Source organism: Cnephaeus nilssonii, assembly GCF_951640355.1.
Source record: "Cnephaeus nilssonii genome assembly, chromosome: 2".
NCBI classification, from domain to species: Eukaryota; Metazoa; Chordata; class Mammalia; order Chiroptera; family Vespertilionidae; genus Cnephaeus; species Cnephaeus nilssonii.
The window spans coordinates 92,083,821-92,155,909 of NC_137073.1; the positions used below are offsets into that span (position 1 = coordinate 92,083,821).

At 36.2% G+C, this 72,089-nt stretch overlaps 1 pseudogene across 1 annotated transcript; it reads left to right on the top strand.

The window, feature by feature from the left end:
• The first annotated feature begins 37,652 nt into the window (after positions 1-37,652).
• Positions 37,653-38,096, top strand: LOC307093582 (ubiquitin-conjugating enzyme E2 variant 1-like; annotated as a pseudogene). Its single transcript has one exon. The product of its transcript is annotated as a ubiquitin-conjugating enzyme E2 variant 1-like (transcript).
• The last annotated feature ends 33,993 nt before the right edge of the window (positions 38,097-72,089 follow it).

Genomic DNA, 72,089 nt, shown 5'->3' on the forward strand with positions numbered 1-72,089 from the left:
GTAAGTTTTATGTAATGCACTAGAGGCCTGGTGCACAAAATTTGTTCCCGGGGGTTGCGGGGGGTGTGGGGTGTGTCCTTCAGCCTGACATGCAGCCTCTCCAATCAGGGAGCCCTCAGGGGATGTCCTACTGACAGCTTAGGCCTGCTTCTTGTAGTTCTCTGCTCTCTGCGGACCTGCCTGCTCATCGCTACCGCAGGCCCTGGTGTCTGCTGTCTGCGGGGGCCTGCTTGCCGCTCGCCACTGCAGCCAGGGGCAAGTAGGGCCCTGGTGTCTGCTCTCGGCGAGGGGCAAGCAGGGCCCTGCTGTCTGCTCACTTTGGGGGCCCTGCTGTCTGCTCTCTGTAGGGATCTGCTTGCCCCTCGCTGCTGCAGCCAGGGGCAAGCAGGGCCCTGCTGTCTACTCTCTGCAGGAGCCCTGTTGTCTGCTCTCTGCAGGGGGCCTGCTTGCCCCTCACTGCAGTGAGAGCTAAAAGGACGACTCCAGTGGGACTGAGGGGACTGGGCGCCACCATCTTGTGTCTATGGGCACCGCCATCTTTGTGATGGAGTGATGGTCAATTTGCATATTCTATCTTTATTAGATAGGATACTTTGCATTAATTATTATTTAGTAACATAGCTATAAACATTGCACTGAGAATTACTTACCTGTACTTACGGAAGGTGCTAATAAAGCATTACTCAGAGTAAACTTTATAGCTATTATTGTCTACTAGCAGCCCGTTTGCACGAAGATTCGTGCAATAGACCTTCATTCACCTGGCTGCCTGCACCAGTTTTCTGCCGGCACCAGGGACCCAGGCCTTGGCTGTGGCCACCGCCTTCTGCCTTCTTTCAGGGTCGGGGCTTGGCCCCAGGCGGCGGCCTTGGGCTTGGCTGCACCCCAGCCTCCCTGCTACGGATCTTAGGAGCTGACCCCCAGTGGTTGCCTGTGATCCAAGCCTCAGGCGGAGGCTTTCCTGGCCTTGGGCTTGGCCGCACCCCAGCATCCCTGCGACGGTTTCCTGGTGGGCGTGGCTGGTGGGCGTAGTGAAGGTACAGTCAATTTGCATATTACTCTATTATTAGGTAGGATGTTAAGAATAAAAGATCTCATATCAATAATTTAATATACCACCTTAGGAAGGTATAATGAAAATAAGACCAAATTAAATACGAAGTAAGCAAGAGGAAGGAAATAATAACAATTAAAAAGAAATAATCTTTTTATATTATATTAAATATAATAATTTTTGTTTAAAAACCTCATACTCATAGTAAGAAGTACATCTTAATTCAAGACCAAGTGTATATGTATCTTTCCATCTCTGTCTCTATACCTATCAGTCTTTGCACATTTTATTTTTCACTTTAATTGAAGTATATATTGAAATTAACATACCAGAATTATACATATGTTTACTTAATACCGTTTTATATATAGCCCTGAGATAAAAAAACAAAACAAAAAACTGAAACTTTCAGAATTCTGTGTCTCTTATCTCACCAAAAATTAAAAACTGACATTAATGACATAGGATGGTTTACCTGCTTTCATAGTTAATATTTCCGGAACTATCTAGTATATACTTTATTTTTTACCCCATTCACCTATGTTTTTGCTTCCCCCCACTTGCCTCTGGTAACTATCAATTTGTTCTAAATCTAATCTCTGTATTTATGAGCTTGGCTTGTTTGTTGATTTGTTTATTTATATAATTCCACATATAAGAGTGATCATATGGTATTTGTATTTCTTTGACTTATATCACTTAGCTTCCATTTTATGGTTTAATATAAATTCAGCCATATATATACTTTGTTTTCATATCTATATTTTAAATAATACTACAATTTACATATGGGTGCATATAGCTTTTTAGAGTTAATACTTTTGTTTTCTTCAGATAAATACCCAGAAGTGGAATTGTTGGATCATATTGTAGTTCTATTTTTAATTTTTTCAGGAACCTTCATATGTTTTTCCAAAGTGGCTGCAGCAATTTATATTTCCACCAACAGTGTATAAGGGTTTCCTTTTTTACACATCCTTGTCAAAATTTGTTATTTCTTATTCATTTGAAAATACCATTCTAACAGGTATGAGATATTATCTCATTGTAGTTTTATTTTGCATCTCCCTGATTATTAGTGATGTTGAACAAATTTCATGTACCTGTGGCCATCAGTATATTTTATTTGGAAAAATGTCTATTTAGATTTTCTGCATATTTTTAAATCAGCTTGATTGGCTTTATTTGATGTTGAGTTGTATGAGTTCTTCGTGTATTTTGGATATTTGTCACTTATCAGATATATGATTTGCAAATATTTTCTCCCATTCTGTTGAGTTGCCTTTTCATTTTATTTTTGTTTCATTTTCTGTGCAGAAGGTATTTAGTTTGATGAAGTCCCACTTGTTTATTTTTTTACTTTTGTAATTTTTTGTTGTTGTTTTTGGTGTCAGTTTCAAAATATCATGGCTAAGACCTATGTCAAGGACCTTAATACCTATGGTTTTTCTTATAAGGGTTTCATGGTTTTAGTTCTTATGTTCAAGACCTTAATCTGTTTTGAATTAATTTTGTGTATGGTGTAAGATATTGTCGCATTTCAGTCTTTTGCATATGGTTATCTAGTTTTTCCAACACCATTTATTGAAGACTAGTGGTCCGGTGCACAAAAATGGGTGAGGTCCAGCTGCCCACCCCCGATAGGGGTAGGCAGGGCCTATGGGGGGAGTTATTAGTGTCAAAGATCTTTGCAGGGTGTATACACATTTGCTGTTGGCTTTTGGATGAGTTGAAGCTTCAAAGCCGCTTTAGTGTCAGGGACACTTACAGCTTCCGTTTCTAAGCCTCTCCCAAGACAGGTAATGCAGTTTAGTTCCCTGCTGACAAACCTCTAAAGAGAGGCCATGGTGTGATGTGGCTGCCCTCTTTGGTAGTAAGCAGTGGAGAGAGAACGTGGGAAGGTGGTGGTTGTGTTGGGCACCTCTCCTGAACACCTGACTGATGGTCCAGACCATGATCACTCGTCATTCGGGTTCTTGGTCTATGAAGGCTGGAGAGTGTTTACTTACTTAAAATCGCTGAAGGTCACACTTGATGGGGGGGAGGGTAGGAAGGGGGCGGGGCCAGCAAGGGGGAGGTGCTACAGGCTGTTGGCTGGCCGGCCCCACCCCCGATTGAGCCAGTTGGCCACCGCAGTGTGCATCATAGCCACCGGTCATTCTGGTTGTTCTGGTCATTCCGCTTTGCTTTTATATATAAGATTAATTTTGTGTATGGTGTAAGATATTGTCGCATTTCAGTCTTATAGTATCTATAAACCATTCTGGTTTATACATACTATACCATAAACTCTTTTCCATAATCCATGCAGCTCTGCAAAACTGTTTCTATCTATTTCTTCAACCTCATCTTATGCTACATTCTCCCTTGATACTGTTCTTTCACCATTTTATACTTTTGGCTCCTCTGTCATAAACTAATTTACCATATAAGTGTAGGTTTATTTCTGGACTCTATTTTTTTATATTAATCTATGTGTCTGTGTCTGTTTTTTATGCCTATACCATACTGTTTTAATTATTATAGCTTTGAAATCTTGTTTGAAATCAGGGAATACAATGCATCCAGCTTTGTTCTTTCTCAAAATTGTTTTGGCTATACTGGGTCTTTTGTTGTTTTAGACACGGTTTAGGATTATTTGTTCTATGTGAAAATGCCATTGACATTTTGTCTATAGATTGCTTTGCATAGTATAGACCTTTTAACTATATTGATTATTTTAATCCACGAGCAAGGAATATATTTTCTTTTTCTTTTTTTGTCTGTTCTTCTACTTCTTTTTTTAATGCCACAGTTTTCAGTGGTCAGGTCTTTCCTTCCTTAGTTAAATTTATTTCTAGGTATTCTATTATTTTGATGCACTGTAGGTGGTATGGTTTTCTTAATTTCTCTTTTTGTTAACTTGTTATTAGTGTATAGAAACACAACATATTTTTGCATATTGATTTCGCATTATGCAACTTTACTGAATTTGTTTATTAGTTCTAACTGTTTTTTGATGGAGTCGTTTGGGTTTTCTATACGTACTATCACATCAACTGCCTATTATATAAGACGGTGGGTCTCCCTTGATAAAACCTTCAAGTGTTTTCCATTCTGGTTTATACATACTATACCATAAACTCTTTTCCATAATCCATGCAGCTCTGCAAAACTGTTTCTACCTATTTCTTCAGCCTCATCTTATGCTACATTCTCCCTTGTTAGCATCCACTTGGTGATGTTTCTGCATTCATTATTTTGTCTCCTTTCTAATTAGGAGACTCACTACTCCTCCCTGCAAGTCTCAGTCTTCACAGGCTCAGCTCCATCTCATCATTCAGATGTTACCTAAAATGGAGAGGTCATTGTTGTCTCAGTTAAGTAATATTTCCTTTATTATACATAATTTTATCTGATTTCTTCATAGTATTTATGACAAACTGTAAAATATATTAAATTGCTTGTTTTTTCTTGTTTCTGTCTCACAGGGGTCCTCAAACTTTTAAAAAAGGGGGCCAGTTCATTGTCCCTCAGACTGTTGGAGGGCCAGACTATAGTTTAAAAAAAAAAAAAAACTATGAACAAATTCCTGTGCACATTGCACATATCTTATTTTGAAGTAAAAAAACAAAACGGCAAAAACACCCGCATGTGGCCCGCAGGCCGTAGTTTGAGGACACCTGTTAGGCTGGATTGGTCAATTCAATCCAAAAGAGCAGGGTTTTGGTAAATTACATGGGACTTTATCTAAGGGGTGCATAGGAGGAAAACACTGGGAGGCAGGGGAGGCTGTTGGGAAGTCATCTCAGGAACTTCCTTCTGTTTGTGAGTCTGCAGGCTGCTGTCCAGGGCATGCATTTCCAAGAGGCGACTACAAGGTCAGTTAAAGGTCACTGCAGGCTGCCTAGTCAAACAAAATGGATGCCAAGGGAGCAATGCCATGGAGTAGCTTAGCTGAACTCTTGACACAGCCCTATTAAATAATGAACAAAGACCTGGGATTGAACATTTTCCAAAAACAGAAAAGAAAAGTAAAATAATCTCATAAAGATCAAACTTCCTACTTCTCATTTTTAGCTTACTCAGTTTGAATGGACTTACCTCATTCTCACTTCACAAGTAAGCAATAAAGGAATAAACTCATCCTATCTCCTTGTCATCATTATTGTAAGAGAAAGCTAGGCTCAAGCCACCTACTTAGCCATCTTACTGTACATGAGGCTAAAGTGACATCACATTTGAAATTTCTGCAGCACCTGTGACGAAGGGGAGAAACTTTTGGAGAATAATCAGTACAAAGAAAAGATAATAATCAAGCTAAGAGATGTAAAAACTTCTTATGAGTGGGATGGTCTCTCTGCTACTGAGTGAGACAATGTAGAACGCCAGATAGATATCAAGAAAAGCTAATTCTCAAGTGGCAATGGGCTAAATGTGGCAAAAAAGTAAAGGATATTGTATATCTATGAACAGTGTATAGATAATAATATCAAAATTATGGGGAGATGCAGATAACATGCATTCTTGCAGGGCTTGGATAGATTTTGTTATTTTTTCATAACTGGGAAGTGACTGGAAAATTTTGAGAGGTGGAATGACATGATTACATTTGCATCTGAGACTTTATACTCAGAATCCTACATGGAGACGAGTTTTGGGATCAAGAAGGGAAAGTTATAGAACATGAAAGAAAACCCATTCGAAGGTTAGTGCTGCTTTCCTATTGAGAGAAGGGCTGGTGTTATTTAAATAAATAAATATTCACGATAGGGTTTAGATTGTGAAGATTCTACATGTTTGATGACAAGTTGAGGTGTTGTTTATCTACCCTGCCATAATATCCAAAAATTAGGTACATTAATGTGAAAACACAGTAGTACTATTAAAGGAACCCTTGAATATTTTATATAACATGTAGGAGGTGCAAAATATTTAATAAAAAAATCCTTTACTGTAATTTCACTTGCAACATTTTGATTACATTGTTTGTATTACATAAGAGTTAGAAAATTGCTGGTATATTATGAAACTTGAAAGTATCATCTAAAATGCATTAACCTGCAGAAAATTAATGAGGCAATGACAATAAGATGGAATGATTTGGTATTTACATAGTTGCAAGTGGGCAGCTTCCAGATCTTAAATAAAGGAAATTAGAAAACTAAGTGCTATTTTTAAAATAAATTATTTTAACATGAGAAATATAAACAGTAGAAATAAAAAAGAAATTCAGATTCAATGTTTTCTTAGAAACAACATGAGAATATGGTTGTTGATACTATGTTCCCTGAAATTTAACTTGTTGATTGTATGCTTATCTATTTATTATGTTATCTGGCAGGATATCCAGGTGTCTCACTCACGTTGTTGAGGTGACTGTGTGTTGTCTGGGAGCACAGGTAAGGTGGCAAAATGCATTTGCCCCATGTGGCCTCCTCATGCATCTTGGACTTCTCATCGCATGATAGCTGGGGTCTCAGGATGTATGTTTTAAAAGACAGAAAGTGAAAGCAGCCAGGAGATGGAACTGCATCATTTCCTCCATAGTCTATGGATGAACCCAGTCACAGAGTTTGCCTGTATTTAAGGGAGAGGTCTTTTCAGTGGAAGAGTGTCAAAGATTTCATGATAAACCTTCATTCATTGTACAACCCTGAAATAAAAGTGATTACAAAACATTGTTTAAAGATCCACTGTGAGCTATTACTATTTACTATGGGGGAGAAGAAAGTGAGATGGCATTGACCAGTGTGAGTGGAGAGACAATCTGGAGCAGGGAGCCATGCCCTGGCAGCAGATTGGATGTCCCTGGACAGTGAGGAGATAACCAGAGAATTAGGTTACTTGTGAGAATGGAAGGAAGAGGCACATTGAGATGGCTTATTTGTTTAGATTTGTCTCCACCTCCACTACTTGACCCCTACATTACCTATCAGTTTGGAGCCAATATAATGTTGTATAAAAGGTTAATGATGTTTGTGGGCTGTATATGGTTTCCAAGGGCCTGGGTTAATTCCCAGACTCCCTCTTTTGTACTAATTTGTACAAAGAACTGGATTTTGTTAAGCCTGTTTTTCCATCTGTAAGTAATATCTAACTATATCTGCATGTTATGGTAGGTTCTATTCTCTCTTATTCCATATTTAAAATCAAACTCTCTGTAAATAAATTGACAGGCAAATGTATTTCCCCCAAAGTTTCACACTGGGAATCTCAACTGAGATCTAGGTCTTCTGATTGTTGGATTAGTTTACTGCCTATACATTGCCTTTATTTAGATTTTTAGAAAATTCATATTGTCACCTTTTTAAAATATATATTTTTATTGATTTCAGAGAGGAAAGGAGAAGGAGAGAGAGATAGAAACATCAATGATGAGAGAGAATCAATGATCAGCTGCCTCCTGCAGGCCCCCTATTGGGGACTGAGCCTGCAAGCCTGGCATATGCCCTTGACTGGAATCGAACCTGCGACCCTTCAGTCTACAGGCCCATGCTCTATTCACTGAGCCAATCCGGCCAGGGCCATATTGTCACCTTTAATTTGCTAATCCACCTGCAAAATCTGTGCCTTAAAAACATTGTCTCCAGCCAAATTCTGTTAGTGATCAGTATCAAGACTCTCAAGTTAAAGCCTTGTACTTGACCTTCCCTGACAGTCTCTGGCCAGCACCACTGAAATTCATTGGTAGATGCTGTGCCTTTGGCAGCAATTCTGTATGTATTTGGGTGTCAAGCAACATGTTTACTACTTCAAAGTAGTGTAACCTGGTTACCATGGAGCTGGAAGAGGACAGTTAGCATTAAGCCACTAGAAGATTTCAAACTGACAGCTCTATAATTCTAGGTATGGTGTATAGACATCTTGGACAAATGGCTAAATAATATTGTGTAATGGTTCTTATTTTAATGAGAAATTAATTGTAATTTGTAAGCTCTTTACTCAACAGCTTCCACAGTTTATGAAAGTATTGGCAATGAAACATGGCAAAATAATAAGAACAATTGGCAGAGGAATTTTAATAAAATTAACACACCAGTCTTCCAAAACTTAAATTTTTAAATTACTAATAACACTCTATGGGCGTGACAAAGCAGCAACTAAGATCCCAAGTAAAATGGAATAGTTTTAAAATTCATTACCTGAATATTTAAAGGTAGTGTTTGAAGAGGTCATAGGTGATATTTTAGTAATCAGTGCCTTACCATGTAAAATAACCTTGATATTATCCTAACTAAGGCAGTTTCTATGGTCTCTAGTTGCTGCATGGAAGTATATAATTTTAATATTTTTAAAGCACATTTATTCACTCTCTTTTTTTTCTTTTCCTCCCTCCCTCTTTTGCTATGGACTACATTATAGTAGAGAAATCTTAAAATTGCAGAGGTAAAAGTGAAGGTCCTTGTGCATATTGGAATTTCCCAATCTGATAAATATGTGTTACATTATTTTAATTCATTCATTCCACAAACATATGAGACTTGAGAATTCAGGGTCTGCATAAATGAAACAGGAAAGTATTGAACATTATATAGCTAATTTCTTGATAGTTTTACTATATACCTTGAAATTGAAAGTGTATATTTGTGCTTCCATCCGGAGAAGGATCAAAGACAAACCCAGTGGAATACTGAACAAAAAGTAATTGTGAATAAAGGCCAACTTAAGCGAGATTGCCGGGGAGGTCATCACCTACTTGTGCATTTGACAGGCCAGAAGAGAGTACTGGCAGGTGATTCCATGGCAAGTTTTATACACTCTTTGATGACATGCTTTTATACATGCTCCCTAGCGGGAGGTCAGTAGATTTCCTAACCTGACAGCTCTTGAGTGGAAAACATAGCACACGGGGAAGGAAAAACCTTTCCTTCACCTGCAAGGTTCGTTCAGCTGGTCTGACAATAAAATCTACATGAGACAGATTAACCAGAGAAAATAACCAAATTTAATACATATATACACATGGAAACCCCGCATATATGAGAAAGTCAGGTACCCACACATAGGGTGATCCAAAAAATGTATGCACACTTTGAATGATTATAAAGTCAGTGTTTATTAACATGCAGTTCATTTTCAAAATGTAAAAGAATCTCCAGAATGAATCATATTTTTTGGTCAGGGCCTGTTTTCAAACTGATCACCTTTCTTGTCCAGGCACTGCTGACTGCTGATAACGTGAAGCAATAGTATCGCAAACATGAACAATCATTCCATTTGGTATTTGTGTGCCCTCTATTCCTCCACCGTTTCCAGTTTTGTACCTTAAACTTTATCTTTTATGTAGACCCATAAATAAATCTAGTGGATACATTTTCTTTGTTCAATGCTTAGTCTGGCTTCACCCGTTATTTCAAATCAGTTAAACCGGAAAATAAGTGAAAACTAAGTGAGTTATCAGCTGTTAAAACGTGTATACACTTTTTGGGGAAACCCTGTGAATAATTATAAAGGCAGTGTTTGAACTTCAACTGCATTTTCAAACTTCAGTAGCCCTTTAGGATAAATTCCTTTAGTTAAAGCTTAGTCTGGGTGAAAGAGAAAGAAACATCAATGGAGCCATCAGCTGTTAGAGTGTGCAAACATGTTTTTGGAGACTACATAATCAGCTCAAAGACAGAAATGGAAAATGAGGTAAATTTGACATTCTGAGCTAAGGTTCACCTTGGGGATTCAAATGGGAGATAAACCACTTGCAGAATAGGTTGAAAAGGTTACCTCTGATAATCTCTTATTGTGGGAAAAACCCTTAATTCAAATTCTTCTAGGCAGTTAAAGAGGCGGGGGTGGGTGGTGAGGTTGGGCAGAAGTTTCTCTTGAGCCCACAGGGTCTAGGTTGCCTTTAGTTCATATAATTTGCATACACCCTAGCTGGTTTGGCTCAGTGGATACAGTGTTTGCCCACAACTGAAGAGTACCGGGTTTGATTGCAGCCAAGGGTACATACTTTGGTTGCAGGCTAGATCCCTGGCCCTGGCTGGGTATGTGCGGGAGGCTACCAATGGAGGTGTCTCTCTCACATCTTGTTTCTCTCTCTCTCTGTCTCTCCTACTCCCTATCACGCTCTCTAAAAAATCAATATAAAAACATTCTCAGGTGAGGATTAACAAAACCAAACAAAACAAAACAAAACAAATAATCTGCATAGAGGCACAGAGGCACATTTTGGGGTGACTGTTTCTGAACCCCCTACAGCTATAACCAATGCACCATCTTTTCTTGGTTACACAAGAATATATGGATTAAGAAATGCTGGAAAAATATAAATAATCTTACTTTTATCTAGTTGTATTATCTTCTTACCTAATGCATGTGATTAATAGGCCCATTTTTGTATGCTTAATATATTTACTCATTTATTTCAAGATTACTTGGTCCCTAATAATATACTATTCATCCACCAAATATGAAAATATTAAACCATCCTTAACTTTATAATTGAGGAAAGCTAAATAGAAAAGATTTCTTTAAAATATATATATATATATATATATATATATATATATATATATATTTATATTTATATATTTTAATGGTTCTCATTTTCAAAAGAAAGATTAAGTAAAGATTATTACTGTATCTATAAAGATACAGTAATAATCTTTACTTAATCTTTCTTTTGTAAACGAGAACCATTATACAATATTATTTTGCCATGGACTAAGATGGCTATACACCATACCTAGAATTATAGAGCTGTCAGTTTGAAATCTTCTAGTGGCTTAATGCTAACTGTCCTCTTCCAGCTCCATGGTAACCAGGTTACATTGCTTTGAAGTAGTAAACATGCTGCTTGACACCCAAATACATACAGAATTGCTGCCAAAGGCACAGCATCTACCAATGAATTTCAGTGGTGCTGGCCAGAGACTGTCAGAGAAGGTCAAGTACAAGGCTTTAACTTGAGAGTCTTGATACTGATCACTAACAGAAGTTGGCTGGAGACAATGTTTTTAAGGCACAGATTTTGCAAGTGGATTAGCAAATTAAAGGAGCCAATATGAATTCCCAGTGTGAAACTTTGGGGGAAATATATTTGCCTGTCAATTTATTTACAGAGAGTTTGATTTTAAATATGGAATAAGAGAGAACAGAACCTACCATAACATGCAAATATAGTTAGATATTACTTACAGATGGAAAAACAGGCTTAACAAAATCCAGTTCTTTGTACAAATTAGTACAAAAGGGGGAGTCTGGGAATTAACCCAGGCCCTTGGAAACCATATACAGCCCACAAACATCATTAACCTTTTATACAACATTATATTGGTTCCAAACTGATAGGTAATGTAGGGGTCAAGTAGTGGAGGTGGAGACAAAGCTAAACAAATAAGCCATCTCAATGTGCCTCTTCCTTCCATTCTCACAAGTAACCTAATTCTCTGGTTATCTCCTCACTGTCCAGGGCCATTCATTCTGCTGCCAGGGCATGGCTCCCTGCTCCAGATTGTCTCTCCACTCACACTGGCCAGGATGCATGAGGAGGCCACATGGGGAAAATACATTTTGCCACTCTAGCTGAGCTCCCAGCCAACACACAGTCACCTCAACAATATTAGTGAGACACCTGGATATCCTGCCAAGTCAACATAATAAACAGATAAGCATACAATGAACAATTTAAATTTTGGGGAACACAGTATCAACAACCATATCCTCCTGTTGTTTCTAAGAAAACATTGAGTCTGAAGGTCTTTATATTTATACTATTTATATTTCTCATGTTAAAATGAGTTGTTTTAAAAATAGCACTTAGTGTTCTAATTTCCCTAATTTAATGTCTGGAACCTGCCCACTCACAACTATGTAAATACCAAATTATTCCATCTTATTGTTATTGCCTCATTAATTTTCTGCAGGTTAAATGCATTTTAGATGATACTTTCAAGTTTCATAATATATCAGCAATTTTCTAGCTCTTATTTAATACAAGCAATTTAATCAAAATGAAAAATGGCTTAGAAAATAAAATAGCTGCAGTGTATGAAATACATACTTTTTTAAAGCAAAAATATTTATTGTGTAAATTATTACATTTGTTTCCCCCCCCGCCCATTGACCCATTCTAGCCCACCCCTACCCCTGCCCCAGGCCTTCACCATATTATTGTCTGTGTCCATGGGTTATGCATATATGCATACAAGTTCTTTGGTTGATCTCTTCCCACCAATCCACCCACTTCCATCTTCCTTCTGAGAATATTATTTAACACCTACTATTTGTGGAACACTATATTAAGTCTTATAACTGATGTATTATCTATACTAATAAAAGGGTAATATGCTAATTAGACCAGGAGACCTTTTGGGAGACCTTCCGGAAAAAGCCATGGTGGCAGGGCTGAGGCAGAGGCGGTTAGGGGCGATCAGGCCAGGAGGGGAGGGCAGTTGGGGGCGATCAGGCTAGCATGGGGGGCAGTTGGGGGCGAGCAGGCTGGGGGGGCAGTTGGGAGCGAGAAGACTGGCAAGGGGGGCATTTGGGGGTGAGAAGGCTGGCAGAGGGCAGTTGGGGGCAAGCAGATCAGCAGGCAGACTGGTTAGGGGCGATCAGGCAGGCAGGCAGGTGAGTGGTTAGGAGCCAGCAGTCCCAGATTGCAAGAGGGATGTCCGACTGCCAATTTAGGCCCAATCCCTGGGTCCCAGATTAGAGAGGGTGCAGGCTGGGCTGAGGGATCCCCCCCCCGCCCCCATGCATGAATTTCGTGCACCGGGCCACTAGTGTATTCTATAAAAGATGAAGACCCAGGAGATGTGTGCCCAGCTTTTCCATTCTGTCTGACTGGACTCCATCACCCGGTTTCTCTTGCCATCCCTCTTCTGGTTGGGTTTAGCTAGTGGGGGGAAATGAGAGAGACAGATTGAGGCATTTCATTCATATCTTTCCCATTTCAAGACCACCAATTTGTTATTTTCTGTGTTCTTCCACAAATACCCTTTCTTACTGCTATCCTCCTCAACGTTTTTCCTCTTAAACTTCACTTTCCTCACATGATTTTCTCTCCTTGCCCTCTCTGGTGGAGGAAGCCTTCTTTATATTGCTCTCCCTTGGTACCTTATCATCCTTTACTGTCCCCTTACTCCTGCCCACAACTCTGCACAGACTCTATTCATTAAATTCCCCTCATGATCCAAGGTGATTCTATTCTCTCTCTCTTACCACGCCTTAGTAAATATGCCTCAACTCAAAAATAATTGGAAAGAGGATAGCTGGGGAAATTGCACCTAATATTAAGAGTTCACCGAGGAAAGAGCAACATATATGAGATGGGAGATGGAATGGTATTCATGAAGTGACATATCGACTGGGCCTTGGACCTCGACTGGATTTCCCAATAGCTATTTAAAATTATATTAACTTTTTCAGGATGCCAGAAATAATCCTTTTCTTACAATTGTTTATAATTTCATTATCTATATTTTCATACAAAAATGTGGATTAGTTTTGTTTGGTATTAGACTTCATATTTAAACAATTTTTTTGCTGACATATTCCTTTTTTGTGAACAATCTTCAGTTACAAACTTTATGGCTAAGAGCTGTGTGTTTCCCCCCCTAAAATTTTTTTTTTGCCATTATTAAAAGTTCTGTTCTGGGTGTTATTATACTTATACTGAATTGGATGTGTAGTTAGGAGTGAAATTGCTCACTTAGAGAGCATGTGCACCTTTAGTTGTATGACTGTTAAATAAAATGGTTGTATTGATCCATATGGATGATATTTCACATCATCATCAGTATGTTAATGTTTGCCATATAGTTGAAATATGGTAATACTTGCTTTTTTGGCTCAATGTAGTTCTGTGTCTTTAAAAAGATTTACTGAGACTTATGTATAAATATCCACCAATAGGTCTAACTCAGATGTGATTCAAATGTAAATTAAATAAGGAAATCTTTTTTTGCTTTATACAGAAAGATATAAAAAACTCATACATCTGAAATGAAAAGAAAAAAAGCAATTGAAAAGGAATTAAGTTGATAAATGTCCATTTTTAATAGCAAAAATCTGAAGCACTCATCTAAATTATATATATATATATATATATATATATATATATATATATATTCCTTAGAATATACTGTATTACATACAATAGCTGAAAATTTTACAATATGTAATCCAAATATTTTGAGTGCAACAAGGGCCTATTATTTGTTGTTATTATTATTTCTCCATAACTATAATACTCCTCACTTTTATACCATGTGTCTGGAGGTATGAGAATATGTGTATGTGCCTGATGATTTTAAAATGGATTTACTTTATATTAAATAATCCACATAGATTCTTTCCTTTATGCATAAAACAAGCCCCATTAATTTGCATCTATAGTAGAGAAAACAGTAGACATGCTTAGTGAATAGACTCATATTCTAAGAGCATCCTCATTCTCTGGCGTTTGCCAGCCTTCCCCTTCTCTGCAGGATTCAACAAGCTGTCTTCCACACTCTGACCCGCTCTCCCAACCCCTGGACCCTGCCCCGAGGTGCTGGGAAGTCCTTCCACATAGACAACAGTGGTACTTGGTCACCTTTAGGAGCATAGGAAAAGCTAAAGGATTCACTGGTGCTGTCTGAGTGACAAAACTTCCACTTGGCTTCTGCCTAATTTCTGAGCATTAGTCAGAAGCAAGTGGAAGTTTTATTATAATGATAAAACTGCAGACCATTTTATCAACATGCTTCTTTTCCATTCATTTTAAGTAAGATGGCATCCTTTACCAATCATTCTCCCTAATATACAAGTTTAAGTAACTGTGACCCCCCCCTCCCACTTCCACCCCATACAGGACAACGTGGCTGACTAGTTGGAACAGTTGTCTTGGCATTCCCAGCACCATTTGTTGTCATAACAAGAACCGACCCCCAAGTTTATTGTTATTTTTATCCAATCCTCAACAATCATTAATTCAATTCTCAACCAATTATTAAATCAATATCCAATTAATGTTTGTTTGAGGATTGAATAAAAATAACTATATTCCTGACCTTGTGCTAGTTCTAGGACTATTCTCTTGACCTTTATTCTACCTGAAGGTTTGTAGTTAGACAATAAATAATTGGAAAAAATAAGTTAAATGTGTATTATATGATATCAGCATAGTGATAACTGTTGCACAGTCAAATCAGGTTGAAATGACACTGAAATGTTGATTGGTTGCTCAAAAAGGCACTGGAGAGAAGAAAATTTCTGTTGGCCTGTGTTTCCCACAAACAGGGCATCCAGGACAAAGGGAATGGGATGTGCTGCAGGGCAGGCTCATCAAGCAGAGGGTGGTAAGAGGCAGGGAGGGAGCTTGGGGCTGGATTAGATCAAAGACACTCATAAACGTGTGATGGAAAAGATATAAGCGATTCCCATGATCTGAATTCTTTAGTAAAAGATGACTTTGGCTTCTCTGTGGAGAAAATTGGAAGAAGGATGAACAATGGTAGCTGATACATTAAGAAGGTATTTTGGTAGTTCATGAAAGAGATGATAGTTTTGCAATTTGTTTGAAGGTGAAGTGGAATAGATTTTTAATAGATTTGGAGTGAAGTATATAAAAGAGCTGGTGATGACTCTGTGTGTTGGAGCCTAAGAAAATGAGTTAATAATGGCACAAATTACAAAGTCACTGGAATAGATACAGATCAATAATTCTGTTTTATTTGTTAAATTTGAGATGCTTATTTGAGTTTCTTTATGACTTTTACATGTTTGTAAAATAACAAAATAAATAACTAGCCTTGAGTCTAGAATCTATGTAGGTCTTATACTAGTGTGTAGAATACTGAGAAATAAAGGCTGTTTGGGTATTAAGCCTTAGCTGTGATGTTTGGGATATTACTCTGATGTCATGCAGTAATTCCTGGACTATTTTGCCTTGGTGCTTAAAAGTAAGACTTGCAAACTATTTTTTTTTTATTCGTTGTAGTTTTTAGGAAGGAGAGATTATTTAGACAAAATAAAAATGATGGAGAACAAATATATGGCAGACATCAAGAAAAGAGTTTTGTTTTCTTAATAAGTACACCTTATAGTTTGGTTTCAAGAGAATCATAAGTTAATAAGTACACCTTATAGTTTGGTTTCAAGAGAATCACCTCCTAGAAAGGAGACCATATTTATGAGTGGTGGATCTCTACTTATAAAAAGATCCCCCCTCACCAGGAGGACCCATATAGGTCATTGTGCATCTAGGTGGGAGGTTACCTAAAATGGGCACTGCAATAGGGTATGTGAATATCTCACCTATCAATTCACATTTACTGAGAATGTTCTTTGCAGCAAACCAATAGAGGGACATTACAGATTGTAGACATAGGCCATCTTTTATAGAATCTAGTAGAGATGTCATAACCCAAGAAGATAAATAAATATTCAGATTGTGATAAGGACTATAAACATAGAAACAGGAAACCATAATAGAAAACAATGGGTTGAAGGGTGAATAACTAATTCAAATAAGGGTTTCTCTGAGAAGCAATATTTAAACAGAGAAATAAAGAATAAGGAGTCAGCCATCTTGATGGAATAGATGAAAAGTGTTTCAGGCCAAGAAAACAGCAGTGCAAAGATCTTAGGTAGGGAAGAACCTAGAAAATTATGAATTCAACCTGTGTTGCTATACAGAAGTGAACCATGGTGACATGGCTTGGGATAAGGTAGATAGATAAGTAGGGGTCAAATTCATGTAGCTGTAATTATCAAAGTAAAAATTGTGAATTTTGCCTTTGGGCTAAAATGAAATAATGTTTACTTTTGTTTTGTTTTGTTTTGTTTTTGTTTTGTTTTAACACATTCTGGCTTTAGCCCATAGTATATTGGACTGGTTATGGCAGAAATAAAAACACATGGTAAGAAGTCATTGCAGAAACTCAAGTTTAAAGAACAATTTTATAATAAATGCAAATCCTTTGATTAAGAAAAGTTCATTACTAATTGCTATTGGTCCTCAGAAACAAGATGAAGAAAATAGATGAGCTCTCCATCACACATAGATTGTATTTCCTGGGTTAGAGAGTATTGTGAGGTTATCTTCCAGATCATCCTCCATCTATTCCCAGCATATTTTATGATCTTCATTAAAATTCCATCCCCCCTATTTCTTGCAAAAAGCCTGTGAAATTTCTTTACATTTAATAGAAAACATTTATTGATTATCTGACAATGTGCTAAACATGGTTTATATATTAATTTGATATTACTTTTCTCAGGACTGTGAGATAGATATTATTTCTAATATATGAGTAATGAGAAAACTAAATAATGGACAGTATGAACAATTGCTTTAATGTAGCATAATTGTAAATAATGAAAATGGGATACAAATCCTAATATCTGTGACTCTAAAGTTCATTCATTAAAAAAATATACGTTTTTATTGGTTTAGAGAGAGAGAGGAAAGGAGAGAGAGGGGGACAGAAACATCAATGATGAGAGATAATCATTGACAAGCTGCCTCCTGTACACTATTGAGGATCGAGGCAGCAGCCGGGGCTGGAATCAAACCAAGGACCTCTTGGTTCCTGGGTCAATGCTCAATTGCTGAGCCACATCACCTTGGCCAAAGCTCATCCTTTTTTTAAAGTCAGTATTCTACTCTGTCTCTCTAATCTGTGAATTCACCAACTCCTAATTCATTTCTGAAATAAGTATTGATTGCCAGGCAGTGTTCTAGGCTTTTGGGTGCAGCACCGAAAAATCAATGGAAATATCTATCCTCATGAAACGATGTGCTAGTGAAGACAAAATGTAATAAACAAAGATGTAAAATGCACAATGTGTTAGGTAGTAATAAGTGCTACGGTACAAAGTCAAGCATGGCAAGTGTCCACAGAGCACACAGCGTTTGAACATTTTGATAAAATGTCCGTGGAGAGTCTTAGGGAGAAGACGGCATCCGACAAAAAACATAAAGAAGATACAAGACAAGCCAAATATATTGCCATGTCCAGTAATAATAAAGAGTCTGTTGCGACTGAAACTGAATGAGGAAATGACACAAGGGGAGGAGAAAAGTTTAAGGAAACATTAGAAGGTCCATATGATGTAGAGTCTATAAGCATTTGTACAAGCTCTGGCTTTTACAGTAACTGAAATGAGAATAAATTGGAGAGTTTTATGCAAAAGAGATTCATAATCTGATTTGCTTTAAAGTGCTGTTTTGAGAATATGCCAAAGGGTGTTTGATGCCATATCATAGACACCTGCTTGCAGGCCATTGTAATAACCAGGACGATAAACAATGGCAGCTAGTATCACAATGCTAGTAGAAGTAGCAAAATGTGGTCAGAATCTCACTGGATTTTAGAGCTATAATCAATGGGAAGTATGATGAATAGGTTCTGGCGTGTGAGAGAAAAGGATTGCATGTTTTGGAGATTGAGCAATTTCATTAATCCAAAACTTAAAATTAAGTCATAATTTCAAATAATATAGGAATTTAGTGAAAATGTGGCTAAAGGAAGAAAAAAATAGTCCCCATTCTGTGACCAGAGCTCCTTTCCATTATTTTAAAATCGTATTTGAACAGAGAAAACAACATATGGGTTTGGGACATAATTATCCACAGTCTAATCTCATTGACAGATTTACCAACTAAATGTGATAGGGCAGTGAAGTGTAAAGAGAAAAAGAAAAATTCTGGAAGCCAAAATCTTAGATTTATTCCTTCCACAAAAAGGATAGATAATATTTATAAAGTGATAAATGTGCCAGACGCTTTTACTTGCATTATCTCATTCTCCTACCGAATCTTACAAAGTCAACATTGTTTTCATTTGTATATACGAGAAAAATCATGGTGCTGGGAGTTTAAAATTTTTCACAAGATAGCCAATATGTGTGCTCTGGAACCCTAGGACAAGCTATTTAAGCATATTGGAATTAAGTTTTCTGTTTTTATTTATATTGAGAGCACATAACTAGATCAAGTTAGAGTTGGAATATTTCACTTATCCTTAGTATGTATGTGAATTGATCCCAAATATCTTTATTGTTTCAGTGGGTATAGGAAGTTTAACAAATATCAGGTATAATATTAGAACAAAGTACCAAATTTCTCTACAAGCAAAAGAGATGACTACTCTCAGAGTAGTTCTAATGAGTATACAGAGGGGAAGTAGTTTGGATCATTTAATTTTGTAAAATCTCTCTCCTGTACATAATTCAAATTCATTTTTTGCCCAAAGGAATAGTGAGGCAGGTATGCACTAATTCATGTCATAGTACAAGAATAGGTAGTAATAAAACACTGGCATTTTCCAAATTGCCAGTATAAAGAATTGTCAGAAGAAGACGAGTAATATCTTCAGATTCTCCAAGGGGTTAACCTTTATGTTATATGTTAAATATGAATGATGTATTAGCTTCTCATATTTCCATATATAACACTTTGTGCCTTGGTCCTGTTCCTCAGGATGACCTTGATGTAATCAGAGATAATAGTGTTCTTTACCAAAGACATTAATCAATAACTTTATAATATGAAGCTCTATGAATATTTAATAGCTTCAACTTGAATAATTCACATTTTGCATCACTAAAAAATAAAGTCGGTTGAGTGACTGAAATTCCTTTATCCCTTATATTTCTATTACATTTACTACTTGTTTGAGAAGGGCATGGAATGATACATGTTGATTATTACATAATGCATCTTTTGCTCATTTTTCTGTGTATATGTAATTATCATTTATTTTTAGTTCCATTGCTGAACATGACCATCCCTTTTTTTGAGTCCATAATTCCAGCAAGAGCTCATGTGGAAAGAAGTAGCCTTAATTCAGTTAAAATGCACTGTTAAAAATATGCCTTAAATTTTTAATAGGTGAGAACATCAAATAACTTTCAAAATAAAAATACAGAATCATAAATGCCTATTAAAATTGTGTTGAAGTCTTAAAGGGGGAAATAAATTATAATAATTGCAGATGAGATTAAAATCCAGTGTATAACTCATCTAGGAAAAGGCTTTGTGGAAGGTCATGAAAATAGAATGTCAAGTCCTAGCAGTGCAACTCAGTTGGTTAGGTGTCATCCCATGCACCAAAACATTGCTGGTTCCATTCCTGGTCAGGGCACATGGCTGGATTGGGGGCTCGATCCCCGGGGAGCGGGGGAGGGATGCAGGAGTCAAAGAATCAATGCTTCGCTCTCATATGAATGTTTTTATCTCTCTCCCTTCTGCATTCTCTAAAAATCAGTACCAATATTCTAAATATAATGAAATAAAATTGAATGTCAATATGAAATATGTAGCAAAGTCATTAATAAATGGAAATATATATAAATATAATACATATATGCATATATTCATTCTAAACCATATACAACCATTGTATCCCCGCAAAACAAAACAAAACAAAACAAATTTTTAAAGCTTCAAGATTAGTCAAATTTTGACTTTTTTTTTTAAACAAATGAAAATTACCATTGTTCATAGTAGAAAATAAATGTCAGTAATAGAGTAGATTTATACATAATCACACAGTAATACTACTCCCTCAGTAATGTGTTCCAAGTTTTTTGGTAAAATTTAATTAAATCATGGATCTGAATGTGTTCTAGGAATATGAATATACAAAAGAATAATCATAGTTCACTAAAATATTTTATTTGCATATAAAAATCACCTGTGTTTGGGAATGTTCTGAGAGTATGAATTACATATGGAGAGCCAATTATGCGTGCATCCACTAAGTCTTTAAGTTCAGTAAGCTGGATAAAAGTACAAACTTGTCTATAATAATAAAAGCATAATATGCTAATTAGACTAGACGACCTTCTGGACAAAGCCAAGGCTACAAGGGAAGCCCAGGTCCCGGGTGCCAGAGGGAAGCCAGTGCTGGCCGCCAGGGGAAGGGGGAAGGAAGGCCTACTCTTGTACGAATTTCATGCATCGGGCCTCTAGTACATATATAAGAAGATGCATATTTAAATTGACATATGTATATATGTATATAAAAGTAGTTATTTGTCAAAAAAAGTACCTCTAATATACTTTATTCTTTTGAGTTGTACTTTGCCACCTCAAATTGTAATCTTGTTTTTAAAGTAATTTATTTTTTCTTTTTTTCTACTAGATGTATGATTCATCAGAACATAGTTCTTTCTTGTTTATGTTAGTAGGTTTGTGTACCTGTATTGGAGCTACACTTTGACAAAGACCAAACAGAATAGCATTGTTGTATATGCAGGAATTTTGTTGTTGTTGTTGTTGTTGAAGGTGGGGTGGGGTTTGGGGCAGGGAGTAGAGGGAGTGAGTAAAGAAGAAAAAAGAAAAAGAACTCATGGACAGGAACAACAGTGTGGTGATTGTAGATTGTAGGGGTAGAAGGGTGTGGGTGGAGGTGGAAGAGGGTATAGGGGTGATAAATGGTGATGGGAAAAAAAGGAAAATAAAAGGAAAAATAATAATAACATTGTATATCTTACTTTTGGGCAAGGGGAACTTACATATGACAGAAAATTACCAGGCCCTCTTAATACCTGTTACTAAGGTAAATAAATAAGTTGAACATAAAAATAATATGAAAAGGCATTTGGGTATAGATGTCAGGAATGAAACTAAAGAAGATGAAAAATAAAATAATAAGGAAAAGCACTGGATATAGAATTACTGTGCTTCCCAGGAACATGAGTTCCAAGAGCTCACTCCCCATTTGGTGGAAATGTGTACCTCCAATAAGCTTCCAGCAGTGCAAAGTGTATTTCCTGGTTCAGAATGTCCTGAGCAGTTTATCACAAGGTTCTGGGAAGACTGAGGGTCTGGGAAGAAAGAGAGATTATAAAATGTGTGTGTGTGTGTGTGTGTGTGTGTGTGTGTGTGTGTGTGTACATGTGAAACAAAACAGTGCAGAAAAAGTTCCTTCTTCCTCACTTCTATTCTACCTCTATTACTGAAGAATGAAATCAGGCCAAAAAATAGATTGGGTCATTTTTGTTTGCTTTTTTTTATTTTGTAATATGAGGGAAAGTTCAAGCTGACAAAGTAAATCGGCAGGTTGATCTGAGTAGGGGGACACATGCAGGAATTCTAATACAGAGAATCAATAAAGCCCCTTGGTAATGAATAATGATCTAAAGTATTTACCTAAGGATTCATCACCTTGTTGCAGGTTTTTGGAAGTGGGCTATATTTTTTTTAATCATAACAGATGTATATTGCAATAAACAAGGGATTTTCAAGCTAGTTTCACGTGGCCTAAAATTATTTTATGTATTATAAGAGGAATGCCTAAGACAAGTCTTATGATAAAAACAGATTTATTGTTTCTACTAGTCACCTGTGTTACTTCTCCATATATTACCATTACGATATATTATCCATTCTTCAAAGCAATGGCTCTGCCATGGTAAATAAAATATCTCATTGTCCTTCTATGTCCATTTTGCATTATAATGTTTCTAAGCAGACTTATAGTTCTCTCGAAGAATTATAGCAGGTCTTTAAACAAAAACAAAGTTCAAGCAAAAATCTTAGACTCAGTTACAAATCCTTTCTGTTTTTTAAGTGGAATTTTAAGTGAATATTCTTTCTTATATCTTTAAGAAGAAAAAATATGTGGTATTTTCATGGTGTTATCTAAAGTTCATTTTGTCTTGAATAAAAGCAAGATCAGATAGACTAGAAACAGTCTAAAATAGACAATGTGACAAAAAACAATGAAAGTAGAACTAAGAAAAACTTTACATTTTTTTCATTCTAATAGTTTAAATTACATTATAATTATATATTAATCACTTTCAAAGCACTTCTACTTTTCATTATGTTGGGAAATTAACTCAAAGTGTAACATTCACATACAATTGAATGAAATTGTTGGGTCATGTGTATCAACAATAGATAATGCCAACTTTTCATTCTTACTACTGCCTTTCAACTCCATCAGCAGTACATGACTTATCAGTACTATAATTTTAGCAGCCTGGTGGGTATGTAGTATTATCTTCTTCAGTTGTTTTTCTCATGGTGACTATGTCTTGTATTTCACTCATGAATAATGGGAACCTTTTCATACATTGACAATTTGTATTTCCTTTTCATTGAAGGGCTTCATCAAACATCTTGTCCATTGCCTATGGGATTCTCTGTATTTGCTTATTGATTTGTAGGGTTTTATATCTTTTTCTTGATATGAACCTTTGTCAATTATATATTTTGCAAATATAGTTACAGGTAGATAGATATCTATCGATATATTATGTGCAAGTTTATAGCTAATTGACACAATACTACTTATTGAACAGACCACCCTTTCCCTAGTGTTATTTATTGAATTTCCATATATGTGTGAGTCTTTATCTGGACACCCTACTCTCTATCGTTGATTTATATGCTTATCCACAGTCTAAAACATATTTTCTTGATTTATTTTCCAATGAATGTCATAGGTTATTAGAATAATCCAATATTTTAATTCTTTTAAATTAATGCCTTTATATTATTTATCATTTATATTTTAATATAAATTTTACAACATCCACAAAAAGAACCCAGTTGTCATTTTGTTTGTAACTGAACTGAATGTTTATAATAATCTGAGCAAATTTATACCTAACAGTATTGAATCACTAATTGCAGGAATATGATTTTGCTCTTCATTTATTTAGATATTTTCAAATATACATCAATAAGCTTTATAGTCTTTAGGGAAGAGGACTAGTACATTAATATGAATATATTTCATGCATTTTTATTTTACTGTCAATGATATCATCTTTCCTTATTATTTGTTTCTAGTATTATACAGTGTATAGATATTCAATTGATTTTTACCCAACAGCTTTATGTTCAGTTGACTTTATAAATCTAATTGTATATCAGTAGCTTATTTTAATTTTCATTAATCTTATATATTTGAATACTATTTTTATTGCTTTCTTCTAATTTTTATCTTATTCTACTGGTGTTCTAAACACAAGTGTACTAGAGAAAATAGTAACAGGCTTTCTTGTCTACTTTCTTTGTTTAAAGAGAAACATTTTTTACATTAGTAGGATTTTTCTTAGATTTGTAAATATCTTTGATCAATTCTCTTCTGTTACTAGTTTATTTTTATTAAGATTGCTAAATAAATTTATCTAATCTTTTGCTGGTCTTTAATTTAGTATCACATGTTTTCTACTGATGCAGTCATCACAGTGAAATTATATTGGTAAAATTTTAAATTTCAAAGGACTCCTTCATTCATGGACTAAATCCAATGTGTTCATGATGAATTATCATTCATATATATTGTTCAAAATGTTATATTTAGGATTTAGGCATACCCATTTATAACACAGATTGACCTGAGGTTAGCAACTATTTCTTCCTTTTTTTTTTCTGATCTTGGCAGAATTTGTGTTTGATTTGTGTACTTTTTTCCCTAAAAGTTTCAAAGAATTCACCAGAGAAAAAAATTGATCTTATAGGAGTGTATTTAATCAGATATTCATTCTTTTCAATGGATATAGGATTATATAAGATCTCTATTTTTGTCACTTTTAATAGATTGTATGTGTAGCTTTTTTAAAAATGTTTTTCTCAATGAGATACCTAACTCAAATTCTGCTAATGTTGTTAAATATTGGTTTATATCTGAATGTGACAAAATTGAAATAGCAATAATGTAAAGTTATATCCAATTTAAATCTAGGCAATCCTCCTTTATCCAATTCCTTTAAAATTCCCCATAATTAGTTTATTTCTGTGCCATTGTGTTTATTTCTGTCTCATCTTTTAAAAAATATTCAATGCATATAAAAATGTATACATAAGCCCTCTACGTTATCAAGACAGCACTAACAATCTAAAGGTATTTGAACTCACATATTTTTACTCCTGATTTTAGCTAAATTGATTAATAGCTGACAGAAAAAGTAAAACAATTATGTCTTTAAGGGGAAAATATGAAGTACTAGAGACCCAGTGCACAAAATTTTGTGCACTGGGGGTGGGGGTCCTTCAGCCTGGCCTGCACCCTCTCATAGTCTGGGACCCCTCGCTCCTTACCACCCACCTGTAGTGGAGGCGGATGAGGCTCCCGACACTGCCACTGCTCTTGCCAGCTGTGAGCCCAGCTTCTGGCTGAGCTATGCTCCCACTGTGGGAGCGCACTGACCACCAGGGGGCAGCTCCTGCATTGAGCGTCTGCCCCCTGGTGGTCAGTGCACATCATAGTGACCGGTCATTCCACCGTTAGCTCGATTTGCACATTAGGGTTTTATTATATAGGATTATTACTTCAAATGATGGTGTAGGTCTTTGTTTGCATATCAGAAAACATGAGATGAAGGATGTCATATATATCATCTGAGATTTACATTAAAGAGAAATCCTATGAAATAGGAATAGAAATATTCACAGAAACTGAGTTAAAGTATGTGTAGATTGGTTCTAAAGATTATAGTATTTCCTGTAATACCAACAAGTAGTTAGGAACAGCATCGTTATTTCTCCAACACTAAAAAAGAAAATAATATTAATTCAAAATTTAAATATAGTGCCCAGCTGGAGTGGCTTAGTTGGTTGAGTATTGTCCCATGCACCGAAAGGTTGCTGATTTGATCCCTGGTCAAAAAGCATATGGAGGGCAACCAATAAATATTTCTCTCTCTCTCTCTCTCTCCCTGTCTCCCCCTCCCTTTCTCTCTCTAAGCATGTCCTCAGGTGAAAATTTAAAAATATATAGTAACATATAAAGTAGCCATGTCCCATTATGATTGGCCACTGAAGATTTATTGTATGAGGCACTATTATATGATCCAAAGTACTGCCTTATATCCTCCCATCCCCCCACCCCCCACAAAAACAATTCCTACCAAGAATAGTAGTCATAGGTATTTGCTATTGACACATATTTTTCTTTTGGCCAATGACTTAATTGTAGAGAAGCACAGCTTTAATCATCATCCTATCTAATAAAAGAATAATATGCAAATTGACCCCACATCTGCTACACCCACAAGCCACGCCCACCATCCAATCAGGAGCGAGTATGCAAATTAACCCAACCAAGATGGCTGCAGCCACCGAGAGAGCAGGAGGCTTGGGTTTCCCCAGCAATGGAGGAAGCCAAGATTTCTGCATACCCTGGCGGGCCCAGGCCTCCACTCAATGCTACAATGTTTCAATTATAGAAGATAAATAAATCCCAACAAAAATGGCGGCAGCCACGGAGCTGGAGAGAGCAGGAGGCTTGAGTTACCCCCGGTGATGGAGGAAGCCAAGCTTTCTGCCTGCCCTGGCCTGCCTTGGCCTCCACTTAAGGCTACAAAATTTCAATTATAGAAGATAAATAAATCCCAACAAAAATGGCTGCAGCCACTGAGCAAGCAGGAGGCTTGGCTCCACTGAAGGCTACAAAGTTTCAATAATAGAAGATAAATAAATCCCAGGTACCAGGGCCTCCACTTGGGTCACCGGGGGGCGTGGCCAGCCTGCAAACCACCACAGGACCCTCGGCCAGGCTGCCCCACACCCCAAGGGAACCCCCACCCTGATCTGGGACACCCTTCAGGGCAAACCAGCCAGCCCCCACCCATGCACCAGGCCTCTATCCTATCTAATCCTATCTAATAGAAGAATAATATGCAAATTGACTGTCACTCCAACACACAAGATGGCTGTCCCCATGTGGACACAAGATAGCCACCACAAGATGGCCAGCAGAGGAGGGCAATGGGAGGGACCAGGTCTGCAAGGGAGGGCAGTTGTGGGCGATCAGGCCAGCAGGGGAGGGCAGTTGGGAGGGACAAGGCCTGCAAGGAAGGGCAGTTGAGGGCAATCAAGCCTGCAGGGGAAGGCAGTTAGAGGTGACCAGGCTGGCAGAGGAGGGAAGTTGGGGGTGACCATGCCTGCAGGGAAGGGCTGTTGGAGGGGACCCAAGCCTGCAGGGGAGAGCAGTTCAGGGGGACCAGGCCTGCAGGGGAGGGCAGTTAGGGGAAAACAAGCTGGCAGGGGAGCAGTTAGGCATCAAACAGGCTGGCAGGGGAGTGGTTAGGGGGTGATCAGGCTAGCAGGCAGAAGTGGTTAGGGGCAATCAGGAAAGCAGGCAGGCGAGCAGTTGGGAGCCAGCAGTCCTGGATTAGAGAGGGTGCAGGCTGGGCTGAGGGACACCCCCCCCCCCAATACATGAATTTTGTGCACCGGGCCTCTAGTTCAGATTATAATGCAAAATGAAAGCAGAGTGAAAATTCAAAGGCTTTATTCAGAATATGGGAACAACAGTTAATTTGTAATTTCAAAGTAACTATAAACACAATCCTACTCTCACCAATTTAGGGGTTGCACCAGAGTGTATGTATTTGTTGTGTATCATGCCAGTTATTTTAATCTGTTTAGCCTTCAGTTAATATGAGTGTGTGTGTATGTGTGTGTGTTTTAATAATATCGGGTGTTTAAAAGTGCTGACCAGTGTTATTTCTTTCTTTTTTCTTCCTGAAGCTCATGACAATGGAATTATTTCTGCAGAGTCTATACAAAGTCACAAACAAAGTCACCAAGCTGGAGCTTGTCACCCAATAATAGACTCTGTCATTTATGAGTTCCCACTTTATGGCGCGCTATGAAATGCTTTTACCTGAACCATTACTGAGCAACCTGAATCGTAGGGATAAATCTGCCACCGCGTTCTGCATACAATGACAGATCGTCTCAGGGTGAACGAGTCTCAGTGAGAAGAGAGCAACTTCTATCCCGCCCCCACCCCTGCCTGTGTAGATGCATGCCTGAGTAGCATGAAGCTGTGCTTCCTTACAATGTTATTTATTGGGAGCTGTTATTCCACTGTAGTTTTCACTCACAATTTGACAATTCCTCTTGCAATGTAGTTGCCACAGTGAACAAAACACTTGTCTTCTGTTGAAACTGCTGTCAGTAAAGGAGCATTCATTTCCTTCCTGCTGATCCTCAATTTGAGCATCTCTGTGCCAGGCATTCTGCCCGCATTTGGCATTCATGATTTTATTTATTCTCTGGCACCTCTGCAGGATGGATATCATTATCTCCTTTTTAAAAATGTTCAGGTCACGAACCTAGTAAGTAAGAATACCTAGTAACTATTCGACCCTGATTTTCCCCAATTTCCAACTCTCTGCCCTTTTAATGAGCTACAATGTCACTGGTGTTTGAGCATAAAGCATATTATTAGCACAGCATTTCTTTTTAAAATTTTAATTGTGAAATATACATGCCACTGCTATATATAACTTAGATGTACAATTCAATCATCATTACAAAACAATGTATTCACAAGTCAGTTTAATACTTTAAAAGCCTCTGTTTGTTCCCTGTTGACTTTATTCACTCAGGAGTAGTAACCACTTATCCTGAATTATGTACTAATAAATCGTTATTTTGAAATCTAGAGCATATGTTATATATATATATATATATATATATATATATATATATATATATATATATATATACGTATAGTTAGTTTTGTCTGCATTTTCAATTTATATAAATAAAATTACTGTGTTTTTGGAGAGGTTGCTTTCCTCAGTTGACTTTATGCTTTTGAGATTCATCCAATGTGATCCATGAAGCTACAGTCTATTCCGCTGTTGATAGGCATTTGGGTGGTTTCCAGTATTTTACTATTACGAACAGGGCTGCCTAGGAGAATTCTGATTTCATGTCTGCAGAAGCACGTGTGCAAGATTGTCTCTAGAGTTTGTAACAAGTAGTGGGATTGCTGGGTCATAAAATATGTGTATGTCAACTGTATTAAGTAAAGCCAAATTATTTTCCAAAGTAGCTGCACTTATTTGCAATAAGACAAGCAGTTGCTATGCAATTAATGAAGGTGTTCCTTGCTCTATATCTTTCCCAATCACTGGTGTTGTCTAACCTCAGAAAGTTTACCAAAATGGTCACTTTAGTTTTGATTCACAGTTCTCTGCTCTCTAACATCCCTTTATTATTCATATCCATCATTTGTAAAATCCCTGTTCATATATTTTACCAATTTAAAATCTTGTTAGTGGTCTTTTAACTTTATTGACACACATGCATGAACACGCACATGCACATACACACATTCACTTATTCACTCAGTTGCCATGAACATTTCGTCTGAATGCTAATTCTTTATGAGAGTTATATTAGTGGAAAATACCTTCCAGTTTGAATTACCATTCATCGTGTCTACAGATGAACAGAAATTCTTATATTTGTTCAATTTATAATTTTTTTCTTTTCTATCATTTATAAATCTTGTTTAAGAAATCCTCCCCTATCTAAGACCATAAAATCATTCTCATATTATTTTAAAAAATAGATGTTTCACTTTTATACTTAAAACAAGATAAATCTGGGGTCAATTGTTGTTTATGTTTTGAGTTAAGTACCCACCTCCTTTTCATATAATGATAACTATTTTTACATGCCCATTTATTATGAGTCCATCTTATCCCCAAGAATATCTAAGCACTGTCATTAATTTAATTACCACACATACATGAATATAATTCTGTTCAGATTGCATCTTTGATTATATTAAATATATAGATCGGTTTGGAAAATATAGTCACATTTGCTCTTTAGTGTGTTTATAAAAATAATATTTCTATCAATTTTATAGGTCTTTAATATTTTAAATAACATTTTAATAAAAAATTATTATATTTAAAAATATATAATTGATGTATTATTTCTAGTATCAGGCATCTTATTATTTTCTCTGCATTCTCAATATTAGGCTAAAAGATTTCCTAATTTATATGACTTTGTAATCATGAAATTATATATGTTTGTATTGACCACTTTTTCTGCAAGTACTGTCACAACCATGCAGGTTCCTTTCTTTAATCTGTTAATTCATAAAATAATATTGATCAATAATTTGTTGTTAAATTAATCTAGAATTTATAGGGAAAAATCCAATGGTTCATTATATAATACTAGAGGCCTGGTGCACGGATTCATGCACTGGTGGGGTCCCTCAGCCTGGCCTGTGGGGATCAGGCTGAAACTGGCTGACATCCTCCAAGGGGTCCCGGATTGTGATAGGGCAGTTCTTGGGTAATGCACCCCAGAATCGGGCTCCCTCCTCTCTGGTTCCAGGTGTGTTACCTGAGAACCACAGCTGCCAAGACACTGCAGCTCAGCAGCTCCTGTGATGAGCGTCTGCCCCCTGGTGGTCAGTGCATGTCATACTTACCAGTTGGAGCACCTGCCCCTGGTGGTCATTGTGCGCCATAGCTACCAGTTGGATGGTCAAACGGTCAGACGGTCACTTAGGCTTTTATATATATTGATTATATTATCCTTAATATATATTTTTGCCGAGACAGTGTCGTTCAGTGGTTGAGGGTTGATCTATGAACCAGGAGGTCAAGCTTCGATCCCCAGTCAGGACATATGCCCAGGTTTCCAGCTGGATCCCCAATGAGGTCATGCAGGAAGCAGCCAATCAATGATTCTCTCTCATCATTGATGTTTCTATCTCTCTCTCCCTCTCCCTCCTTCTCTGAAATCAATAAAAAATATATTTAAAAAAAACATAAATATATTCTTGCATTGTGTTTGCTTTTTTTGTTTTTATCATTTTTCATATTTAATAACTTAACATTCTTTGTTTCTTCAATTCTCTGCAAGGATATGGAGAAGATTGGACTCATTTCTTCATAAATGTTTAGAAAAAAGTTTATTTTAATCTATTTGATTATTGTTTGGAAAAATTAGAAGTTATTGATTTAGGTTCTCTGTAGTTAACTGTCTATGTACATTTTCTAGTTTTTTACAACTTAGTCAAAGTAATTTATTTAGGGAATGTATTAACATAATAAATTTTCAAAACTATTAGAATAAAAATGTTCAATTTTAGCATTTAACATTTAAATTGTAATGTACTTTTATTTACATTTTTATTTCTATTATAGTTCATTTGTATATTCTATTTTTTATCTTTATTTTGCCAAAGTTTTTTTTCAAACATAAAAAAAAACACTCCAGTAAGGATTTTTCCACTGATAACAATAGTATAGCACTCCTTAAGTCAGGTGGGACTAATTGAACCCCTAGGATGTCCAATCAAGTGCAGATAAGCACAGATCTGTGGCTGAAAGCAGGGGCAGTTCAGTTGTTACAGCTGGGATCTGAGGAGTGTTATATACCACAGAGCCTCAATCCCACTTACATTTGGAACATTAGGTGAAAGCAAAATTAAAGTCTGAGCATTAGTATAGATAATATTTATCTCATCAGAATGACAAGATGATTTCATTGGGCTAAATCTATCAATGTGAAAGACAGACTAATGGTCCCTAAAAGATGTCCATTTCCCCCAATTCACAGAACAGGTGAAAATGTTACATTACATGGCAAAGAGGAATTAAAGTTGCGGATGAATTAAGGTTACTAATCATGTGACATTAAAGTAGAGAGACAGCTAAATGAAGCAGGTGTGCATAATGTAATCACAAGCATCCTTAAAAGTGGAAATGTGAGGCAGAAGTCAGAGCAACAGAAAATAAGAGGAATTCAAACAGTCATAGTCTTCAGAACTTCCAGAAAACATCACAGCCCTGCCAAAACCTTGACTTGAGCCCAGAAAAACATCCAACCCACAGAACGGTAAGAAAATAAATTTGTGCAATATTAATCCACTAGGTATATGGTAATTTGTTACAGCAGCAAAAGAAAACTAATATGAGTTTAAACCAATTTTGCTTTATGGTGTTTTTTTTTTTCTGTTTTTTTTTTTCTTTTTAGCTTCTATTAACAAATTGAGTTGATTTGTTACCATAAACTCTCCATGTATTCAATGGTGGAGAGTTTATGGTAACAAATCAACTCAATTTTAAAGCAGTAGAAAGAAATATAGAATGAGTATACCTGCAACTCTGCCAGGCAGCTCTCAATAAGGGAAAGAAGGGCCGATTTATTTCATGTTTTATGATAAATCTTTTTCAAGTGCCTAATGAAACTTAAGTTTTCTCTTACAACTTTTAAAAATATTTTTAACCTGTCCTCTTCAAAGTCTACTCACTAAATAAGTTCTACTACTGTTATATTTTACCTCCAAGCTTTTTGCTTTTCTTTTACAAGCTGAAGATCAATTTCTTATTGATCTTTCTTCTATCCACCTCATTTCTGAAACTCATTTCTGATACTGAGCAAACTGTATTCTCTTCCAACTTGTTTTGACATCTATGTGTGCTCTTAATCTTTGTTAACGTTTTTATTATTTACCTGGCCTTTGAATTTAAAACCTTGGGAATATTCTTTACTGATAACTTTCTCCTTGCATGTCCATCTGGTCTCCAAGCCTCTTGAGTCTGGCTTTATTCTTCCATTGCCTTTGCCAGAATCTTAAATTATTCTCTTCATTTCTTACCTGGACTATTGCAATAACCTTATAGCTGATCTCTCTGTTATCATTCTATTTCCCATCCAGATATTTTCATGCTCCTATGAGGCTTCCCTTTCAAAATACTATTTTTGGTATGAATTTTTTGGAAGTTGTCATTGTATTTCTGCTCCCTACTGACTCCAAGGCCCCATCACTCCTTCTCTACAAATTATAGGATTGTGATCTACTCAAGCTCTATTCATTGTCTTACTGTGATGTCTTATAGAGCTTGGAAAACTTCAGGTGCCAAATATGTATAAATAAATAAAAGCCAAAATAGCTGAAGCCAACAGTTTTCACAGTCATGGATCAGAGAGATAATATGGTCTTTGCTGATAGTCCATTCAAAAGGTGAAAGAAATATTTTTCTCTTAATCTCTTGCAGCTGAAATTGCTTTCATCCCCATCAATCTGGTTGGTGATTACAACCAAACCTTTTTGACAAATTCAAATGTTACCTATGCATTAAAACAGTGATTTTCAACCTTTTTCATTTCATGGCACACATAAACTAATTACCAAAATTCTACGGCACACACAAAAAATATATTTTTTGTAGAACTGACAAAAAAGAATACGGATAATTTTGATTCATTCAAACTGATCGGCTATTGTGTTAGCTATTGTAATGTTTTTATTTGACAATCTGAGGGAAAACAGGTCAATGCCCCTGTCAGGTATTGCATTTTAAAAATTCTTGTGGTATACCAGTTGAAATATCACTGCATTGAAGGACTGATATAATTATTTTAAGAGGCTGTTGCTAATTAGCCTAGGATTAAGGGGATTAAAACTAGTACTTAAAAGAATGCATGCTCTGTCTAATGGCCTCTCTATAGCTTTCCATTGTTAAATATATATTTAGTATTTTTACTGAAAGCATTCAGTTCACCTAGACTGTGAATACAGACACTGATATGGTCTACTGATCATAAAATAAAAATATCTAAATTCTTACACTGGTTTAACTACCTTTAAAAGGATTTTCCCTGTGGTAAATACAAGTAGGAAAAATGACAACAAAGCAGTTCACCATTTGTTTCTGTTCTTAACCTGATTTTTTTTTAATCCTTACTGGAGGGTATGTTTTTTACTGATTTTAGAGAGAGGAAAAAGGATAGAGAAAAAGAGACAGGTCAATGTATGAAATTAACACTGATCAGTAGCCTCCTCTCCTCATCCAGACTGTGGATTGAATTCTCAACCTAGGTATGTGCCCTGACTGGGAATTGAACCCGAAACCTTTCTGTGCACAAGAGGATGCTCCAACAAGCCACCCTGGCCAGTCTACACCTGATTATTCTTATCAGGTCTTTTTTTCCCTCTAAAAATTACTATAAAAATTTTGCTGTTATTACTGTTTGTTTCATGTGTGGTTGGTGTAAATTTTTTAAATTATGGCACACTGTCTCACATGGAAATTGGTCAATCTGGCAGTCACTCAAACATTAAATGGATCCCTATTAATTTTCCCTCAGCTCTTTGTAAGGACTAGAAAAACCAGAGAATCATAAAACAGTTGTCTTCTCGTTATAAAAACCTTTCCTTTTATAGCAATAGATGTGTTATACTATCTCTCACATTGCTTTATTAAACACCAACATTAATATGAAATAGTGTTAGAAAAATATGTTGGTGATTAAAAAAAAAAAAAGCTGAGGTTTATGGTGGAAATGGAAGCTTTCTAAGTCACTCTACTTATGCTCCCTTAAAAAAAAAAGTTTTTACTTTGACTATTTAGTCTCCACCCTTCTGTACAGTGATTTTCATGAAAACAGAAAAGCCATTTACATCTATGTTTTCGTTAAATGATATTATATATCAGAGAAATTATGTTATATATCAGTGAAATAAGCTAGGTTGGAGTAAAGTAGACACTTTTAAGGTTTTGTGCATTGGATAAAGTTTAACATGATTTAGTTTCCATGGAAAAAAGCTAATATAACAGAGAAATCTAAAAAATGGAATTTTGAAATTTCAGGTTGTCCTCATCTGTTAAGGTTTCTGTGCTGCTTAGTGCCTCAGCTCTGGTTACAGTTTTTAGAAACTACTTTTTGCTAATGTTGTCTTAACCTTACACAATTGTTATCTATTGTTTGGGCAGTCAGATAAAATAACAAAATATTTATTTAGTCCTATTATGAGTCAACCCCTTTCAAATGTTAGGCCATTCAAATGTGCAGATGGAGATGTGAAGACTTAACAAATTTTAATGATTCACCTGTCTTCAAACCTAAGAAGCAACAGAATTGGTCTTTAACCTTTTGCACTCGGATGTCGAGATTAAAATTAATCTTTGAATGTATCAATAATTTGAAATATAAAAAAATCCAAATAAATACGTTTGTATGAAAAGAAACTCCAGTTTTTTATTCTACTGCCGCGCTTTGTAAAATCTGGGGTATTTAAGAAATTAAACCCCGAGTAGAATAAAGGAATCGAGAAAAAAGCAAGCGAGTGCAAAGGGTTAAGACTTGCTATCCTAACAATGAATCCTTGATCTTTTCACTATATAACATGCTGCACTAGTGTCCTAGAGCTGTCATAACCAAGTATATATTAAAAACTGAGTGGCTTAATATATATATATATATATATATATATATATATATATATATATATATATTTCTATTGCAGTCCCTGGGGGCTAGAAATCCAAGATCAAAGTGTCAGTAGAATTGGTTCCTTCTGCAGACTGTGACAGAATCTCTTCCATGCCCTTCTCCCAGCTTCTGGTAGTTTCCTGGGAATCATCACGTTTCTTGGCTTCTGCATCATCACTCAAATCACTGCTTTCATCTTGACCTGGCATTCTCCTTGAGCTTGTACCTCTGTATCCAAATTTCTCCTTTTTAAAAATTCTAGTTATGTTACATTAAGGCTGTTAAATAAAAATTGCACCAGACAAGTTGAGGCAAAGGTTTTATTTGAAACTATTCTGAGAGGGGTCAAGACTATTCATATTAGTAGAGAGATTGACCTCAACTCTGCTGAAATAAATGGCAAGATAATTTTTAGGCTCCAGGGAGAGCTAGTAGAAAAAGTCCTGGAGGATATTAGGAGGGAAGTTGCCTACAATGATTAATCCATCTCTATTTGGTAATTGGTGCTGATTTTGTTGCCGGTGGAAGTGGGTTTCTCGTGGTGTCACAAGGAGAAGCATTTCCAGGGACTCACATGGAGGATGGGATCTGATGGTAATATGGATTTGCAATGCAAAATCGAAAGAATGTCTCTCCAATGTCCCATCTCCATGTAAAATCAGGGTCAGAAATACAGTCCATGTCCAGAGATCCTGTGCCGTATTAAAGCTTAGTTCCAGTCCAGCACTTGGCGATCTTTGCTTGTGTTCTTGACTACAATTCGTTGCTTTGCTGCTGTACCAGGCTCCCGCCTGGAGCCTGTGTGTGGGATCTGCGCAGCAGGCAGGGCCATGTGGTTTCTAGGGCCACATGGCTATGGAGAAAGAACAGGGCAAGTGTAGCTCACGAGCAAGAGAGAGAGAGGGAGAGAGTTTTGTTCTCCTGGAGTTTTAAGCAGGATCTTTTTCAAAATACCAATTAACTTCCCAAGATGTTGTGGGCTTGCAGTGGGGTCTACCCCCCTAGCGAATAATCTTTCTCCTAGGTTAGGCTGACAGGCATCTATGGCAAGTACCTCCCCTGTGCCATTTTGACTTTATTAAGCATGAGTTTCTTAGGAACTGGCAGGTTTTCCAGATATAGAAGCAGAAGGTATGAGTACTAACCATAATATGTTTGTGCACATACTTCTAGTTTAATCGATATCATGATTATTGTGGGACTAATATATTTTTTACTTACTTTGGAACCTGAATGTAAAATGCAAACCTATCCTCTGAAGTTGAGATTATTCCATGGGCCAAACCTAAGGGATGGTTTGGCTCTTTCTGCTCAGAAAATAGACTTGAATTTGTGGTCTCTAGTGTGGAAATGATGTGAATGTTGGTGAGGAAAGAGAAATCTCTCCTCTATCCTTCTAGGTTTTTCTGGCTGGTCTAAGAAGTAAATTGACATGTGACAGATTAACAAGAGTGACACAAACTTAATTCCATGTTTACAGAGGTTGCCTAAGAATATAAGGCCCATAGACAGTCAGGCAATCAAGGCATCCATGTCATTGTGAGTTAAGGAGAAGAGGGTAGGGGTCTGGGACTTCAAAGTGGAGGAAACAATTTACAAGAAGATAGAGAAGCAAATGTTTGGTAGATAAATACTTGTTGTGCCATGAAGAGGCAAAGGGAAACAGAGAGCTATGTGAACTAATAGACCTTGCTAAGTTGCCCCCGTCTACCACACCCGGCTCATGTTCTCGGTGGTTATCTCTGGTAATAGTTCTCCTTCTAGATCAGCCCTCTACCTACAGATCAGCCCACTACCTACATTCTTTTAGGCAGTTAAGGGGGAAGTAAAAGCTCCTCCTGACTCTCTCAGCCTCAAATATGTTCAACTCAAAATAATCTCTATGTCAAAGTGGCACATTCTGAGGAGACAACGTTGTGAACCCCTACATGAGATACTCTCTTGAAAGTGATGGTTTCAATAGTTCATGGAGGCTAGTTCCACTGTGGTGGTAAAAAGATGTTTATAGACATATGGAGATGTGCTGAAAACTAGAAATAGACAACGAAAAGTTGTACAACTCCTGAAGTCTCAAGAAGTTAATCCTGTTTTTTCCTGGAAGTTGAAAGCAGAAAATAGCATTACAGACACAAATCAAGTTATATGCCTGGCATTTTTTAAAAAATAATAAAGGTATTTTACCATAAAATTGAACATTTTGTAGTGAAATTCATGAAATATTAAAATATTCAAATGAACACGGAAGAAAAATCATCTTAGTATCAGTGAAGAGGCTCATAAAATCATGTAACAAACACACGAGAAACAAATACACTATTTTTCATTATCTCCACACACTGAAATTCAAAATTTTGCTTAACATACTGAACTCTTAAACATTTATTCTATTAATATTTATAGTGCTTTGTCACCTCTTCTCATGTTTATTCTAAAAATTATTTGTTAGAAATCATCAAATGTATGGCCTCACATAACTTACTCTCCGTTATAACAGCAGCAAATATTTATTGAATGCTTATTATGTAAAAGGCATCATTCAAAAGCCTTTCCCAGTAATATAATTGTACCTGTTTTATATAGATTATTATAAATGATGAAATTGACACATGCAGAATTTGAATGTCTTTCTTAAGGTCAAACTTCTAGTGAAGGCTAGCCTTCAAGCGACAGTGACACAAGATGGCAGCCACCAGGAGCTCGGGAGTAAATGTCCCTCGCAATTTTTGACTGCTGGAGGAACTCGAAGAAGGCCAGAAAGGAGCAGGAGATGGCACAGTTAGCTGGGGTCTAGAAGATGATGAAGACATGACATTTACAAGATGGACAGGGATGATAATTGGGCCTCCAAACAAAATTTATGAAAACCGAATATACAGCCTTAAAATAGAATGTGGACCCAAATACCCTGAAGCAGCCCCCTTTGTAATTTTTGTAAGAAAAATTACTATGAATGGAGTTAATCGTTCTAATGGAGTGGTGGACCCAAGAGCCATATCAGTGCTAGCGAAATGGCAGAATTCATATAGTATCAAAGTTGTCCTGCACGAGCTTCAGCGCCTAATGATGTCTAAAGAAAATATGAAACTGCCTCAGCCACCTGAAGGACAGTGGTACAGCAACTAATCACAAAGAAAACCACAGGCCCACCCCTCCCCCCTTTGATTTAAGCAGTCTTCATTTGCCACAGTAGTAAATTTTCTAGATACATCTTGTAGACCTCAAAGTACTGGGAAGGAAACTCCTGTCCAAAGGCAGTTTATCTTAAGATACTGTAAATGATACTAATTTTTTGTCCATTTGAAATATATAACTTGTGCTATAATAAATCATCCTGTCAAGTGTAACCACTGTCCATAGTTGAACTTCTGGGATCAAGAAAGTATATTTAAATTGATTCCCATCATAACTGGTGGGGCACATCCAACTCAACTGTGAAAAGACACATCACACAATCACCTTGCTGCTGATTACATGGCTTGGGGGCTCTGCCTTCTCCCTCTCTTCCCCATTCCTCCTTACCACAGCCCTCCAGCTTGGGGTGGCTTGTTAGAGTAGATGTGAAGGTTTCGGGCCACAGCCTGTGGGACTACTGCTGGGTGTGTGTGGGTGCTTTGTTTGCACCCCTGGTTTCTTTTATTAAATCTTAAATGATACCCCTTCGACTTCCAAGCCACCATCCTGTCCCCACTTTCTCCTACCACCCTTGGCCAAAGCATAGATTGTAACCCCCTCTGCTTCCCTCCGAAATGGGCCTTTGGTGAGGAATTCAGGGCTTTCCCCATAACTTCCCCCACCACCCTTATATGGAGGGGTGCTGCTTCCTCCTTCCTCCTCTTCAAGTCCCTTTCTTGCACCATCACCACCCAACACTTTCCATGACACTCCCTTGCTTTGGCCAGAAGCTATCAGGTAAGGTTGGAAAGAGTCTCCGACCTCCCTCGTTTAGTTTTGGAACCACATTCATTTATTCTCCAGCAGCCCAGGAAATGAAAATTGGGTCCGCAGCCCTGCCACTCTCTGCTGTCACCATCGGCTGATATGTTTGTTTTTTAAGCTCAGGAAGGCCACAGAAGACACTTGTAAGCACATATGATCCCTCTGAATGATTTCTTTTGTTGTTGTTCCTATCATTGCTTTTACAAATTGAAATTTTAAACAGAGCTCTGATTTGGTCATCTTTGCAATCCATTTGGGTCTAGTTTGGAATCTGACAACTGGAACAAAAGGAACCTTGAATCCGGTGCATATTTTGGTTTTGGTGCTGCAGCTTCTCATGGGCCTCAGCAGGGATTAAGAAAGAACTCAATGTGCACGGCAGAACCCCAAAATTGGACTTCCTGGAAAATGGCTGTGTTTTTCCCCTTTTCTGTTCAGGACCACTAATTGCTGGGATGTGGATGCAAACTGAAATAAAAGTAATTCATTGTGTTGTAAAGGATTTTTTTTTTTTTTTTGTAATTTAGTATTTGTGTAAAACCACCTTTCGAAGCAGCAGCTATCAAGTCTGAAAAGCCAATGATGTTTCCATTAATTTTTTTTCTGGGGAAAACCTTAGTTTATAAGGATTTAACATCCTGTAAGTTAAGTTTAACATAACAGTATTCCATAAGCAGCCTTTTTATTGTTAGACCATTGCCTGATTTTAATATAATAAAAGTGTTAATATGTTTTAAAAAATCGTCTAGTTAATGTCATTTGCTAGATTCACATCCAAGTGATCTAAATGTTTTGTTATGGTAGGGGTCCTTAAACATTACTCATGAGGATGTTCACACTCTAACACACTCATATACATCGTACAGATTTTGAAGAGTGCTGCACACAATTTCAGGCAAGTAGAGCACCACAGATGATCTTAATCTTGATGATTCTTAATATTAAGTCACCTCATTATGGGCTGTGACAAAACAGGACAGCTGAGAGGCTATTGGTAATTATGAGCTCATTACCTGTAGCTCTATAGCTTTCCCTAAAAAAGGGATAGTGCATATAATAGCACAAACCTAATATATAAAAATCCTGGGTCATAACGACCAGTAATGACCGGAGGCTGACCAACCGGAAGTCAGTGCTGGCCCCGCCCCCAAGCAAGTGGTAAGGGCCAATCAGGCAGGCAGGCAGAAGGGTTAGGGGAGATCAGGTAGGCAGACCAGCAGTTAGGGGTGATCAGGTAAGCAGACAAGCGGTTAGGGGAGATCAGGCAGGCAGACAGCCCCTCTCTGGGCTGGCCCCGCCCCCAAGCAAGTGGTTATGGACAATCAGGCAGGCAGGCAGAGTGGTTAGGGGTGATCAGGTAGGCAGACCAGCGGTTAGGGATGATCAGGTAGGTAGGTGAGCGGTTAGGGGTGATCAGGCAGGCAGACGGCCCCTCACAGGGCTGGTCCCGTCCCCCAGCAGAGAAAGAGGGAGGCCCAGCCAATCCATTGCACCGGAGCCTGTTGCCTGCAGAGTGAGGCCACCAGTGGCAGGAGAGGGGGAGGCAGTGCTGCACAGATGGCAAGCAGTGGCAGTGGCAGTGGCAGGGTGGGACCAGCTGCCTGCAGCCGGGGGAAGGAAAGCCCCGATAGGCCCTGATCTGAGGCCAGGCCTAGAGACCCTACCTGAGGGGTCCCGGATTGTGAGAGGGTGCAGGCCGAGCTGAGGGACCCCCCGAGTGCATGAATTTTCATGCACTGGGCCTCTGGTACTAGTATAATAGAAGTACGTGAAGGAGAGAGTATTAAAGAGTTAAACATCACCTGAAAGTTATAGTGAAATGTGAATTGCTTGCTGCACTATACAGGATATATTCTTATCTTAGTGTCCCTGACTTCCCCACTCTACATGAATTCATCAGTGAGGTTGACTGTTACTCCTCTTGGCTTTTATTTTTTTTTCTAGATTTAACCAAAGTGGAGCAGCAGACAGCTATAGGAGGGAATGACAATGGGTAAGTCTGGATATTTATCTCCTTGACTCACTGCCTGTGGGGTTACAGCTACAGGTCAATTACTGCCCAGATCCAACACAGCTTCTGTCAGCCAGTCGTCCTAATGCAGTTTATCAGTGTGCTCCAGTCAGGGCTCCCCCATGAGTTTCTCAAGAGCTAGCTGTATTAACAGCGCCCCGCTTTTGCTAACCCCAAACCCCTGTGTTATCATTTGTACTTTTTATACCCTGACTATCTCTCTTCAACTCTCCCTCTATTAACTCTCCCCAAATTTCAAAATGGTGTATGCACCATCTAATCTATTTCCTGCAGGGACCCATGCTATAATTGAAAATAACTTTATTATGAAATCAATTTCATTTTCTTTAGCCATATTTTTAAAGCATTGTTTACCCTGGTCCAATATTATCTAAAACTGAATTTTCTTTATTCCAATGTGTAATAGGTCAGATTATTATCCAGTGAATAGTTATTCTTCTTCCCCATCACAAAAACATTCCTTTGGGCCGTGCATACCTCTGTGAATAGTGGATAGCCCACTATTTGGGCTTCACCACATAGTAAGATTCAGCCAATGAACTATCAGCAGGCGTGATGAATGCAGAGCTTTTAAATATTCCTGCGGGTTTACTTACTCTCCTGTGCTTCTGCGATTCATGACGCTAAGAAAATGTCTTGGGTGGATGCTGCTCCCAGGAGAATGAGGAGACATGTGGAGCATACCTGGACCCAATTCATAAGGTCTGGAGAGAATTATATGAAGGATGACATATGATGGGATTAGCATAATGACGTTAATACACTAAAGACTTAGTAAGTACTAGTTATACTCATCATCACCTGATTTGGGCATTCGCTTCTATAACTATATTTTTACTTAATTTTCCATTTTAGCATGTGATAAAAGACAACTTCAAAGTCACATTTAAATCTTGCTAAAATTGCACAAGTATAATCTATAATTATTACTTTTAATAGGTTGCAACATCAGCATATCTCACATATATTATATATTATTAACACATTGCGGACCAGTAGTTTTATTGTTAGCTTTACCCAGTGGCCAGATAAGTTTCTATTGAATGAGTACAAAAAACGTTTTACATAAATGTTAAAGGCACACTTTAAAATTAAATACCCATTCCATTTTGAAGTTATTTATTACATGTTCTTCCAAACTAATATATTTTTAAAGTATGATACTTTGTAAAACACTGTGTAATATGAAGCGAAAATTCTCGTGATCCATCCTCAATTCAAGATGTTTACCTATGTTTCAAAGATGTCAATGGTTAATACATATTAATTTCCTCATGAACTCATGCATTCCAGTGTTGTTCAAGCTGAAACAAATAACTGATTACCTTAGATGTTTGAGGTCATTTGAATACTATATAGTTTATATCAAATTTCAAAATGTTATATGCATTTCCTCCTATTTGGTTTAGTAATTTAAAATGTTTATGTGTGGGCATTTCCTACATATGTGTGTGCTTATTGCTATACTAGGATTTAATCTATAAAGAATATTAGAAAGTGGTCTCTGCTTTCAAGAAACATCCAATCTATTCTGGAATTGAGTAGATATTTACAATTCATTGTAACAGATAGGAATCATCAGTAAATGAATATGAACTGTGAAAGCACAGAGGAATGCATTAATCCCTTAGTATTGGCACAATCTGATATGAATGGCACATATTATTCTTGTTACACTCAGTTTCACAATGCGTATTTATACCTGCTCTGAAAAACTACATTACGTCATCAAATTATATCACCTTTGCAACCTCTCGATTTTCCTTAATAGAGTTCTTGTATTCTAAATTACGGTAAAAATAGTGCAGTCAGCTTTGAAATACCCAATAGGCACGTAGAGCAATTACAATCCCTAATTGTTTGCACTTTCCTATCCTGGTCTTGAATTTTAGTGGAAGAAGGGTATTCTCACCTGTCTAGGATTAATATCTATTCATTTTATGGTTCTTAGCCTTTTCTTTGTATTTCTTTACAGAACTTACATAAATTCCTTCAAGTCCTCATTGAAAGCTACTGTGTTAGACAATGAAAATATAAAACTTCCAGGCTAGATATGGTAGATATGACCTTCCCATAACACAGTTATATATATATATAATCATTTGGTTATATTTGTGATAATGACTAGAAACAATTAGGACATTTTTCTACCAGTTTACTTTTCGCATTTCTTTATCCCACCTTCATTGTATGTATAATTTCATTTATTCATTATACAAATATGTTCAAGTCTTTTCTGTCATAAGCAAACTGCCCATTTACCTCAAAGGAATAGAAATGACACTTTTTAGCTACCTCCCTGTCCCTGTGCTTCCCTTCAAACTGCCCTCCAGCCTTGCTGACTCTTTAGATCAACCTTCAATGCCTAATTCATTAGGCCTTCTTCCTTTTCTCCAACACCCCCTGGGAACCACTCTTATGAAAGCAACCCACCACCAATGATATTTTCCTCAGTCAGGGAGCATTGAATTTTTAAGACGTAGGCTATATAAAAATCACAGAATACTAGTATTAGACGCCACTCTATCCTTGTGTTTCTGACTCCAGAGACCTTAGTACTTGAGGGGAAATTATAATAAAGATAGCTCCAATCAGCTGTGAATTATATTAAACATTAAATTACTTGTAAAAGTGCAGTAGAAAGACAATGGATAGTAAGGGGAAATGTCAAATATTCAAAACACTTTGTGGAATAATATAAATCCTCCTTTCAAAATCTACTTTGACTGTCACCATAATTTAAACCTTTTACCATTAATTCCTGGAAATAATTGTTCATGGGATGTGTGTGTTTACCAAATAGCTTTTAAATTTCATAGTAAATAGGTACATAAACTTTGATTTTACATTGCATGATGACACAACTATTGTTTACATTTTGCCAAAAGTTTGCTAAGAATGTTTGTCAGTATTTTCAGCCTTCTGTACTAATATATCCAAGAGGAACCCAGGACCAGTGCTATGAGAATATGTAATTTTATCCTTGTATCCTTGGAATAAAAAAAGGGCATGAAGACCATATGGAAGAGATGAACAGTCTTTTATAGAGATAGATTAGATTTTAAATTGATTAAAATGGTAATATATATTCATAAATATACAGTGTTATTTTAGTTTGATGATAATAAATTAACATTATTTCTCCCCACCAGCAGTGGGAACAAAGTTTAAAGGAGAATTAGCTTAGTTTTAGATAAACAAATGTGCTACAGTCATGTATGTTTTCTCAATGTACTTCAGAAATCTCTTTTTTGGTCTTTTACTGTTCTTATGCTATATACCCATCCAGTTAAGTTTTACCCATTATCTATAAACTACCAGCACTATTAAGATGGTCTTCTCCTTATGCTCCTTCATCCAATCTGTACACAAGTATATCAAAAAATGTATATAATGCTCTATACTTATATTTATATCTTGACAGTGATAGATCTGACAAATCATCTGCTAACTGAGAAAATAAGAGACTACTAGTAAACAAATGCCAAAAGCAGGAATTAAAGATGCAGCATCACTACTGATGTTATAGAATTAGAAGGGTTTTGTAAATAACATTTTGATGACTGATTAGAAGTTAAAAATATATAGAGAGAGACTGGGCCCAGAGGGATTTTTTGTTGTTGAGTTATACCAAAAACACATAGATGTGATACTAATCCATCAAAAATTCTTTCAGAAAATAGATGGTTTCCAATTAATTCCTTTAAGCCAGTATTATTTTGATACAAAAGCTAAAAAAAATGTATTACACAAATTATTAATTATATATCTCATGAATATGGACACATGTATACTCAAAATAATAAGAAAAAAACATTTAGCAACATCTAAAAAGTTAATCTGCATAGTCAAACTGGGTTTATCCCAGGAATACAAATTAACATCTGAAAATGAACTAATATTAATTCTTCCTATGAATAAAACAAAAAATAAAAACCACATGATCATTTCCAGAGAAGTCATTGACAAATTCCACACTCATTAATTATAAACATTCTTACCATATGAAAACTAAAAATCAATTTTTTCAACCTAATAAGAATAACCTACCAAAAACCTACAATTTACATGTAACTTAATAATAATAACTTGAATGCTTTCCTTTTAAGAATCTTACAATTTATATTCTACATTATCCCAGAAGTTTGAGCAAGTGCAACTAAGGAAAGAAATTAAAAAATATAAATTAAGAAAAAAAATAAAGTTATCTGTTTTAAAAACTAAGAAGTAATCCTGTATTTGCAAATTGAATGGTTGTTAATATAGAAAATTTAAATGAATTTGCAATATAATTAAGAATTGATAAAAATTTAGAGGAGAATTTCATGGTACAGAATCAATATAAAATCATATTTCTACATACTACTAATAAACAATGTGAAAAAGAAATTAAGGGACATTTTAGACTAAAATGAAGAACTTTCTGCATGTATGTTTTTAGGTTTAGCCTTATCAATTACATATCTCCTTTACATAAAGCAATAATGGTTGAATCTGTAAAATGCATACTTTCATTGGAAATGCGATCAACTTAAATAGTAGAAGCTTGGTTTCTGTAATAGAGGGTTGTGCAACTAGTATAGAGTTTTCCTTGTTCTACCAACTGATGATGTATGGGCAGCCATCTGTGAACGTTATGAGAAAACATTCAAGTTGAAACTCCTTTCCACTCTTCTAGTGTAGAGATCAGTTATTGCAAAGGAGGAGACTCTACTAGCATTAATAAAATTGATCCTTTAGGCCTAAATATGGAAAGATAATCAAAATTAGGAGGTATTTAGGGATACCAGAACAAATTGAATAATGAAGGTAATACAACCAGCCAAAAATATTGACCCTAAAAGAACCAATTAATGCATAAAGGTAAAGGGAATAAAAAAACTGATTACATATTGTACATTCTGTTTTAATCCACTTTACTATGTTATATTTGTGAGAAATTTGCCCATGTTGTAAAATTGCTCCCTTCATTCAACTTAGTGATCTGCAGTCCATGGTTCTAATTTTCACTGTATTACATGGACCTGTATTCTCACATGTACAGATATATACCAGCACACACACATAATTTACACAAAGACAACAAAAGAGAAGTCCAATCACTTTCTTCTTTCCAAATTGGGGATATTGGTAGAAATTCATAGTTGTTGACTTAGGTATTTAACATGTATATGAAGAAATCAGTTATTCTTGAAAACTAATACAACTCTCACCAGAAATTCCTGTGGGTTTTTTTTTGTGTTTTTTGTTTGTTTGTTTGTTTGTTTGTGTGTGTGTGTTTTCTCAATGATCATTATATTTGAAGCTTATAACATTTCTTGATTGATCCCTAAGGTACATTATGTCAAGTGTTGACCAAATTGACTTTTTTATATCTAGTTAAATTATTTTAGAGGGTTGTTCTATACCCTAATTTACTCTGACATATATACTTAGAACAAAATGCCAGAGGTTGTATCCGGGACATCTCAATAAAAATTAAAGATAAAATAACAAATTTTAAATGAGAGCCAGCAAAGACAGAAAATATCAATATAATATATGCATTCATAGTACTTATGAGTCATAGAAGTAATGTATTAGGAAACAAAAAGAATTAAAACCTATGCTGTTAGAAATATTTACTTCTAATAAGGAAAAAATTTTAGAGTGGAAAGAGCACTTTCCAGCAAGAAAAATTTAGACCTAAAAACACTTAGATACATAGAGCTAATGTTTTGACTTTCTAAGACAAAGAACAATTTGAGACATCTCAGCAGAAGAAACAAATCAAGATATACACTGAACTTGGGTTTTTCATATGCCATTCAATGCACATATACAAAAATGAACCCCATTATATAACTGTTGAAATAACTAATTTGTTGGCTAAGAAATACTAGTATATGAGGGTGGGCAAAAGTAGGTTTATAGTTGTTTGTATGGCAAATCATAAATAATTAATAAATAATCCAAGAATAAATGGTTTTGCATACTCACAACTATAAACCTACTTTGTCCACCACTATATAAGTCATTTTTGCTTAAGTATTGAAGCAACCTATAGAAAGATTAAAATGCAGAAATAATCACTTGTATTAAAATGTGCTTAAAATGTGATAAAATTGAAGAAAATCTGAGAAAAATGAAGTCAAGAACATAAACTTTGATTTAAATTATGGTATTGGTACATGTTACATTCATTAGTTATAAGTGTTATCAAAGTTATATTTTAAAAGTAAAAGTACACATTGGTATAACAATCTACATATATAAAAGCCTAATATACTAAGTGTCTGACGGGACCGAATGGTCGACCACTCGACCAGTCGCTATGATGCGCACTGACCACCAGGGGGGCAGACGCTCTGAATGGTAGGTTAGCTTGTTAGTGGGGTCTGGCCTATCAGGACTGGGTGAGATGGGGCCGGACATGCCCTGGAGCCTTCCCGCGGTCCCTGCTGAGGTCCTTCCCTGGCCACTGGTCCCTATCGACCCAGGTCGCCGGACAGGCAGAGGGACTCCACCCACGCATGAATTCATCCAACAGGCCTCTAGTATATTTATAATAATAGTATTCAAAGCCATAATAAAAGTAAACTCAATTATTTTTCCACCCCAAATTGATATTTTAGAATAAAGTAATTATGGTAAAGAAACATGTTACTTAGAATTTTCTACTTTTTTTTGTTTTAGTTTATTTTCTTTGGTAGCTAAACTATGTTCCTTTGATTTCCATCAAATATGAATAGCTCGCCGAAACCGGTTTGGCTCAGTGGATAGAGCATCGGCCTGCAGACTGAAAGGTCCCGGGTTCGATTCCGGTCAAGGGCATGTACCTTGGTTGCGGGCACATCCCCAGTAGGGGGTGTGCAGGAGGCAGCTGATCGATGTTTCTAACTCTCTATCCCTCTCTCTTCCTCTCTGTAAAAAATCAATAAAATATATTTTAAAAAAATATATGAATAGCTCTTTGGAACTCTGTTGACCTACGCATACTTTTAAAAATGTTTAACATTACTAGCTTTATCTTCTAGGACTCTGTGGAATTTGATTTATAAAATAAGTAACATTGTTTTTGTCTAATATATTAATTATACTAGTGTGTATTACAGGACAACCACTTTTTATACTGGAATATTTCAGACATATTGACCCTGGGATAAAAAGAAAGATGAGCTGTAGGCTTCCTTCTCCCTTCTGGGAAAGGCATCTATCATCAATAATATTTAAGTACTTTGCTCAAAGGCTATAAATTTACACTTTTACTGAAGGTCTGCTGATAGTTAACATGATTTTCTCTATTAAAAAACCACTCTTGTAGGATTTTAAATTTTATTTCAAGATATTTTTCTATTCAGTTGAGGTCTTATGTGTAGGTTTCAGAAGACATATTGTCCTAGGAACATTGCTTTTATTTACTAACTTTATAATAATGGACATGTCAATTATGTTTCTGAAGCTCAGGTGTTTTTCCAATAGTTAAGATAGCTATCTATTCTTTCATCCAGAGTAGTTATAAGAATGAAACAGAGATAGAAAGGCTTCATTCCCTGGGATACCAAACACTCCTGATTTTTCTTATATCCCCACTGAGAGTTTATTCTCATCCTTCCTTGTTAAGGCCTTCTGTCTTTAAGACCCCCGCCCCGCTCCATGAACCTGTTAAGTTTTGCATCTCCCAGAACTGAATTCTCACCTCTTTTCTCCATTTAAGCTCCTTACTGCAATATGCTCTCAGTCTATCCCAGATATGTTCATATCCCTACTGTGAAAATCTCCTCTCTGAACTCCAGAATCATACACCTGACTATCTTGGATTAACAGCTGCCCTGAACTTAACCTAAATGCTTCCCCAGCATTTTCTAACTCAGTAAGTGAAACTGCCATTTTTCAAGCTGCTCACAACTCAAAACTCAGAGTTGTTGTCTTTTTTTCCACACATTTTAGCATAGTCTAAATAATAATATTTTATCAAAATATTTTTAGATAAAATTTCACAAGATCTTAAATTCAACTATTTTCCACATCTCATATACTACCACCTTAGTCCAACCAAAACATCTCTCATGGAGACGTGAGCAATACCCTCCTAATTGGTCTCCAGGTTTCCACTTGTGGTTCATTAGAATCCATTTTTTCACACAACAAATAGAGTGCATCTTTTGAAATGCCAATTAGATCATGTTGTTCTCCTTAAAACAGCTTCCCTACCTCCCAGGCCACTTGAAATGAAAGCTAAAGTCCCTTCCATTGATTACTGCCTCCTATATAATCTAGCTGCTCATCTCTTACCTTTCCCACTGAGTTATCTGCTCCAGACAAACTGGCCATCTTGCTGCTTCTTAAACAGCAAGGCATGCTCTGTCATTAAAGTCTTTTGACTTGTTTATCAGACTTTGGAAATAGTCTTCTTCAAGATTTTCCTATAATATTCTTCCTTTTCAATACATGTTAACAATTCTATTATTTTCTTTGACCCACCTATAGTTTACTGTCTTTAACTTGCTTAATATTTGAATCACTTTTCAAATAAGATTCATCTTTCTCATTTGAAAATATTGCTGATGACTTTGCTTATTTGTTTTTGTTTGTTTCTATATGAATTTCATGAGATATTACAAAATCAATTTTCTGAAATATGCTTGAGTTTTTTCAATTTATATAAACATAGTTAGCTTCTGTCTTCACATGTACATTCTATTTTATAATTAAATTTTAAAATGACAAACAGATATATCAGTGTCAGATATAGCATCAGGTATGGCATAATTCTGCTTACACAGGGGACAAAAATATTAAAGAACTGCTAATGTGCCATCAGATCCCTGAAGAATACACAAACGCATGCAAACACACACAGAGACAAAATAGTCTATGATTAAACTGTGCCCAGTAATTAGTGAAACAACAGATTTTCAAAACCATGTTATCAAAAGGAAAGTTTATGTTCTTTCTAACATTTGGAGAATTCATTCTAATTTTAGAAAGAATATTCTAACATCTGATCTCCAGTGTATTTTGTTGATCACATAAACTGTTCAACCATATTTCTATGTAGTTTTGGAAATAGGAGTGATACTTCCCCTTAGTTTGGTACATTAATTTTTTAAGTATGAAATAGGAAACACAAAAGAAAATATAATAAAATTATTAGAATATGTGAGAATGTATCAAGTTTATAATGTCTAAACATAAGACATTAACTTTGCTTTACGTACTTATAGAGTAATATACTGCAGTATACGTAAATTAGAGTACCTAGAAAATTGAAATTGCATGTGCAATTACTATTCTAATAGATGCATGGAAAATCATTCATAGATGAAATGCTCACCTCATATTCATGGCATAGTTCATGAGCTGACTGTGTAATTGATTAAATAAGCATGACCTAAACACTCAAAATCACAAATAAGAAATAACCTTCCTAATGGGCATGTGCCACTTTAACAATCTAACATCATTAAAAGCACTTATTAAAGAGCCATGTACATAGCTTTTTCTAAAACAAATAAAAATTCTGTTTTTCCTTTTGGGAGTTATAACTCCAGCTGGTCACTTATTCCTTTTTATTACTCTTTCTAAAGTATCACCTTATGCCTCTTTAAGAGGTGGCTACAGTGAGGTAGACTTTGGACTAAGGGACATATTTATGGGAACTAATATCTATTAAAATTTCAAATATTATAGTATTATGACTAACAATGCAGAGATGATGATCAAGTTTTGGGTCTTTCACAGAGGTAGAGTCCAATGATGGGCTTCAGGGGAAGGAATTCTCAGTTATACTGTACCCCCTAATTTCCCCACACACACCAATTATCATTTTATACTGAAGGGCACTTGGTAATGTATGAATCTTCAGATACCTTTTCAGGTATTTCAGGAGCTTGGCTCTTGCTATCTTGGGATATGTTCCTGGGGTCTACTAGGAAGGAATGTTGGAGAAAAACAAGATTTTGGCAGTCAGGCATTCCTAGATTAGTGGCTTAATGACATCTTCATTATTTTATCTTTTTAATTAAATGTATTGGATTGACATTATTTAATAGGATCACATAGGTTTCAAGTGTACATTTCTATGATACTGTGTGCCCACCACCCAAAGCCAAATCATCTTTCATCTCTATATATTAAGCTCCCTTCTTAATCATGATTCATTTTGACATGCAGTGTCCCTGAAGAGCACCAGGTTCATGCTTAGCAGTCATAGGCGACTTTCTCAGATTTAATGAATAGCAGATTTTAAAGAAAGGACATTTTAATTTGATTATTTGTTTAGATTTATTTTTTGCATATTTTAAATTTTGCTTTAAATGAAAATGCCAGAATGTACAGTTTTAAAAAATCCAGGAGGGAAGTGTTCAGATACTAGATTAATGGGTGGAAATGCTATCATAGAAATATGTGAAATCTCCTAACATGAGAGGGCTGAGTGACTCCAAAAGCACATGGCTATTCTTTTCGTCTAAATCCCCAGGCAAGAGGCAATTATGTAATGCCTTCTATAGCTGTTCCATCAAATATCTATCCTATTCGTACGTATTTACAATGAAAGGGAACAAATGACCTACACATCACTAGAAGAATTTGATGTATATGTCAAATTGCAAAATCTATATGACAATAGACATATGACATTAAAGGAGAAATTAAATCATGTTAGGGTGACTTTAAAAAGTTCATGTAAGTATTGCATATGATGTAGGCTAGCATTGTAAATAGCATTTAATGAACAGGGTTAGTGAAAGTGGTACATGCCCATTAGGAAGGAAAAGAAAAACTATGGATCTGGAAAAGCATATGTGGAGATAAAAGAATACCTACTTGGGTTCAGAACTAGTACGCAAGAGGGCTCCTAATGGGGGATAGACTGAAAAGGCAGCCTAAGGTCGGAAGGCAAATGTTTATAAAGTCTCAGTGGTTTAGAATTCACTCTGTAGGAAATGGCCAGTATCTGATGGATGGATTTATTTATTTATTTATTTATTTATTTATTTATTTATTTATTTATTTTAGAGAGGAAGGGAGAGGGAGAGAGAGAGAGAATCATCAATGATGAGAGAGAATCATTGATTGGCTGCCTCCTGCACTTTCCACACTGGGAATTGAGCCTGTAACCCAGGAGTATGACTTGACCAAGAATAGGACCATGGCCTTCATAGGTCAACACTCAACAATAGCGTCATGCCGACCTAGCTATGAGGAAGAGGAAGACAGCTAATGCTATACCAAAAGAAGCTGGGGCTGTGAAGGAAAAGCCTGTGTCTCTATCAATTTCTTGATGCTATTTGTAGACATATCTAAGACTGAAGTATCATGTAAACTTGAAACTCCACAATGTCTATTTTTCTATGTGAGTTGGAGGATACTAATAACCTTCTATTTGTAATATTCTATTCTTCCCCCCACGCCTGTCCTTTATTCACGTCATAGCATCTAATCATTTAATTGCTCTTTCCCCTAATTTTCCAATTCTTTCTGAAATTAATTTCCTTTTGTATACAGACTAGTCCACCATTTCATTGATAGCAAACTTTAAACCTTGATCACTCGGTGTGTGCTATCCTGGTACAAATTTCTAGATTCTGTGCTAATAATATAAACTGTCAGTGTCAGGTCTATGCTTTACAGGATGGAGGCTGCCTATTAAAAATATATGTGATCTTAGCCTCAAGGTGTTTTTCTGGCCTGAGGAGAACACTGATCCAAGTTCAGAGCAAGCCAGAGTGATGGAGCGTAAGTGCCCCTGAAGAAACCCTCATCCACTGACATTAGAGGTTTGGTGGGAAAATACTACATAATTCTTGCTCCTTAGTTGGAAGACCTCTGAGCATATATTACACTGTCGTCAGAGTACATTCAGAGAGATTAACCTCCAGGTGCCCACAGTGGCAACTGATTTGATAAGTGAGCATCTTATTGCTCTGTGTTTTGTGTGTTTTTTCCCTTAACTATTGCCACTTTCCCACTCCCCTACCAATGTTTTATTGGATCTCTTTCTGAAGAAACAATTTCCACTCAAATCCTTGTTGTCTCAGGTCTGCTTACAGGAGAACCAAAATAAAGGGAGATGAAAACAAAAGAGGTTTGAGGAATAGACCCTGAGGATGGGATCGGGTGATCAGATCTCTTGCTGGCCAGATGGTAGGAAAGCCTTCATTGCTGGCAGTAAGTGGGATATTGAAAAGCCCTGGCTTGCTGAAGTACCTCAGTTGCTAAGATGCTATTAACCATGTGAATTATGATATTGGTAGAAAGGTATCAACTCGCTTAATAAATACTTGAAGCACTTGAGATGTCAGGAATGCTGTTCCCATGCATCATAGAGTTGTCTGGCTGCCATAACAATAATCAAACCTTGGCCACAAGAACAGTTGTTTTGCTGCAGGTAGTATGATCAATCAAAGTTCAGCACACATTTTAGCACATGGTGTACTGCCACTGATTTGTAAATACATTCCTTCCGATTCCTATTGAGATGCAGAAGCAGGAGTATTTCACATTCATCTGACATGGACAGTAGTTCATATTAATGACAGTGCCCCCAGGGACATATGTACTCTCTGTGGTACAAATGGAGTTTTATCATATAGATATCCCACAGACGATCACATGGGTCCAATATGCTGTGAATTGGACCTGGTTAAGCAAGAAGTGACAAATAACCCTCATTAGATAGATGTACATGAGAAGATTGGAGATAAATGTTACAAAGACTCAGAGGGCTATTTGGATGTTTATTTTTTTGGGTCTATTTGTCCGGGACATGCTGGGATATCAAACATAAAGACATTGGACCTTGTGTCTTCTAGACAGTAATAGCACTTACTAGGCCTCTAAATTTTGGTGAAAGCTCATTCTGGAAAATTGATTGGACCCATTCAGCAAGTGATTTGGTGGTACTGTCTCAGTTCCACATTGGGCCAGCACAGAAGTAGTATGTGCAGCATGCCAGTGCTCCAGTAGGCAGGACCCGAGCTGTTGGTTCATTTGCATTATGAGACCCCATTGTCCTGGAAGTATCTGTGGCAGAGAAAAGGAGGCAGTGCAGAGTAGCTCACAAGTCTTTATAGGAAAGTTTGAGTGGCAAGTCTAACCACCTAGGGTTCTGGTGTGAGGTCTTCCCATCTACAATTGAGAATTACTCATTATCTGAAAAGCAACTTCAAGCCTGATACAAGGCTCTAGTGAAAACTAAACCCTTAATAATAGGGCTGCAAAACCTCACTGATCCTTTGACTTTATTGATTTTTGTATAAGTAAAGCCTCCCACCACAGTCATTCATTTATTTATACACTAGTTAAAACTACTTACTATGTGCCCGGGGGATTCTAGGTATAAGACCTGGAACTGGTGATATACTGTGGGTAAAATAGTAATATGTACCTAATTGTGCTTCAGTGGGGCCATGATGAATAGACTTGATCCTTTTTATATGCAATTAGCCTCAGTAATTCTCAGTGATTTTGACATCTTGATTTTACTCATTATTGTGTGATTAAGTGAGCCCTGGTAATGAGTAATGAGTATGATTTTGATATTTAGGATTAACTAAATTGAAGCCTTCTAAGTAGGGACACAGGTGATATTAACACTGTTATAACTCAGTAAACCATGTTTCCCAGAAGAATCTTTTCAGTAATCTTACAATGATATGGGCAGAATATTTATAGACTCTGCTGAAATAGGACATATTTTCCTTACTGCTGTCATTCTAGTTACACAAAGTTTGAAGTCAGTCTACATAAATCTTCCCACACAGTTAACATTTTGAAATTTAGTTGTCTTAAAGATCTTTCAGGATTTTTTTGTGGGCCATGCTTAAATAAAGGGAACATTCATTTTCTTAAAGTTTGATTTAGAGTTGTTTTCTTAAATCTTTTACAAATACAATATTTATCTAGTTTAAATTTCTCTCTCCCTCTTTCTCTCTCTTTCTCTTTTTCTCCCTCTCTCTGCTATTTGCATGATCATAAAAATTGGGTAGAGAAGGACGTGACTCTCAAAAGACTTTTTAACATAGCTAATTTTATTTATTTTGCCTCATTTGTAATTATTGCTAGAAATAAAGATTTGCCAGTTACAGAATCAAATGATGTCCTCAAGGAATCTGTTAAAGGTTATATTTTATTTTATTTGCTCTTACTCTCCAGGATCAGATTTTCCATAAAGTTCAAGAGAGACTATATTTGTCATGACATTTAGATTGTAAATCAGAAGACTGCAACCACAAGAATGATCTTTTTTTTTCTACAGAATACATACATCAATTTTAATTTTCCCATGTGTTAGGTAACTTTCAAGTTATTGAGAAGAGAGGGTTCCGAAACTAATACATTCTCTTTCTCTTAACCTTCACTCCCATCTCAGCTTCACCTTCCACTCCCCCTGTAGGTAGATAGAGATAGAAATAGATTTTTTTCTCTCTCTCCCTCCCTCCTTCCTTCTCCCTCTCTCTCCTTCTCCTCTCCCCCACCACCTCTCTCTCCTTCCCCATCCCTCTCTCTTGAGATAATTTCTCTCTATATACATCTATTTACACCTATATATGTAGAGAGAGACTATTTATAGATAGTTCCATCTACTCATATCTACTCATTCTCTGTTTACATATACATATAAAGAGGGGACAAAAGTAGGTTTCCAGTTGTGAGTACAGGAAACAAGAGTTTATGCTTGTATTATTATTTATTAATTGTATTATTTTTATTACAACTATAAATCTACTTTTGCCAACCCCTGTATATGTATGGATATATTGATCTCTTGATAGACAGATACAAAGACAGATTAATGTATCCAGGGATGTAGATAGGTAGAATGATACATATTGATAGATAATATGATGTAGATACTATTTTTAAACATGCATGCTATCAATAATTAAGTCTGTAAAAACTTATTATATACATTGTGCCCAAAAAGGAATTTGTTCATAAAATATTGATATATATTTCAAAGCTTTTACCTGCTGCCTGCTTTAAGTGAATTATATTGCTAGAAGTGTTTTCTACAGATAATACTGAGATCTAATTGAATAGCATTGTTTGTCATGTAAAATATTAGCCTTAATGTTATCAAAGATAATATTACAAGTTATGATATTATCCTAGAATTGGTATAGAAAGTTTTAAAAATCAAACCATCTTTAAAAAATATCTGCATCTATCTAATTATATCTATCTGACTTGAATAAAAATTTATAAAATGCATAAAATGTTAATCATTACATTTATAAAGCTAATTACCATTCTACTAGGTAACATTTGGGATCTTACTGTATAGTTGCCATTTTTTTAAAAAACACATTTATATGTATGGATTGATAAAATTATTTCAACAGGTCAAATTTATAGATCAGAAATCTGAAGTACAAATAAACGAAGTCAAGGTCATATACACAGAAAGTGTCAGAGTTGGAACTGACTACTCCCAGCAAGTTACTTTCCAAGGCAAGATATTGCCATCAGTTTAGAGGAACCATGAAGACTGGCCTATTTTCCTTGACAAAAATATTTCAAAGAACACATTTTACTACTTTCAAGAAAATCTTAGTTAAGCAACAAAATGTCAGTAATTATGGCAATGTTTATTGTATTTTTATCCCAAATAAACAATTGCTCCCTTTTATATTGGCTTTTAGTTAGGTTAATATTTGTTCTTTTCCTTCTATTTACTAAGGATTTAAATACTTTTTACAAAATGTATATGCATCCAAATAATTTTATTACAAATTACTTTAGAAAACTGACTCAGGCCAAATAGTTTCAGCAGTCTAAGAAGTGTTTTAATTAAAAGACAACATTTCATGGGACAATATGTGTACCATCCTTTTTATCTCAATTTTAACATAATTCTAAATATTTACATTACCATAGTTAGGCCTGTCACTTTAATCTGGGAAAAGGATAATTGGCTATGGGTTGAAGCGTGTGAAAACTGGGGAAATTGATTGGTTATTTTGAAAAAGCTCCTGTTTAAAAACCCTGAGGAATAAAGAAAGATCTCTCTCTCCTTTCTCTTTCTCTATGACCCACACTGGCCTGGCCCCATTTGCTATTTCCAGTGTAGACTGTCATTCACCATGATAGTCCAGCCACTGGGCCAAATTATGAAACTCATTACACTTTAAAGAACTGAAATATAACAGAGTCTGTGCTCTGATCACAATTTAGTTAGGTTGCATATTATTTATCCAGTAAATCATTAAGTATTTAGAATTGAACAACTCACATATATGAGTGTATAAAAAGTAAAACACCTGAAAAGTATAAAATATTTCAAGATGAATATTTAAATATAATCTATCTAAATTTGTGAAACAAGAACAATTTTTACCAGAAAACTTTAATATTGGAAAAATATTTAATAGTATGATAAATCGCCGAAAACCGGTTTGGCTCAGTGGATAGAGCATTGGCCTGCGGACTCAAGGGTCCCGGGTTTGATTCCGGTCAGGGGCATGTACCTTGGTTGCGGGCACATCCCCAGTAGGGGGTGTGCAAGAGGCAGCTGATCGATGTTTCTCTCTCATCGATGTTTCTAACTCTCTATCCCTCTCTCTTCCCTGTAAAAAATCAATAAAATATAAAAAAATAAATAAAAGTATGATAAATGTTTTCACATTAAGAAAATTTTTAGAAAAGAAGCCCTTAGTAGCTACAAGAAAAGAAACAGTTGTTAACCTAAAAATGAAAAGGCAAAATGGCAACAAGCATTTATTTAGGATTAAAATAAATGCAATTCTAGGAGCACAGATTCAAAAAGAAACCCAAATAATGTCCCAATTACATAGTGAGAGAAAGGGGGTTTTTATGAGAAAAGAAAGGATATCACATGAATAGAAGACATTTTTAGAGCTAACACGCTGTTACTACTCTTGACCTACATGAATGGTTACTGATTTTGTCCTCAGAAGGAGAGTCCATAATCATCAGTCCTTGTGGTCGGGATGTCTCCTTCTCCTACTGGCTTTACAAACAATGTGGCTATGGGGCTGTCCAAAGGGTATGTTGCCTAGTTCAAAGATTCCAATGGTTCAAGGAGTAAGGCAGTTTCTCTGGAATGGCTGCTTTAACTCCTTTATTTAAATCTTCACTTGAGGATATGTTTTTATTGATTGTAGAGTGAGAAGAAGATAGAGAAAGATAGAAACATCAATGCGAGAGAGAAACATTGATGGGTTGCCTACAATACATGTCCCAACCGGAGATCAAACCTGCAACCTAGATACATGTCCTGACCAGTAATCAAAACCTCAGCCTTGCCTGGCCTGTATTGCTCAGTGGTTGGGCATAGACCTATGAACCAGGAGATCACAGTTCGATTCCTGGTCAAGGAATGCCAAGGTTGTGGGCTCGATCCCCAGTAGGGGGTATTAGGAGGCAGCCAATCAGTGATTCTCATCATTGATGTTTCTATATCTTTCTCCCTCTCCCTTCCTCTCTGAAATAAATAAATGTGTGTGTGTGTGAACACCAGCCAGGGCAAAGACTGAATACTTTCACTCTGAGATTTGCAACAGGGCAACGATGTCCCACTCTAAAACTAACTATCCCAAACCATATAATAATCTTTGCAAAAAATAAAAGAAATCTAAATATATACACTAAAGTGAAAATTGATCTTGGCAAGTTTTAAAATTCAAGGGTAATGCATAAAAAGAAATTGCTGCCAAAACCGGTTTGGCTCAGTGGATAGAGTGTCGGCCTGTGGACTGAAGGGTCCCAGGTTCGATTCCGGTCAAGGGCATGTACTTTGGTTGCGGGCACATCCCCGGTAGGGGGTGTGCAGGAGGCAGCTGGTCGATGTTTCTCTCTCATTGATGTTTCTAGCTTTCTATCCCTCTCCCTTCCTCTCTGTAAAAAATCAATAAAATATAAAAAAGAGAAATTGCTTTTTTTTGATATCATGAACAAAATATTATACTATACATTTAAAATAAAGACATGATTTACAATAGTACCGCACCAAAAATACATAGGAATGAATTTAACAAAATAACTACACTGTAAACAACAAAATTGCTTTTAAAATTAAAATTTAAATAAACAGTTTCTGTACTAAGTGCATATATTGAGAGACTATGGCTTCATTCCAATCCAATCACAATCCCAGCAAAAAAATTCTGTGTATTTGACAAGCAAACTTTATAATTTATTGGAAATGTAATTTCTCTAGATTAGCCAAAACTCTTTTGAAAAAGTGTTTAACGGTTTTCAGGCACTTCCCAATTCACTGTCAAGACTGACTGTGCATAAAACTATAGTAATCAAGACAGCATGGCTTTGGCATGAGTGCATTTTATTATATTTGAATTATATTAAAATATATTTAAAATGTAAATAGAGCATAGTGATGTGTAATTAGAGTGGCAGTTTCACTCCTATAAACTAGCAAATGAAACTTACTTACATTTAAAATGTCCGAAATATATTTCAACTGAATTGCATAAACTTGCTGGGGTGGGTAGTCTTATATTTCTCTTGAACAAGCTTTTTATAGAAAACTTCTTGAATGTAACCCTAAAAATGAGGCTGCTTCCTTTCCCCTGACACTCGTTAGTAGTTCATACCCCCTTGTATATCCATCCGCCCATGATATACTGCTTGGACAAAGAAATACACTGTCCTGACCACTGCAAGCTGCAGACCTCATATGGACACTGTGAAGAGAGCAAAATATTTCTATGACAAGAGTAGCTTAGAGAACTGCTAAAACTGTGGCCAGAGCAATACCCAACTCCTTTCTTTTTCTTTTTTTGGCCTGGGGCTCTAGAGCAACAATTCACTTTTTAAAGAAAAATATAAAATATTACTGTAACTTGTATGTTATGTCAAGATAAAGCAAAAACAGCCAACCTATTAGGCTATAATAGAAGATTTAATTAAGAAAAGACGGAACTGGGAACATAGCCTAAGTTTATTTCATATTTAAGTTATTTTTATGGACTTTTTGGAGTTTATGTTTTTTCCTCCCAAGCCTCGGGAACTAGTCCCCCAGACTTCAAATGCTGCTTCCACCAGGTTGCTACAGAAAAACTGCCTGTCCCAGGTCCCTTCCTATTGTCCTCATTCTACCAAGGCAGGTCTTGCCCATCTGCCAGGCTGCTTCTAAACAGAGCCAGTGTGTCCTCCATCACATCCCACATCCCCCGGGGCATCTTGAATAATTGCTCCTCCTAAACAATAATAACAGCTCTAAGGCCAAGAGAAAGTTGTTTCTATATCTGCACTGCCCCCAGCTTTATCTAGGCATTTAAATTGCAAAATTAAATAAGCATTCTACATCTACTACACAATTGGCCAGTAACCTCCAGGTATGTAGGCCAGATCCTATTAATGCAAACCTCAGGGACCATTTCAGGTCATTTAGGTCTGGTGGACATTGTTCAAGAAAAGTGATCTACTGCTGCTGCTGCAGAGATGAATTATGTAGAAATGTTATGGCATCTTTGTATAACAGGTTTCCCTTCAAATGCTGTCTTCTTTTGAGCAATGAGAGCATTCATTAATGAACATAGATTTCACTAAATTTTCAGTAAATTAGAATCTATATATATATATATTAATCTATATATATAAAAGGCTAATATGCTAAGTGTCTGACCATCTGTCTGGTCACTATGACACACACTGACCACCAGGGGGCAGATGCTCAATTCAGGAGCTGTCGTGACGTGCACTGGCCATTTACAGAGAAACGGCACTGTGGACCTGGCACCCACAAAGCAACACTCAGCTTCCCCCAAGTGGGACACAGGCCCTGCCACCACCCAGGAACAACAGCCCACCAAATTGCAGCCAAGGCTGCCAAGACCCCATGGTGCAAAATGCGGCCCACAGCCCAGCTTAGCCCAGAAACGGTCGCTGTGGTCACCAGGGAATGACATCATGTAGCAACTCCCAGCTTCCTCTCCCTAGCAACTAGCCTCCTTGGAGTTTCTACAGCCCAGGAACACGACTTCCCGACTTCCTTCATAGCCAGGTGGAAACATTTCAAACTTTAACCAAATGTCTGTGCAACATTTTCCCATGCCTCATCTCATTTGATCCTCAAAGAAGTCCTGGAGTAGGTAGACAGGAAACTCAGTGGAATCCTATTTCTTTTCATTATCCAGAAAACAGATTGAGAAAGCTTAGAAACTTGACCCAACTGAAAAGAAGTAAGAAATGGTGGACCTTGAAAATAACTTCAGGTTTTGTCACTGCACAGAATACTAGGTGTACCAGTTAATGTGGATTTTGTAATCAAAGAAAACATGATAATTTCAAGAGAAACATCAAAACTGCTTTATTCAAAGTAATGCCCATTGCTACCTACACATTTCCCCACCTTTCAGGTAATTTGTGGATACTGTCTGTCCCAATAGAACTCTTCTTGTTTTGAGGCAAACCATTCAGAGACCCAATTTTCCACTTTTTTATACACTTTGAAGTGCTGCTCAGAAAGTGTGTGTGACATGGATCGGAACAAGTAGTAATCTGAAGGAGCAAGGTATGGTGAATACAGCGGGTGGATTAATGCTTCCCAGGCCAGATCTTTTAACGTATCTTTAACTGGTTTTGAAATGTGTGATGGTGCATTATCATGAAGCAAAATTACTTTGCTGTGTCTTCTGGCACATTCTGGTCGTTTCACAATTAAAACGTGGTTCAAACTGATTATTTGTTATCTGTAACGATTAGTATTAACGGTTTCACCTGGTTTTAGAAGTTAATACACCACACCTTCCTGATCCCAACAAATGCAAAGCATTGTCTTCTTTCCAAAGTGATGTGGCCTTGCAGTCGATGTTGTTGGTTGACCTGGATCAACCCATGATTTTGTGCATTTGGAATTCTCAAAGTAAATCCACTTTTCATCGCCAGTCACAATTCAATGCAAAAAAGACTTACTTTCGTGCCATTAAACAACATTTTACTGATGACTTTTCAGTTTTTCATTTGTCTTTCATTCAGTTGATGTGACACCCATTTTCCTTCCTTTAAATTCTTTCCCATTGCTTGTAAATGATCAGAAATTGTTTGCTGAGCAATGTTTAATCTTTCTGCAATTTGTTTTTGAGTTTGACATGCATCTTCATCCAATAATGCTTGTAATTTTTGGTCTTCAAACTTTTTCAGTTGACCTAGATGTTCTTTGTCTTTCACATCGAAATCATCACTTTTAAAGCATTTAAACCAGCATTCACAAGTCTCTTGAGATGGAGCATGTTCACCATAAGCTTTCTGAAGTACTAGTATACAATAACTTTCTGCAGCACTTTTCTTCAAAATAAAGTAATGAATTAAAACTTCCCACAAATGCTTTTTTTTGGCACAAAATTCGACATTTTTAAGCGTAAAAATATCTATGATGTTAACACCTTCAGCAAATTTGACATATGAACTTTTGAAGCTTGCTGTCAATGCAACAAAATAGCACAGATATCAAATCGCATATATAGGAACGTATGTGTAACTCCATCTATTGAAAAAAATCCGCATTATTAACTGGTACACCTAGTATAGTCAAACACTGCTGCAGGTAAATATTTTACCCTTTGTTCTCCCTGCATTATTTACAACAATAATCTGCTTTGTGTTGATTTACTGCTGTGTTGCTGACAATTACCTGAAAGAGAAGTTGGGGTGCCTCACTGGGCTAGAAAATGTTTAGTTCAGAAAGGAGGTCTAATTAAGCAAGTTTATTCTATCTATAATAATAAAAGCATAATATGCTAATTAGACCTGACATCCTTCTGGACAACCTTCCAGACGAAGCCGGGGCTGCGAGGGAAGCCGGGGTCCCGGGTGCCTGCCGGCTGCCAGAGGGAAGCCAGTGCTGGCAGCTGGGGGAAGGAAGGCCTACTCTTGCATGAATTTCATGCATTGGGCCTCTAGTATATACATAAAAGGCTAAGTTCACTCACACATGTATGATACATATAAAGCTCTCACTGGCGCCAATCGCACCTGTGTGTTTCAATCTGTCATTGTCGATCGTGAATTTGGTTGACACTTCTATTATAGAGAAAGTGCGAATAGCGGTATTAAAATATTTCTTCTTATTAATTTCCTTTCAGGGCCACTAGTGTGATTACAAAAAGAAGACACAATGTGTCCTAAATTTCCTCTCCCAGTTTCCTTCTTGTATAATAGAGCAAACCATTAAATCTGACCTCATGTGACCTTCTAAGAGTGGTATAAATTCAATATTTCATTGAGCATGAAAAGGTGTTCCATCAAATCTGTGAATTCAGAGAATATATTCTTTAAAAAATTCCTTTAGAAAAGTACTCTTGGAATATTAACATTGATTGCCATTTTATACGGAGTTGATATATTAGCAGACTGGTCAGTTATGAGTGAGAAATTACTGGTTTTAGCAAAAAAGTATCTTACCTAAAAGCTCTATCTTCCTAGGTAGAATTCATGTCATGTCACAAGAGAGAGTAAATATGTATTTATATGTACATGTATACACATATTTTATATATTTATAAATATATATATATGTACATGAAGATGTATGTGTTTGTATGTTATGCTTTAAGGGAAACTATACTTTTCAACAATGGAACAAGGGATTCTTTCTACCTAAACCACTCATTTTTTTTATTTTAAAACTGAATGCCAACAAACTGCTGCTTGGTTTGTGTCCAGTTATAAAGTTCATTACTCATTAAATGAGTTCCAGGCCATACAGAGGGGCCTTTCTAGGTGTCTTTCTCACTCACCCCACCATATGCACACATGCACACACAACCACACAACCACACACCGGTGTACTCTTCATCTTCACAGCTGACAAAAATGTCTTCTGGGTAGAATCTCTAATGTATCAGTGTGAGTTGAGTGCAATAATGATGACCCTGTTGACAGTGGAAAAATATCTCTATCATGAGATTAGAGGATTAAAATTTGTTTTAACTTTTTATGAAATGATTATTTTAACAGAAGGCAGAACACATAACTTTAATCCATTTATTCTTTAATATGTCTGTAAGTGGGACACATTTTAACTTCAGTGGCATGGTATAGTTGTTGCTGGCCATGTGGTAGCCACAATTACACTGGTCTTCTCAGCCTGCACTTGAGTTAATCTTGTTATTTCTCTTAGCATGACTAGACACCTTCAGCCATTTGAAATTTCAGTAAACAATAATTTAAGGATTATTTGAAGAAAAAAGCTTAAGACTTGCCTACTGTTCTATAAACTGTTCATTGTTTTAGATGAGGTCAAAAAAGCAGAATCTCAAAACATGGGGGACCAATATAAAGGTATTGGGAAAAGTCTCAGATATCATAAAATGCAGTTTCTAGAGAAATGCTGTACCATTAACACTATTGATGTCACAGAGGAGGATATTAAGTGGAAAACACAGACTTCACTGATCTTAGGGGAAACATTATCTAGAAGAGTTGGATTCTGTAAGTGAAAAAATTTAGGAGTACTTTAGCATCTTTATTTGATGATGTTTTCCTTTTTCACAAATACAAGAGTGAGTATATTATAGAAATCCATGTCTAAATAAATATAAGTGGGCTCCTTTGTAAATAAAATACCATATTGATAAGAAAATACCATGTTATGAATTTTTTTTAAATAGCTTTAGCCCTATGTAATTATCTATGTTATAATGATAGTGTATAAAATTGAAAAAACATGTTTCTAATTACCTAGAATTTTTCTCTTGGAAAAAAAAAAGGTGTGTTAAATTCATATAAGTACAGATATAGCACTCAGAAAGCAGAGTCAGAAAATTATCATCTGCACTAAAATATGTTTCCAATTTTTACTTATAAGCTGCTTAATTTGAAATGAGCCTTATTTCATGTTATATTTTAAACACTTCATTATAGTTTAACATGGTTATGAGTTTCTTTTTCTAATTATATTGATTATTGTTATATTCATTGATTATCAATTCAGGGACATTGGGAGACTATATGTTAAAAATTTTAATTATTGTTATGCCACCTGAAGTTTAATTACAGCTAGTCTATTCAATAGCCTGCTGTTTCATTACAATGTTTGCAAATGTTATTTTAAGAAATTAACACATCTGAGTTTAAGAGTCATATCAAATATATGGTTATCATTGTAACACAATTTACATGTTAATGGAATATTCATATAGTAATATGAAAACAGATTTAAAATATAGATATCATTCTAAGATCTAATGATATTTAAATCACATAAAATAATTATAATTTGTATGTTTGCATATGCATGTCTCCAGGTGGAGCTTTTCTTCAATTTTCTCATTTTAGCTAACATTTTAAATGTTTTCACGTTCATATTTAATTCCAATTAATTAATGCATATTTTTAAATCACCAGAAGAACAAACACTGATCTTTGCATGTAGTTTAAGTCTACTATTTGCCAGTAATTTCTATATATACACTTAGTTCTAGCTTCAATTCTGCAACATCTTGAGAAATTGTTTGTAGAAGATATTGCTGTCACTCAAAAATCAAGGGAAGATTTCTAAAAGACTCATTAACCTACTGATACACTTGAGAGAATATTTAGCATCACTTTTGTTTAAAAATGTTTATCACGCCCTAGCTGGTTTGGCTCAGTGGATGGAGAATCCGCCTGTGGACTGAAGGGTCCCAGGTTCGATTCCGGTCAAGGGCATGTACCTTGGTTGCGGGCACATACCCAGTGGGGAGTGGGCAGGAGGCAGCTGATCCATGTTTCTCTCTCATCGATGTTTCTAGCTCTTTGTCCCTCTCTCTTCCTCTCTGTAAAAAATCAATAAAAATATATTTTAAAAAATAAAAAATAAAATAAAAATGTTTATCATAAGTTCATATTTTTTTGTGTGTGTGTGTGTGTGTGTGTGTGTGTGTGTGTGTGTTTTCCCCCTCAGAAAAACATAGGTACCTACTCTTATAGAATTTTGAAGGTCAAGACTTGGTAACATCAGGTCAAGCTGAAAGAAATCAGAGTTCTCTATTTGTGTTTCTTCAACCACCTCAGAACTCTCTCTCTCTCTCTCTCTCTCTCTCTCTCTCTCTCTCTCTCTCTTATGCAGAGATTGAGTAGGAGGAGAGGAGGAACCTACATGCCTACTGATTTATCTCTGTTTGCCACATGTGTGTTTCCAGCTCTAGCTAGGAAAGGAGAGTAAGCCAGTGCTTTGTCAAATTGACTCCAATCACCAGATTGTCTTTTCCTACTGCTTTATTTTCCTAGGGGTTGATTAGTCTCAAAGTTAGCTAATGCACTATAGGGATCCAGTAAGAAAAAGCTAAGTTTTCAATGTCAATTCAAATTCCCCTGTTGGAAGATTTATTATTTTTTTAAACATATTTCTTTATTGATTTCAGAGAAGAAGGGAGGGGAGAGAGAGATAGAAACATCAATGATGAGAGAGAATCATTGATCGGCTGCCTCCTTCACGCCCCCTACTGGGGACTGAGCCCACAACCCAGGCACGTGCCCTTGGCCAGAATCGAACCTGGGACCCTTCAGTCCGCAGGCTGATGCTTTATCCACTGAGCCAAGCTGGCTAGGGCCCCCTGTTAGAAGATTTAGGCAGTCATTGTATGTTCCACCTAGGCTGTTATTTCGTGGCTTCCTGTCTTTTACTCCCCACATTATAGCTTTCTCTGCTAATGAATTAAGTAAATAAATGAAAGCAACATGAGTTTGTTTTGTTCCAGGTTCCCAGGTTGATAATTCATTACAATTCAACAAATGAATAGGTCAAAGTAGTAAAATTAGGTACCTAACTTTACAGAAAGAGTGTCTTAAGCAATTACAATGATAATGGATGTTTGGTACACTAGTTTTGAGTGTCAGAATCACTGGACCATGGCAAAAAGAGATAATTCATACTAGGGTTCTTCTTTATGGCACCATAGGAAAGTTTACATCTTCTGTAAACTAGAACGGATTGATTTTCAATCTTGAGATTCTATTCATGTCACCTTTGAATTTCTTTCCCTTTTTAATACTCTTTAGAAGTTTTATAAATATATATTTTTTACTATACAGCCTTTAAACTATTTCATCACAACACTTAAGACAGCTTTTGGCATTTTTTTACTCAGTCAGTAAATGTTTATTTATATACAAAAAAGCTAGACTTCACTTAAAACTGTGGAAATGTAAAACCATATGTAATATGGTGCATTAGACAAACAAAAAAAGAAAAGGATCAAGTCCTGGGGGATGCAGTCGCACCCACCAGCACCAGGGCTGGATGGAAAAGACAACCTGTCTGCAGTCCTGGGGTTGACAGGGCTCTTCTATGCAAACAGCTTGAAGAAGAAAGATGCAAATAGTTTTGAAAGAATTGACATTGGCTGTAGATGAAGCGGGTAGGAGAAGGTGAAGCAGGGCTAGGTCTGCGATAGGTGCATAGTCCATTAGGAAGAAGTGTTTGCTCTTTAGAGTGGTTGTAGGCAACAATCTCAAAAGATCATGTGTAGCAAGATGTGGAGGTGGCTAGTGGTGGGTTACTTGACTATTCCCTCTGGATAATCGTGGAAATAACCATCTGAAAGTTAATTCAAAGTTTCCGTGTACATTCAGGAAAGTAAGCGCTCTGTTGTTGATTTTTCCCTGCAGTGGTCAACTGATTAACCTCTTGTGTCTCTTCCTCCCACACTCTGGCCCACTGTAATTTGATTTTAATGGCCTATGCACAGTTCACTCAAGGCATTGTGGAGTGTGTATACAGGCAGATCCCAATTCATTGTGGGTCTTGGGTCCCTTTAACAATTGCTGACCTACTCTGAACACTTAGCGTCAGTAAAAAATAACCTTTTGTGTCACGTGACTGAGTTTTTTGGGTTGTTTATTCAGCATATCCTAACCCATTCTGAGTGTTACATTGGTTATGCTAGTTTGAAATAATCAGGTTAAAATGACTTCCTTATTTCAGAAGGTAGAAGGATCTCATAGTGACAGACGTTTATTGGTAAGAATTAACTCCTAGAAATAAAGTGAATGTAGACAACAAAGAGCCAGTAGAGTAGATAGTCATAATAGTCTAAACCAGAAATATTTTGTGGCCCTTAATTGATCATAGAGCCCCTGTAACCAAAAGTTATGAATGGCCAATCAAGTTTCAACTGGTTTATATAACCTCAAATTAAGCTATATGTATTTGGGAATCTGTATTTTGGAAAAAGATTCAGGTAGAAACCTCTAGAACTTACTTTTCATCAGAAAAAAAATTATAACTAAAAAAACTCCCATACAAAATTTCCTATAAATACATTATTTGTAGGGAATTTGGAACTGCAGAGATTTGCTCATATTAAACCTTTGAAATACAAAAAAAATAAAAAAATAAATAAGTGATGATTGCTAACACATTCTCCTTAAATTGTCCACTTCAATTGGCTCAATAGACAGATGGGACTTAGAGGATGACAGATAATCATGAGTTTAATTGGGTGCTGAATCCGGTTTCAGATAATGTCCAGATGTGATCTCCTCACTTGTGCAGATTAATAAAGCTACTTGTATCTTGTGTATCTATTGCTTAAATCAGTTTTTTTCCTTCCTTGTGATAAAAATTAATAAGAGAATGACACTTTTTTCAAAAGACAGTGACAAAAGTACACATTTCATTAGATTTTTAGGGAATGCATTAACACTGCATTTTTGTTCCAAAACTGAGTCTCTAGGAAGCATAACTTCTCACCATCTCAGATAATATTATTCTGTTCAACCTGTTGACGACACCATCTCTCTTACAAGTTGAAGAGCAAGTATCTGGACCTTCTAAGTTAAGAGAACTTTGTTTAAGTCATTAATCACAAAACAGAGAAATAGTTCAATGGTCTGCCAGCTTTATAAAGTTTCTCATGCATGCAGTGATGTAGAGAGTTTAAAATTTCACCTCTTAATCGAAAGATAAAACAGTACACTTAATCCTTTCTGGCACTAAGGAAACTGTTTTAGTGTGACTGATTTTTATCCCTATACTTCTTGTTTTTTAATTATTATTATTATTTTTTTTTTTACTGACTAGGCAATTTCCATTATTCTGTTTTCCTGGTCACTAATCCATTCTTCTGCATTAAATAATCTGCTACATTTTTAATTTCAGTTACTGAGTTATTCAGCTCTGGTTCTTTATCATATTTTCTCATACTTTGCTGAAGTTCTCTCTGTGTTTCTCTATTCTACTCTTTTATTTAGTGTCCTTATGACCATCTCTTTGAAAACTTTATCAGGAAAATTACTTAACTCCACTTCATTAGGATTTTTTGTTTGTTTGTTTGTTTCTCTGGAGTCTTGTTCTTTTATTTGGAGGATATCCCTCTTCTCATTTTGTTTGACTTTCTGTGTCTGTTCCTATGAATTAGATGAAATAGCTATCTCTCCCAATCTTGAAAAAGTGGCCCTGTGTTGAAGCAACCTCTGTGCTGGGTGGTTTTGAGAGGCCAGTTAAAATTGGGGCAAGCATGCGTGGTGCCTGGGGCACCCTCAGGCTTGGAGGAGCATGTGTGGTGCCTGGGGCACCCTCTGGCAAAAAGTAGCTGGTGCACAGGTGTGCGGTGGCTCTCTGCTTGTCCAGCTGTCCATGCTAGAAAGGCATTGGGGTGGGGCAACCCATTGAGCAAGCATGCTGCAGCACCCTGTTAGTCCTGCTAGAGCAAGCTCCATGGAGGGCGGGAGAGTGGGGGTAGTGTGTATATGTACTATTGTGTTTGTGCACTTCTGTGCTCTGATGTCCCTCCTGCACTGAGCTTCGGGTGAGGTAGCCAGGAATGTATTGCTGTAGCCTTGCAGACGGGCCAGAGCACCTGGAGCCCTCCTGTGCTATGCATGTGAAGAGGGAATGAATGTTAATAAATGTTAATAATAGTGTTCACCAGCTCCTGCAATCCTGGAGACTTCCCTCCAACTCTCTCTCTCTCTCTCTCTCTCTCTCTCTCTCTCTCTCTCTCTCTCTCCCCCACTCCCTCCTCTCTTGATTATTGTACAGAGGCTGTTCAGTTGGCCCTCAGCTATTATTCTCAGGAGTGATATCTCTAAATGTAGTTGTAAACTTGGTGTGTTCATGGGAGGGGCAAGCTCAGTATCCTCCTACCCTGCCATCCTGAACTGCCCTTCCTTTTTCTGGCTTTTCAGAATTATTCTCCACACTTGCATCGTGCATACTGAGCAAATATCAAGTGAGATACCAGGCATACTTCTGGATTTGTCTTTGTCTCCTTTAAATAATATAGCTTGATAATTTTTAACTACCTTGGATTTCCAGTCTCTACCTTCCCCTCTCAGCAAGGGTCTTGGACTCTAGTTTCCCATACCTGATTCTATAATTTAAAAATAATGCATACAACCAAAATATCTGAGTCCATGTCAATGATAATTCATTTGCTTTCCTCATGTCTGTAACCAAAGCCTTGTACTTTTTAATATCTAGTATCTGAAACATTTGTTCATCTCATGCCAACATTTTTTTTTATTTTAGTTATTTTTAAGGCACATGTATAAGTCTAGTTCTTGTTACTTCATCATGATTGGAAGCAGATAAGTAAATTTTAATTTAAAGATGTAGACACAATGAAAAGAGAATAAATAATATGTTTTCATAACATTTTACATAAGTACAATGCAGTCATTATTCTCAACAGAAGTATTACTAATTCTCCTAAAAGTTGATATGGAAGAAGTTATTCAATTGTCAAATCACCTAAGTAAATAAAAAACACTTGAGGCATTATACTTTTTATGGATTTAATTGGAACTAACAACAAACCTATGAGTAACTTGGTGGTAAAGAATTTTTTTAAATGAAGTATTATTTTTTATGTGATTTTCATGTGAAGAGAAACTAGGTATTATTGTTCCCAGTAGGTATTATTATATTTTAATAAGCTCAAGAAAAAATAACTATAAATTTGATAAAAGGTAATTATTCTTTTTAAAATCTCCATGTTCGCCCTAGCTGGTTTGACTCAGTGGATAAAGCGTCTGCCTGCAGCCTGAAGGGTCCCAGGTTCGATTCTGGTCGAGGGAATATGCCTGCTTGTGGGCTCAATCCCCAGTAGGGGGCATGTGGGAGGCAGCCAATTAATGATTGTCTCTCATCATTGATGTTCATATCTCTCCCTCTCCCTTCCTCTCTGAATCAATAAAAAATATATTAAAAAAATAAAATCTTCATGTTCATAGATTTCAAGTCAGTGTTAGAGTATATATTGATACACACACACACATATATATATATATATATATATATATATATATATATATATATAGTAGGTTTACAGTTGTTCATGTGGAAAATAATTTATAAATAAAATAAGAATAACCTCTGTTTCCTATAATCAAAACTGTAGGCTACTTTTGCCCACCTTGTATATATGTATCTTTTTTGAAATGTCTAAATAACCCAGAACAGTATAGAGATAACCAAACTATTTACATTTTTCTTTCTTTCTAAATGTTACTTTCAACTTTAATGACATATATTTAAGGTGCTTACTTAATCCCTCATTTAATGTCAAGTGAGTATAATTTGGTTTGGTGGTGGTTTTTTTTAAACATGAACATATAAAATATTTAAACGAATACATTTTTCTTTTTAGATTGAAAATGTCATTTATTTGTTAAATGTATTTAATATAGTTATTTTGTAGAGCATGCTGGTAAAAGTAAGAAAAACTCAGTTAAAGGATTATGTTGTACATTAGTGTTTTAAGAAGCCAGTACTATAGAAAGTTGCTAAGCCTTTCAGCAATTCTATGGGAGGTAGATTGGTTCCTTTCATTTTAAAGAGCATAATTAGATATTGCAAGCACTCTTTTTAAGAAAAGAAGGAGAGGCTAGTTTATGCTTCATATGTAATGCATGTCTAAAAGTGGTTTATTCTATAAATATTTATTTGGGTATTGAAATTTATAAAGCCCTAACAACATAGATTAATGGTAAGTTTTATGCCATTGGCAATCCATTGTGGATGCAATATTTGAGAAGTAATATCCAGAAAATAAGGAAGTGTAATTCCTTAGCATTTCAAAGAGAAGAGAGGGATGATCAGCAGGAAACAAGCAAAAATGTATTTTACCAATGAGCATCTTTGTTATATATGGAATGGATTTTAAATCTAGATCATTCTAATCACTAAGTAGAAACTTAAAATAATAACAGGAATGCATGTAATTTAATTTATCCCCAGAAAACTAAAAATTAAT